Here is a 72,089-nt window from a genome sequence, read left to right on the forward strand (position 1 = left end):
CCCCACCCCAGAAGAACATATAGAATGCAGTCGTTGCCAAACACCCCCACTCATTGCCATGGAATGGATTCTAACTCATAGTGACCCTATAGGAACACTCTATTCCATGAGACACTCGGACCAATCTTTGAAAAACTTAGCCTAAGCCATTTCTATTTTAGCAATCATATCCCTCCCTCTGCTTACGAGTTGTCTCTAAAACTTCTTAGCTTTTCCTATCTGTACCCATCTAGTGTCAGGAACTCAGTGGGTGCCCCACTTTGACTCTTGGAGTGTTCAGTGTTTTCTAGGATCAAACAGCTAGTTCCCTAAGGCACACAAATGATTCGAGAGAAAAGGCAATGATTCAGTGATGATAACCTTGCATGAGTGCTTGGCAGACCACTTCTGGAAGGTGCTGATACTGGATGACTAGGTGAGCAATAGAGGTATCAACCAGGTGAGTGTGACACTTTGTCTTGTCTCTCACTCTGCCCTGTGTGGGCCCTCTTTAGAGCAAAACTATTCTGGAGAGGGTTTAATAGAAGGCTAGGCACTGGATAACAAGAAAAAGAATACTATTTCATTCCCAATCCCACACGAGATCCTTCTTGGGGGATGCCAAGGGTAGCCTTTGACAAGGATTGAAACTCTAGCTATAGTAGGTTGGGGTGTGAGTGAGGAAAATTTTCTTCATTTCTCTCAATGAGACTGTTATAGATTGAATTGTACCTCCCTGCCAAAAGTTATGTAAACATTATCCTGTTTGGGTATAGGCATTTTTCTTTTATGTTAGTGAGTCTTACCAGAATAGGGTGGGTCCTAAACCTAAACACCTAAACCTGATTGGTGTCTTATAAAAAGAGTAGAATAGACACAGAGACACACACATACAGAGGGAAGACAGATGTCAAGGAACTACAAGTAACTAATGGGGCTACCAACAAGGAAGGACCTCTCCCTAGAGTCACTCACTGAATTCAGACTTCTAGCTTCCTAAAACGTGAGAGAATAAATTTGTTTTTTAAAGCCACCAACTTATGGTATTTCTATTACAGCAGCACTAGGTGATTAAGACAGTGACCTATTTTTAACCTTTTTCTGGTGTGGCCTGAGGAAATACAGATTACAAAAAAACTGCATTTAACTATATACAACAAATTTTAGATAGTGGGTTTGGTTACCCATATTGGCAATCTAGTAGACTACATGACTATTTCAAGTGGAAGCATTTTTTTATCTTTATATTCTGAAGGACACAGTGGTTAAGGCTCAGCTGCTAACCAAAGGGTCGGCAGTTTGAATCCACCAGCCGCTCCTTGGAAACCCTGTGGGACAGTTCTACTCTCTCCTATATGGTTGCTATGAGTTGGAATCAACTCAACGGCAATGGGTTATTACAAGCTATTACAAGCTCTGATATATAAAAAAAAAAATGCTAGGTAAGCAAAGGTGTCCAGGGCAGTGTGCACCAACTGGGATTAATGCTCTGTAGTTACAGAGGCATGTGATGACCAGAGCCTACCTATTTCTCCCAAGAACCTCTCATTTTGCCTTTAACCCAAGGTGAGCGGCTCCTTGGGGTTGGGTAAGTGTGGTCCAACATGTACACTTAAAAATCTCACCCGTTCCCATTTATGCAAAAACCTTTCTTGTCTGTCTGTTTTCACAACTAAGCAGATATGGAGTTGATGATGAACTTGGAAAGAAAGAGGAACAGCTGTTGTCTTCCAAGAGTTTGGATCCAGGGATGTAAAAACCATGACATATGTTTTGAACCCTCTTTCAAGGAGCCAGGGAGGCAGGAGATGATGGCAGCTGAGAGCTATCAAAGCAAGATGCCAGCAGCCTCAGACCTGGCTCAGCTTCTCTGACCTCCTTTGAGTCTGGACCCTAGATGGCCGTTCCCACAGCCCCAGTTCTGAAGGGACACATTTACTCTTCCCACTTCATGTTCTTGCCTTGACCTGCTGCTGGATTGGTCTCATCTCCTCTTTGTCTGGGACTTGTCCTGATGGTTATCCCAGGGAATAACATCCCAAAATATAAAACCAAAACCACAATCAACTTCCCTGTGAGGACACTGACTCTTCTTCTGGTTTCATGTAAGTAGAGAAGTCAAGTCTTGCAGATGGGATGATCTTGCTGATAGCATAGAAGCTCAACGGTTCTTAAATTTCCTCATTAAAGTAGTATTAGATGATCAAATTGCCTTTGGTTTCCTTTTAGTCCAACAAGAAGGTGTATGTGCAGTTGTTAATACCTCTTGTTGTATTTGGATAAATACTTCAGAAGAAGAAGAACAAGACTTTAAGCAAGTACACCAAAAGGCAACCTGGCTTCACATACCCCCTATGTCTGATTTGCCCTTGACATCTTTAGCTGGTTACCTAAAGGTGCTGAATCATGGATTCAATCCGTATTATTTACTGGTCTACTAATACTTTTTCCTGTAATAATCGTTATTGGAATAATCAAATGTTGTATAAAATGTATGACAATTACTATTACTCAGAACACCAATTTAATGCCTATGCAAAGAATATAATGTACATCAAAAGTGTTCATGTTCCAATGGATTGGAGCTTACCCCTGAAACAGAGCCCTTGGACACCAGGTTATTCCCCCAATGTGGCTAAACCTCACACAGACCCTAATGACTGGACCACAAGAAGCTAGAGGCTAAACTTATAGTATGGTGAGCACATCGGATGGTACCTGGCTACTTTTCACATCTGTAGTGTCTGGGGTCTTAAAGGTCTGTTAGCCAAGCAGCTGTCCAAAACAACTACCAGAAGCACATGCAGAAGAAGGCACTCTTTTTTATTAGTGGTCCATAAAATGATCAAAGAATTTCTCTCAAAATTCTTGATCAGAAGGAGGGAATGTGCAAGGGTTCCAAAACTGAGGTGCCTAGTGTGCCTAAGGTGGCTGGCTCAGGTGTAGACCCAATTCCATTTTGTGATTTCTCCTTTGCATTCCTGAGAATGTAATCTTAACTTCATATGAATATCGTCCTGGGCCTCTGGCTGGGTGGAACCAGCAGACTAACTTCTTTCCATTCATATGCATATGGTCTTTGACCTCTGACTGGTTGGAACCAGCAGACCCTGGCCCCTTATCAATGATCTTGTGACCTTCTTGTAAGCACATACATTCACAATTACGTGAGTGTACGCAAACCAAATAGCCCACATTCATGTTTCCAACCAATCACTGTAAATTCCCCGCTTTGAGTTGCCACTTCTCTTGCTTATCTAATCTTGCAACTTCCAGTCATAATGTTGTATTTTACCTCACAAATATGACTCTGTGACTTCACGGTTTTGAAACACTGGTTTTCACTTCCTCTATCTGGTGTACTCCAGTCATCTTCATGTGCTTTACTCTACTACATCAAGTCCTCCTTATAGGCCTGGCACAAGGCCTTGTGCAGAACAGACACCAGGTACATAGTTTTTGTACCAATAGGCTGATCTTTAGCTTCTTCAATATCTTGGGAATCTGAACTAGGATTTAAAAGTGGGTGAGTTCCCTTCTGCCTATCATAGAGCACTCAGTACAAGGCTCCTCCCCACTTCCACTGCTCTTAGCTTATGACCTAAACCACATTCCAGGCTGACTACCATTGCACAAGGCCCCACACTAAGAAGGACCCTGCATTTGGTTTAATGCACAGCTGTCACTCTCTTGAAACTCTTAGTTTTGAACAGGACCCTGCATTTGTACTTTGCAGTAGACCACACAAATTATGTAGCTGGTCCTGATCTCTTCTCTGGTAAAAATGAACATGTGTTGACTTCCTTAACTGTACTAATTGAAAGAAAGTCTACCTTCAACTAGGGGAATTTTTCCAAATAGAAGACTTTTTATAAAAAAAAAATGTGGCTGGAGGCGGGGCCAAGATGGCAGACTAGGCAGACGCTACCTCGGATCCCTCTTGCAACAAAGACACGGAAAAACAAGTGAATCGATCACATACATAACAATCTACCAACCCTGAACAACAAACACAGATTTAGAGACGGAGAACGATCTAATACAGGGAAGCAGCAATTGTTTTCAGAGCCTGGAGCCAGCGTACCAGTCAGGTATGGCACAAGCACAGAGAGCTGCTTCACCCCCCTGAACTAACAATGGGAGGGGGCCAAGCCGGTTCGTGCAGCGGCGTGGCGACGCAGCCGGGGGGAGAAGTCCCCGGGAGGCAGTGACTGGTCTTGGAGCGGGGAGAGCAGCGTCCCAGCCGGGGAGCCGTTCCGCCGGGATTTTGGCACGGTGCAGGCATGGCATAAGCACAGGGAGCAGCTCCATGCCCCTGAACTAGCCCCGGGGGGGGCCCAGCCAGTTTGCGCAGGCGGCGTGGCAACGCGGCCGGTGGGGGAGGTCCCCGGGGGGCAGCGACTGGTCTTGGAGTGGGGAGAGCGGCGTTCCAGGCGGGACGCTCGGTCGCGGCGCAGGCACGGGGAGCTGCACCGCTCGCCTGAGCTGACCCGGGGGGGGGCCAGCCGGTTCACGGAGGCGGTGTGGTGATGCTGCTGGTGGGACGGGGGGTCCCCGGGAGGCAGCGACTGATTTTGGAGTCGGGAGTGCACCGTCCAAGTAGGGCAACCTTGACGTTGGGTGTGGGGCTGGCAGCAGAGGATCTGACCGTGACTCCAGCGGGCCAGACCCCCCGGGGGCAATCTTCACACAGCCAGCACACATAGGCGATGCGCCCCATGGAAATCTCAGATATAATAGTCATTCCAAGCAAGACAAGCAACTCTAGCTATATTCTGAGGTGCTACTCTCCTATCCCTCTGTTCCCTCCCCCACCCTCCCCAGGCGGCTTCATTAACATCCGAATAGCCTGAGCCAGAGGGAGAACTCTGATAGGGATCTGACTGAATTTTTTTTTAGCGGATTTTCCAGAAAAACTAGTTTCCCAGTGATGGCTCGGAGACAGCAGTCCATATCAAACCACCTAAAGAAGCAGACCATGACAGCTTCTCCAACCCCCCAAACAAAAGAATCAAAATCTTTCCCAAATGAAGATACAGTCCTGGAATTATCAGATACAGAATATAAAAAACTAATTTACAGAATGCTTCAAGACATCACAAACAAAATAAGGCAAACTGCAGAAAAAGCCAAGGAACACACTGATAAAACTGTTGAAGAACTCAAAAAGATTATTCAAGAACATAGTGGAAAAATTAATAAGTTGTAAGAATCCGTAGAGAGACAGCATGTAGAAATCCAAAAGATTAACAATAAAATTACAGAATTAGACAATGCAATAGGAAGTCAGAGGAGCAGACTCGAGCAATTAGAATGCAGACTGGGACATCTGGAGGACCAGGGAATCAACACCAACATACCTGAAAAAAAATCAGATAAAAGAATTAAAAAAAGTGAAGAAACCCTAAGAATCATGTGGGAATCTATCAAGAAGGATAACCCGCGGGTGATTGGAGTCCCAGAACAGGGAGGGGGGAAAGAAAACACAGAGAAAATAGTTGAAGAACTCCTGACACAAAACTTCCCTGACATCATGAAAGACGAAAGGATATCTATCCAAGATGCTCATCGAACCCCATTTAAGATTGATCCAAAAAGAAAAACATCAAGACATATTATCATCAAACTCGCCAAAACCAAAGATAAACAGAAAATTTTAAAAGCAGCCAGGGAGAAAAGAAAGGTTTCCTTCAAGGGAGAATCAATAAGAATAAGTTCAGACTACTCAGCAGAAACCATGCAGGCAAGAAGAGAATGGGATGACATATACAGAACACTGAAGGAGAAAAACTGCCAGCCAAGGATCATAGATCCAGCAAAACTCTCTCTGAAATATGAAGGTGAAATTAAGATATTTACAGATAAACACAAGTTTAGAGAATTTGCAAAAACCAAACCAAAGCTACAAGAAATACTAAAGGACAGAAAACCAATAATATCAGATATCAGCACAACACAAGGACACAAAACAGAACGTCCTGATACCAACTCAAATAGGGAAACCACAAAAACAAACAAATTAAGATTAATTAAAAAAAAATACACATAACAGGGAATCATGGAAGTCAATAGGTAAAAGATCACAATAATCAAAAAGAGGGAATAAATACAGGAGCCATTGAACTGCCAGATGGAGAGTGATACAAGGCGATATAGAACGATACAAGTTAGGTTTTTATGTAGAAAAATAGGGGTAAATAATAAGGTAACCACAAAACGGTATAACAACGCCATAACTCAAGATAAAAGCCAAGAAAAACGTAACGACTCAACTAACATAAAGTCAAACACTATGAAAATGAGGATCTCACAATTTACTAAGAAAAACGTCTCAGCACAAAAAAGTATGTGGAAAAATGAAATTGCCAACAACACACATGAAAAGGCATCAAAATGACAACACTAAAAACTTATTTGTCTATAATTACGCTGAATGTAAATGGACTAAATGCACCAATAAAGAGACAGAGAGTCACGGACTGGATAAAGAAACACGATCCGTCTATATGCTGCCTACAGGAGACACACCTTAGACTTAGAGACACAAACAAACTAAAACTCAAAGGATGGAAAAAAATATATCAAGCAAACAATAAGCAAAAAAGAAGAGAAGTAGCAATATTAATTTCTGACAAAGTAGACTTTAGACTTAAATCCACCACAAAGGATAAAGAAGGACACTATATAATGATAAAAGGGACAATTGATCAGGAAGACATAACCATATTAAATATTTATGCACCCAACGACAGGGCTGTAAGATACATAAATCAAATTTTAACAGAATTGAAAAGTGAGATAGACACCTCCACAATTATAGTAGGAGACTTCAGCACACCACTGTCGGAGAAGGACAGGACATCCAGTAAGAAGCTCAGTAGAGACACGGAAGACCTACTTACAACAATCAACCAACTTGACCTCATTGACTTATACAGAACTCTCCACCCAACTGCTGCAAAATATACTTTTTTTCTAGCGCACATGGAACATTCTCTAGAATAGACCACATATTAGGTAATAAAACAAACCTTTGCAGAGTCCAAAACATCGAAATATTACAAAGCATCTTCTCAGACCACAAGGCAATAAAACTAGAAATCAATAACAGAAAAACAAGGGAAAAGAAATTAAATACTTGGAAAATGAACAATACCCTCCTGAAAAAAGACTGGGTTATAGAAGACATTAAGGAGGGAATAAGGAAATTCATAGAAAGCAACGAGAATGAAAATACTTCCTATCAAAACCTCTGGGACACAGCAAAAGCAGTGCTCAGAGGCCAATTTATATCAATAAATGCACACATACAAAGAGAAGAAAGTGCCAAAAGCAGAGAACTGTCCCTACAACTTGAACAAATAGAAAGTGAGCAACAAAAGAACCCATCAGGCACCAGAAGAAAACAAATAATAAAAAGTAGAGCTGAACTAAATGAATTAGAGAACAGAAAAACAATTGAAAGAATTAACAAAGCCAAAAGCTGGTTCTTTGAAAAAATTAACAAAATTGATAAACCGTTGGCTAGAATGACTAAAGAAATACAGGAAAGGAAACAAATAATCTGAATAAGAAACGAGAAGGACCACATCACAACAGACCCAACTGAAATTAAAAGAATCATTTCAGATTATTATGAAAAATTGTACTCTAACAAATTTGCAAACCTAGAAGAAATGGATGAATTCCTGGAAAAACACTACCTCCCTAAACTAACACATTCAGAAGTAGAACAACTAAATAGACCCATAACAAAAAAAGAGATTGAAACAGTAATCAAAAAACTCCCAACAAAAAAAAGCCCTGGCCCGGACGGCTTCACTGCAGAGTTCTACCAAACTTTCAGAGAAGAGTCAACACCACTACTTCCGAAGGTATTCCAAAGCATAGAAAATGACGGAATACTACCCAACTCATTCTATGAAGCCACCATCTCCCTGATACCAAAACCAGGTAAAGACATTACAAAAAAAGAAAATTATAGACCTATATCCCTCATGAACATAGATGCAAAAATCCTCAACAAAATTCTAGCCAATAGAATCCAACAACACATCAAAAAAATAATTCACCCTGATCAAGTGGGATTTATACCAGGTATGCAAGGCTGGTTTAATATCAGAAAAACCATTAATGTAATCCATCACATAAATAAAACAAAAGACAAAAACCGCATGATCTTATCAATTGATGCAGAAAAGGCATTTGACAAAGTCCAACACCCATTTATGATAAAAACTCTTACCAAAATAGGAATTGAAGGAAAATTCCTCAACATAATAAAGGACATCTATGCAAAGCCAACAGCCAATATCACTCTAAATGGAGAGAACCTGAAAGCATTTCCCTTGAGAGCGGGAACCAGACAAGGATGCCCTTTATCACCGCTCTTATTCAACATCGTGCTGGAAGTCCTAGCCAGGGCAATTAGGCTAGACAAAGAAATAAAAGGTATCCGGATTGGCAAGGAGGAAGTGAAGTTATCACTATTTGCAGATGACATGATCTTATACACAGAAAACCCTAAGGAATCCTCCAGAAAACTACTGAAACTAATAGAAGAGTTTGGCAGAGTCTCAGGTTATAAAATAAATGTACAAAAATCACTTGGATTCCTCTACATCAACAAAAAGAACACCGAAGAGGAAATAACCAAATCAATACCATTCACAGTAGCCCCAAGAAGATAAAATACTTAGGAATACATCTTACCAAGGATGTAAAAGACCTATACAAAGAAAACTACAAAGCTCTACTACAAGAAACTAAAAAGGACCTACTTAAGTGGAAAAACATACCTTGCTCATGGATAGGAAGACTTAACATAGTAAAAATGTCTATTCTACCAAAAGCCATCTATACATTTAACGCACTTCCGATCCAAATTCCAATGTCATTTTTTAATGTGTTGGAGAAACAAATCACCAACTTCATATGGAAGGGAAACAAGCCTCGGATAAGTAAAGCATTACTGAAAAAGAAGAAGAAAGTGGGAGGCCTCACTCTACCTGATTTCAGAAGCTATTATACAGCCACAGTAGTCAAAACAGCCTGGTACTGGTACAACAACAGGCACGTAGACCAATGGAACAGAATTGAGAACTCAGATATAGATCCATCCACGTATGAGCAGCTGATATTTGACAAAGGACCAGAATCAGTTAATTGGGGAAAAGATAGCCTTTTTAACAAATGGTGCTGGCATAACTGGATATCCCTTTGCAAAAAAATGAAACAGGACCCATACCTTACACCATGCACAAAAACTAACTCCAAGTGGATCAAAGACCTAAACATAAAGACTAAAACGATAAAGATCATTGAAGAAAAAATAGGGACAACCCTAGGAGCCCTAATACAAGGCATAAACAGAATACAAAACATTACCAAAAATGATGAAGAGAAACCTGATAACTGGGAGCTCCTAAAAATCAAACACCTATGCTCATCTAAAGACTTCACCAAAAGAGTAAAAAGACCACCTACAGACTGGGAAAGAATTTTCAGCTGTGACATCTCAGACCAGCGCCTGATCTCTAAAATCTACATGATTCTGTCAAAACTCAACCACAAAAAGACAAACAACCCAATCAAGAAGTGGGCAAAGGATATGAACACACACTTCACTAAAGAAGATATTCAGGCAGCTAACAGATACATGAGAAAATGCTCTCCATCATTAGCCATTAGAGAAATGCAAATTAAAACTACGATGAGATTCCATCTCACTCCAACAAGGCTGGCATTAATCCAAAAAACACATAAATGTTGGAGAGGCTGCAGAGAGATTGGAACTCTTATACACTGCTGGTGGGAATGTAAAATGGTACAACCACTTTGGAAATCTATCTGGCGTTATCTTAAACAGTTAGAAATAGAACTACCATACAACCCAGAAATCCCACTCCTCGGAATATACCCTAGAGATACAAGAGCCTTCACACAAACAGCTATATGCACACCCATGTTTATTGCAGCTCTGTTTACAATAGCAAAAAGTTGGAAGCAACCAAGGTGTCCATCAACAGATGAATAGGTAAATAAATTGTGGTATATTCACACAATGGAATACTATGCATCAATAAAGAATAGTGAGGAATCTGTGAAACATTTCATAACATGGAGGAACCTGGAAGGCATTATGCTGAGTGAAAGTAGTCAGAGGCAAAAGGACAAATATTGTATAAGACCACTATTATAAGATCTTGAGAAATAGTAAACCTGAGAAGAACACATACTTTTGTGGTTACGAAGGGGGGAGGGAGGGAGGGTGGGAGAGGGTTTTTTATTGAATAATCAGTAGATAAGAACTGCTTTAGGTGAAGGGAAAGACAACACTCAATACATGGAAGGTCAGCTCAATTGGACTGGACCAAAAGCAAAGAAGTTTCCAGGATAAAATGAATGCTTCAAAGGTCAGCGGAGCAGGGGCGGGGGTCTGGGGAACATGGTTTGAGGGGACTTCTAAGTCAATTGGCAAAATAATTCTATTATGAAAACATTCTGCATCCCACTTTGAAATGTGGCGTCTGGGGTCTTAAATGCTAACAAGCGGCCATCTAAGATGCATCAATTGGTCTCAACCCACCTGGAGCAAAGGAAAATGAAGAACACCAAGGTCACATGACAACTAAGAGCCCAAGAGACAGAAAGGGCCACATGAACCAGAGACCTACATCATCCTGAGACCAGAAGAACTAGTTGGTGCCCGGCCACAATCGATGACTGCCCTGACAGGGAGCACAGCAGAGGACCCCTGAGGGAGCAGGAGATCAGTGGGATGCAGACCCCAAATTCTCATAAAAAGACCAAACTTAATGGTCTGACCGAGACTAGAGGAATCCCGGCGGCCATGGTGCCCAGACCTTCTGTTGGCACAGGACAGGAACCATCCCCGAAGACAACTCATCAGACATGAAAGGGACTGGTCAGCGGGTGGGAGAGAGACGCTGATGAAGAGTGAGCTAATTATATCAGGTGGACACTTGAGATTGTGTTGGCAACTCTTGTCTGGAGGGGGGATGGGAGGATAGAGAGAGAGGGAAGCCGGCAAAATTGTCACAAAAGGAGAGACTGAAAGGGCTGACTCAATAGGGGGAGAGCAAGTGGGAGTACCGAGTAAGATGTATGTAAACTTATATGTGGCAGACTGATTGGATTTGTAAACATTCACTTGAAGTTTAATAAAAGTTAATAATAAAAAAAAAGTGGCTACATTAGTTTAAAAAATAATTTTGTAGCATTAAAGAAGTGATTCCAAATAGAGGTCATTAGGGAATTGGTAACAATAGATTTAAAAGTAGGGGTTGGCAATTAACGTATCTATCATAAAACAATAGAATATTTACAGAGCTTTAAAACATTACCTTGAATATTATAATTTCTCCCAAACCTGTTTATACTCTTAATATATACTGTCTATTTTTTATAAACAATGACTATTTTTATTTGCATAGCTTTGAGTTTACAAAGCTTGTTTACTTCCATTATCTTGTTGAATCCTTTCAACTTTGTGAAATATGTGTTTCTAACACTATGCTCACTTTACGAATGAGCAAACTAAGGTTACGGGCCTCTCTTGAAAAACTTTTAGGTACAACGAGGAGTTGAACCTACACAGTCAGATTCCAAGTTCTGGAGCCTTCACTGCACCACACGTATTTACCAACACATGGCCCTTCAAGCGTCAGAAATGTCAAGCAGCAAGTACTTTTTGCTCTGTGAGGGGGGAAAGAAAAAGACAAAAAAAAGATGCTAGAATTTTCTCAGTTGCTCTGAATTGTTTGCCTCATCCAGTAACTTTAGAAAAAACTGAAAGAGAAAACAAAACACTGAAAGCACTTTCAAATTATCTCAGGGTGTTTTACTTGTACAATGACTACTACATGCGTAAGCTAACTGCTATTATTTACGCGATAACCCATCAGATGAATAAAAGAAGGCTTTGAAAGATGCTTGGGAAGAGCTAAAGGCAAGTACAAGATGTATTGTTCCAATCGGAACAGCCTGAACTTTCACACATCCAGAATGTTTCACTTTGTGGAACACTGAAGTGAATTCATTAGAACTGACCCAGTTCCTGTGGCCAGTTCAGAGAGGATGTAAGACTGAAAACCCCAGTTCTGCCTGTGTGGAGGCCAAGTCTGTCCCTGCATGTTCGTAGCTTATGTCCTAAGCTACATCCAGGGCTCTGGCAATTCTTGGGGGCATCTGAGGACAAAATCAAGATCCTGGGAGTAGAAGCTTGGGGTGCTGGTATGGGCTGCTGGTTCATACAGAGGTTTAAAGGGAACAAACCAAACCTGTTGCCATGGAGTTGATTCCGACTCATAGTGACCCTATAGGACGGAATAGAACTTCCTTATAGGGTTTCCAAGGAGTGGCTGGTAGATTCGAGCTGCCAACCTTTTTGTTACCAGCTGTAGCTCTTAACTACTATGCCACCAGGGTTTCCATACAGAGGCCTAGGCATTGATTAACAAGGCAGGATTCTAATCTAATTTATTTTATTTAACAAACACATCATGTTTCCTGCATCCCAGGCGTTCTTCTAAGTATTGCACTAGTGTTACTTCATTTAATCTTCACAGTAGTTCATTCAGGTGTGACTATTATCATCCCCATTCTACGGGTGAGCAAATTGAGACCAGAGAGTTGGGGCCCCCAAGGTGACTGGCTACTGAGTGGCTGACCAGAACTTTTAGCCAGAAAGCTTGGTGCCTCAGTCCTGTGCTCACAGGGCTTCCTGAGGTCCAGTTCACCTCACTGTTAAGAGTGCCACCACACCCCAAGGTGCAGGTTCTCCCTCTCAAGGGAAGGACTGGGACACCAAGCAGCTAGCTGGGCTTTTCTTCATGCACGTATAGGAAAATTAGCTTTGTGTTTGCCTACTCCTTTTTTTACACACAAGGCAGAATAAATGTTGAGGCTATTTAAAAAGCATTTTATCCTCTGGCATATCGGACTATCCCTTAAATGCCACCAACAAAAACTACATTTTTAAGTTAGTATTTCCCAATCTGTGTTCTGAGGAACACTCAATTCAGTGGTATGGTAAAAGGAATAAGAAGTAAGTAGGGTTCGGTGGTTGGGTAAGTTTGAAAAAAAGATGAACTAACTGAAGTTGTGGGGGTCATTCCTATGCATGCCTTTTATATTGTAAATGCATACTTTATACGTATGCAGTTATTAATACCATTATTCTGCAAGTTTTTAAACTTCAAACAGTTTTGTACTTGCTTCTTGCTTTGTAACTTGTTTTTTATGCAAAATTATGTTTTTGCAATTTATCCATGTTAATGCAGTTGGTTCAAGTACATTCTAATAAATGCTTTAGTGTAAATGCAGCAGATGGAGTGCATTTTAACACCACATACGTAATTTTAAATTTTCTAGTAGCCACATTAAAAAAAAAGGTAAAATTAATTTTGACAATATATTTTATTTAAGCCAATATATCCAAAATATTATTATTCCAAAATGTAATCGATATAAAAATTATTAATGAGATATTTTGCGTTCATTTTTGCACCAAGTCTTCAAAATTCAGACTAGCCCCATTTCAAGTGCTCAGTAGCCACAGGGGTTTGTGTCTACCGCAGGGAACAGCACAGCTGTAGTCTATTGCATAAACACACCAGAATTTAGGTCAAAGGGAAAAAATGATGACTTCAAGAGGCTGTTTTGCATTTGATGCAGGACTCTTCAGAGTTCTTACTATAAAGTACATTGTGAATCTCCAGAATAGGGAGGCATACATAGAATTCAACATTTCCCAGACTTATTTGATCATGAAACACTTTCTCATGAGCCTTTTGGGGGACTGGTGTATGGCAATTCACACTCTTGCAGTGGGAACAACATGAGCTTTAGAGTGAGATAGATCTAGGGCAAAGCCTATTTCTGATCCTTACTAAACACTCTGATGCTTCTTTTCTAAATCTTTAAATGTGTATTATAATGCTGCCTCCACAGGATCTTGGCAAATAATAATGTGGCAATACCTTTTCGGCACCTGGTACGGAATAGATGCTTAGCAAATAGTAGTTTCCTCTCAGCCTTTCTCTCCCTTTGCCCCCTCCCCTAGTTAAAGGAACCCAACACTTAAATGGGCAAAAGACGTGACTGACCAATCTACATAAAAGTGGACATCTACCAAATGAATATACAGCAAATTGTACAGCAACCCTAGGGGTTGTACAAAAAAAATGCAGATACACAAAAAGCTAAGGCCTTGGATTGAATGTCATTTCCATGGAGCAGGCATGTCTAAGCACCTTCTCTAAGTAGGCCTCCCTTTTTATTCTCCATCACGAACCCAACTTTGTCTTTTATAGCACCTATCTCAGCATGTGGTTATGTCTTATATTTGTGTTTATTTGTGTTTACTTCTTGTCTCTCTCACCCCACAGGGGCAAGGCTGTCTCTGTTTTGTTCATCATCTATGCCCAGTGCTTGAGACAGTGCCTAGCACATAATAGGCTCCCACAAAGTATATGTTGAATAAGAATGATTAAATGAACCTTATAAAATTGTTTATACAAATGTATTAGAACTGGAAAAACACATGAAAAAATTAAAAATATTTGGATAAGAGGTTTTTGCTTTGAAAATTTTTATTTTATGTCATAGAGTTTTGCAATAAAAGCTGTTTTTCAATTCACTCACCTCTCAGAAAGGCAACAAGTTAAGTGCTTTTTAGTCATTAATGGGTTCCAATACACCAACAATTGAGAAGATGGTACAGGACCAGGCAGTGTTCCATGACAAGGGGCCAACATGGTGGCAACAGCAACAGTCCATAATAATTTGGTAAAAACATGGAACACTGAGTTTTGGTTTACGGTGATGAAAAATTGCATTGATTAAGAGTAGTATAGCACAGCTGATTAAAGTAATTCCTGTCAATAAATTGTACACTTGTAAAAAGTTGAACTGGCAAAAGCCCTGTGATGGATAATTTACAAAAAAGAAACTCCCCCCCACCACCGCTTGCAAAAAAAAAAAAAAAAAAAGAGCAGCTGCTGAGGCTGCTTATGTACAACTAAACACCTCATGGGAATTTGTTCCTTGGTTTGAAGGTTTAGGGTTATGGTTTTATGGGACATCCTCATTAATTGGCCTAATAACTTGTTTAGTACGTCTGTTCTATCTCTTACCTCCTTTCATAATGTCTGGGGTCTTAAAGCTTGCAATCAACCATCCAAGGCACAAAAGTTGGTCTCTATTCATCTGGAGCAACAGAGTAAGGACAGTCAGGAATAGGAGGAGGAACTGAAATGTGTGGCTAATTGCCTCCTTTGTCATGAGACTAGAAGAACTGGATGGTGCCCAGCTACCATTACTGAACATTCTGATCAAAGGTTCTATAGAAGAAATCTTGATCAAAGGGCGGAAATACAGAACAGAATTCAATTTCTTTCGGTGTTCAGATTTTCTGGAGCCATAGAGACTGGATGAGCCCTTGAAACTACCACCCTGAGATAATCTTTAAACCTTAAATAAAAATACCCCTGAAGTCTTCTTAAAACTAAACAATAATTTAACTTAACTAGTAAAGAATGTCTGCCTTGAACATAGTACTCTTTTAAGATCTATCAATGCGAGATTATAGTGACAAAAGCAACTTAAAAGTTTAGATAGGAAACTTCCGGGGCAGTGAGTTCATGTTAATGAGGAAAGAACAACTCAGAAAAAGAGGGTGAGAGTGCTTGCACAACTCAAAGAATGTAATCAATGTCACTGAATTGTATATGTAGCAATTGTTCAGTTGGATATGTTCTGTTGTATGTATTCTCAACAACAAAAATAAAATAAATTACATAAAAAATAATAATTTGGTAAAGATATAGTCATCAGGACTTTCCAACTGTCAGATCTAGCTGAGACATGGCTTTAGTAAATAGCAGAGTGGAGACTAAGGGAGCATTGATGGCTCAGTGATAGAGTTAGCCTCTTCCGTATGGGAGACCTGGATTCTATTCCTGGCGAAAAAACCACCTCACGAACGACCATGACCCATCTGTCAATGAGACACGTGTGTTGCTATGATGCTGAAGAGGACTCAGCAGAGCTTCCAGACTAAGACAGACTAAGAAGAAAGACCTGGTGGTCTGTCTGAAAGTTAGCCAATAAAAACCTTATGGATACGGAGGCGGGGCCAAGATGGCGGACTAGGTGGACCCTACCACGGATCCCTCTTGCAACAAAGACTCGGAAAAACAAGTGAATCGATCACTTACATAACAATCTACGAACCCTGAACAACAAACACAGATTTAGAGATGGAGAACGAACAAATACGGGGAGGCAGGGATTGTTTTCAGAGCCTGGAGCCAGCGTACCAGTCAGGTGACCTTTGGAACCCGATTTGGGGCAGAGCCCAGGCGGACAGACGGCACAAACAAGGGGCCCAGCCCTGGCCCCCGAACTCATTCCGGGAGGGGGCCCAGCCGGTTCGCGCGGGCAGCGTGGCGGCGCAGCTGGGGGGAGAAGTCCCCGGGAGGCAGTGACTGGTCTTGGAGCGGGGAGAGCAGCGTCCCAGCCGGGGAGCCGTTCCGCTGGGATTTTGGCACGGTGCGGGCATGGCATAAGCGTGGGGAGCAGCTCCATGCCCCTGAACTAGCCCCAGGGGGGCCCACCCGGTTTGCGCAGGCAGCGTGGCAACGTGGCCAGTGGGGGAGGTCCCTGGGGGGCAGCGACTGGTCTTGGAGCGGGGAGAGCGGTGTTCCAGCCGGGACACTCGGTCGCGGCGCAGGCACGGGGAGCTTCACCGCTCGCCTGAGTTGACCCGGGGGGGGGCCAGCCATTTGCGGAGGCGGTGCGGCGACGCAGCTGGCGGGACGGGGGGTCCCCGGGAGGCAGTGACTGATTTTGGAGTTGGAAGTGCACCGTACAAGTAGGGCGACCTTGACGTTGGGCGTGGGGCTGGCAGCGGAGGATCTGACCGTGACTCCAGCGGGCCAGACCCCCCGGGGGCAATCTCCACACAGCCAGCACACATAGGCGATGCGCCCCACGGAAATCTCAGATATAATAGTCATTCCAAGCAAGACAAGCAACTCTGGCTATATTCTGAGGTGCTACTCTCCTATCTCTCAGATCCCTCCCCCACCCTCCCCAGGCGGCTTCATTAACATCCGAATAGCCTGAGCCAGAGGGAGAACTCTGATAGGGATCTGACTGAATTTTTTTTTAGCGGATTTTCTGGAAAAACTAGTTTCCCAGTGATGGTTCAGAGACAGCAGTCCATATCAAACCACATAAAGAAACAGACCATGACAGCTTCTCCAACCCCCCAAACAAAAGAATCAAAATCTTTCCCAAATGAAGATACAATCCTGGAATTATCAGATACAGAATATAAAAAACTAATTTACAGAATGCTTCAAGACATCACAAACGAAATTAGGATAACTGCAGAAAAAGCCAAGGAACACACTGATAAAACTGTTGAAGAACTCAAAAAGATTATTTAAGAACATAGTGGAAAAATTAATAAGTTGTAAGAATCCATAGAGAGACAGCATGTAGAAATCCAAAAGATTGACAATAAAATTACAGAATTAGACAACGCAATAGGCAGTCAGAGGAGCAGACTCGAGCAATTAGAATGCAGACTGGGACACCTGGAGGACCAGGGAATCAACACCAACATAGCTGAAAAAAATCAGATAAAAGAATTAAAAAAAAATGAAGAAAACCTAAGAATCATGTGGGACTCTATCAAGAAGGATAACCTGCGGGTGATTGGAGTCCTAGAACAGGGAGGGGGGAAAGAAAACACAGAGAAAATAGTTGAAGAACTCCTGACACAAAACTTCCCTGACATCATGAAAGACGAAAGGATATCTATCCAAGATGCTCATCGAACCCCATTTAAGATTGATCCAAAAAGAAAAACACCAAGACATATTATCATCAAACTCGCCAAAACCAAAGATAAACAGAAAATTTTAAAAGCAGCCAGGGAGAAAACAAAGGTTTCCTTCAGAGGAGAATCAGTAAGAATAAGTTCAGACTACTCAGCAGAAACCAGGCAGGCAAGAAGGGAATGGGACGACATATACAGAATACTGAAGGAGAAAAACTGCCAGCCAAGGATCATATATCCAGCAAACCTCTCTCTGAAATAGAAAGGCGAAATTAAGATATTTACAGATAAACACAAGTTTAGAGAATTTGCAAAAACCAAACCAAAGCTACAAGAAATCCTAAAGGATATTGTTTGGTCAGAAAACCAATAATATCAGATATCAGCACAACACAAGGTCACAAAACAGAACGTCCTGATATCAACTCAAATAGGGAAATCACAAAAACAAATTAAGATTAATTAATAATAATAATAATAATACACATAACAGGGAATCATGGAAGTCAACAGGTAAAAGATCACAATAATCAAAAAGAGGGACTAAATACAGGAGCCATTGAACTGCCAGATGGAGAGTGATACAAGGCGATATAGAATGATACAAGTTAGGTTTTTACGTAGAAAAATAGGGGTAAATAATAAGGTAACCACAAAAAGGTATAACAACTCCATAACTCAAGATAAAAGCCAAGAAAAACGTAACGACTCAACTAACATAAAGTCCAACATTATGAAAATGAGGATCTCACAATTTACTAAGAAAAATGTCTCAGCACAAAAAAGTATGTGGAAAAATGAAATTGCCAACAACACACATGAAAAGGCATCAAAATGACAACGCTAAAAACTTATTTGTCTATAATTACGCTGAATGTAAATGGACTAAATGCACCAATAAAGAGACAGAGAGTCACGGACTGGATAAAGAAACACGATCCGTCTATATGCTGCCTACAGGAGACACACCTTAGACTTAGAGACACAAACAAACTAAAACTCAAAGGATGGAAAAAAATATATCAAGCAAACAATAAGCAAAAAAGGAGTTGCAATATTAATTTCTGACAAAATAGACTTTAGACTTAAATCCACCACAAAGAATAAAGAAGGATACTACACAATGATAAAAGGGACAATTGATCAGGAAGACAAAACCATATTAAATATTTATGCACAAAATGACAGGGCTGCAAGATACATAAATTTTAACAGAATTGAAAAGTGAGATAGACACCTCCACAATTATAGTAGGAGACTTCAACACACCACTTTCGGAGAAGGACAGGACATCCAGTAAGAAGCTCAGTAGAGACACGGAAGACCTACTTACAACAATCAACCAATTTGACCTCATTGACTTATACAGAACTCTCCACCCAATTGCTGCAAAGTATACTTTTTTTTCTAGCGCACATGGAACATTCTCTAGAATAGACCACATATTAGGTCATAAAACAAACTTTTGCAGAGTCCAAAACATCGAAATATTACAAAGCATCTTCTCAGACCACAAGGCAATAAAACTAGAAATCAATAACAGAAAAACTAGGGAAAAGAAATTAAATACTTGGAAAATGAACAATACCCTCCTGAAAAAAGACTGGGTTATAGAAGACATCAAGGAGGGAATAAGGAAATTCATAGAAAGCAACGAGAATGAAAATACTTCCTATCAAAACCTCTGGGACACAGCAAAAGCAGTGCTCAGAGGCCAATTTATATCAATAAATGCACACATACAAAAAGAAGAAAGAGCCAAAATCAGAGAACTGTCCCTACAACTTGAACAAATAGGAAGTGAGCAACAAAAGAATCCATCAGGCACCAGAAGAAAACAAATAATAAAAATTAGAGCTGAACTAAATGAATTAGAGAACAGAAAAACAATTGAAAGAATTAACAAAGCCAAAAGCTGGCTCATTGAAAGAATTAACAAAGCCAAAAGCTGGTTCTTTGAAAAAATTAACAAAATTGATAAACCATTGGCTAGACTGACTAAAGAAATACAGGAAAGGAAACAAATAACCCGAATAAGAAACGAGAAGGACCACATCACAACAGAACCGAATGAAATTAAAAGAATCATTTCAGATTACTACGAAAAATTGTACTCTAACAAATTTGAAAACCTAGAAGAAATGGATAAATTCTTGGAAAAACACTACCTCCCTAAACTAACACATTCAGAAGTACAACAACTAAATAGACCCATAACAAAAAAAGAGATTGAAACGGTAATCAAAAAACTCCCAACAAAAAAAAAGCCCTGGCCCGGACGGCTTCACTGCAGAGTTCTACCAAACTTTCAGAGAAGAGTCAACACCACTACTTCCGAAGGTATTCCAAAGCATAGAAAATGACGGAATACTACCCAACTCATTCTATGAAGCCACCATCTCCCTGATACCAAAACCAGGTAAAGACATTACAAAAAAAGAAAATTATAGACCTATATCCCTCATGAACATAGATGCAAAAATCCTCAACAAAATTCTAGCTAATAGAATCCAACAACACATCAAAAAAATAATTCACCATGATCAAGTGGGATTTATACCAGGTATGCAAGGCTGGTTTAATATCAGAAAAACCATTAATGTAATCCATCACATAAATAAAACAAAAGACAAAAACCACATGATCTTATCAATTGATGCAGAAAAGGCATTTGACAAAGTCCAACACCCATTTATGATAAAAACTCTTACCAAAATAGGAATTGAAGGAAAATTCCTCAACATAATAAAGGGCATCTATGCAAAGCCAACAGCCAATATCACTCTAAATGGAGAGAACCTGAAAGCATTTCCCTTGAGAACGGGAACCAGACAAGGATGCCCTTTATCACCGCTCTTATTCAACATCGTACTTGAAGTCCTAGCCAGGGCAATTAGGCTAGACAAAGAAATAAAGGGCATCCGGATTGGCAAGGAGGAAGTGAAGTTATCACTATTTGCGGATGACATGATCTTATACACAGAAAACCCTAAGGAATCCTCCAGAAAACTACTGAAACTAATAGAAGAGTTTGGCAGAGTCTCAGGTTATAAAATAAACATACAAAAATCACTTGGATTCCTCTACATCAACAAAAAGAACACCGAAGTGGAAATAACCAAATCAATACCGTTCACAGTAGCCCCAAGAAGATAAAATACTTAGGAATACATCTTACCAAGGATGTAAAAGACCTATACCATCTATACATATAACACACTTCCGATCCAAATTCCAATGTCATATTTTAAGGTGATAGAGAAACAAATCACCAATTTCTTATGGAAGGGAAAGAAGCCCCGGATAAGCAAAGCATTACTGAAAAAGAAGAAGAAAGTGGGAGGCCTCACTCTACCTGATTTCAGAAGCTATTATACAGCCACAGTAGTCAAAACAGACTGGTACTGGTACAAGAGGCACGTAGACCAATGGAACAGAATTGAGAACCCAGATATAAATCCATCCACGTATGAGCAGCTGATATTTGACAAAGGACCAGTGTCAGTTAATTGGGGAAAAGATAGCCTTTTTAACAAATGGTGCTGGCAGAACTGGATATCCATTTGCAAAAGAATGGATATCCAGTTATGAACAGGACCCATACCTCACACCATGCACAAAAACTAACTCCAAGTGGATCAAAGACCTAAACATAAAGACTAAAACAATAAAGATCATGGAAGAAAAAATAGGGACAACCCTAGGAGCCCTAATACAAGGCATAAACAGAATACAAAACATTACCAAAAATGATGAAGAGAAACCCGATAACTGGGAGCTCCTAAAAATCAAACACCTATGCTCATCTAAAGACTTCACCAAAAGAGTAAAAAGACCACCTACAGACTGGGAAAAAATTTTCAGCTATGACATCTCAGACCAGTGCCTGATCTCTAAAATCTACATGATTCTGTCAAAATTCAACCACAAAAAGACAAACAACCCAATCAAGAAGTGGGCAAAGGATATGAACACACATTTCACTAAAGAAGATATTCAGGCAGCTAACAGATACATGAGAAAATGCTCTCGATCATTAGCCATTAGAGAAATGCAAATTAAAACTACGATGAGATTCCATCTCACACCAACAAGGCTGGCATTAATCCAAAAAACACAATAAATGTTGGAGAGGCTGTGGAGAGATTGGAACTCTTATACACTGCTGGTGGGAATGTAAAATGGTACAACCACTTTGGAAATCTATCTGGCGTTATCTTAAACAGTTAGAAATAGACCTACCATACAACCCAGAAATCCCACTCCTTGGAATATACCCTAGAGATACAAGAGCCTTCACACAAACAGATATATGCACACCCATGTTTATTGCAGCTCTGTTTACAATAGCAAAAAGTTGGAAGCAACCAAGGTGTCCATCAACGGATGAAAAGGTAAATAAATTGTGGTATATTCACACAATGGAATACTACCCATCGATAAAGAACAGTGACGAATCTGTGAAACATTTCAACATGGAGGAAGCTGGAAGGCATTATGCTGAGCGAAATTAGTCAGAGGCAAAAGGACAAATATTGTATAAGACCACTATTATAAGATCTTGAGAAATAGTAAAAACTGAGAAGAACACATACTTTTGTGGTTACGAAGGGGGGAGGGAGGGAGGGAGGGAGAGGGTTTTTTATTGATTAATTAGTAGATAAGAACTGCTTTGGGTGAAGGGAAAGACAAAACTCAATACATGGAAGGTCAGCTCAATTGGACTGGACCAAAAGCAAAGAAGTTTCCGGGATAAAATGAATGCTTCAAAGGTCAGCAGAGCAGGGGCGGGGGTCTGGGGAACATGGTTTGAGGGGACTTCTAAGTCAATTGGCAAAATAATTCTATTATGAAAACATTCTGCATCCCACTTTGAAATGTGGCGTCTGGGGTCTTAAATGCTAACAAGCAGCCATCTAAGATGCATCAATTGGTCTCAACCCACCTGGAGCAAAGGAAAATGAAGAACACCAAGGCCACACGACAACTAAGAGCCCAAGAGACAGAAAGGGCCACATGAACCAGAGACCTACATCACCCTGAGACCAGAACTAGTTGGTGCCCGGCCACAATCGATGACTGCCCTGACAGGGAGCACAGCAGAGGACCCCTGAGGGAGCAGGAGATCAGTGGGATGCAGACCCCAAATTCTCATAAAAAGACCAAACTTAATGGTCTGACTGAGACTAGAGGAATCCCGGTGGCCATGGTGCCCAGACCTTCTGTTGGCACAGGACAGGAACCATCCCCGAAGACAACTCATCAGACATGAAAGGGACTGGTCAGCGGGTGGGAGAGAGACGCTGATGAAGAGTGAGCTAATTATATCAGGTGGTCACCTGAGAGTGTGTTGGCAACTCTTGTCTGGAGGGGGGATGGGAGGATAGAGAGAGACGGAAGCTGGCAAAATTGTCACAAAAGGAGAGACTGAAAGGGCTGACTCAATAGGGGGAGAGCAAGTGGGAGTACGGAGTAAGATGTATGTAAACTTATATGTGACAGACTGATTGGATTTGTAAACGTTCACTTGAAGCTTAATAAAAGTTAATAAAAAAAAAAAAAAAACCTTATGGATACAACTGATCATGAGGATGGGTTCAGTAATTCTTTGCAATAACCACACAGAACTCACAGACAATGCCCATGACTATGGGGTTTATTAGTGAAGTGGCAGGTTGCAATTCAGGTTTAGGAATCCTCAGGATACAGTTCTTCCATCAGGACAGCCTCTTCTCAGTCCTGCCTGCAGATACACCTCTCTCTGGCCCTCTGCCTCTGCCCAGCTCCGGCAAGTGTTTCAAAGCTCTTTTAGGTGTGCCAATAAGTGCCCCAAGGCACCCCACTCCACCAGTAAGCCTCAGCCTGAAGGTGCTCAGTTCTAGCTCCGAGGATCAGCAAACATAGCTCCACCACATGCCCAGAGGCACTGTGCTCCACCAGCAAGCCTCCTTTCTGAAGGCAGTCAGTTTTCTTTTTCCACGGGCTGGGCCATCCCCTGCCAGACTCCTGGTCCTGTTGTCACCATTTCTCAGCTACTGCTTCTCTCCATCTTTGGTGTTACAGGTTTCTCTTTCTCTCTATCAGTCTTCTGGTTCCAGGGGCTTGTCAGCACAGGGATCCTGGGTCCAAAAGATGCACTCCTGGCTTTTCTTCCTTGGTTGTGTTGAGATCCTCCTTCTGTTCTGAAATTGGCTCTCTTTTAAGCCTTTCAAGATGGCAAAACTGACCAATACTCTTGGTGGGTCACAATTACCTTATTCACACAGTCCCACCCAATCACTTGGGTGGGAATTACAAGACAATGGTGAGAGAGGCCACACAAAAGTGATCCATTGTATCACAAGTGGTTAAAGTTGTGTGTAAACTTGGCTAGGCCATGATTTCCAGTGGTTTGGCAGTCATGTAATGATGTAATTTGGCAGTTATGTAATGATGTAGTCATCCTCCATTTTTGTGATCTGATGTGGTCATCTTCCATTTTTGCATAATGTCAATTTTCACATAAAAATCTGGTCTTTGGAAATTAACCATGTTGATAAGTGGGAGTGGGTGTATATCCATCACTGATAGCTTTAATAATTATCACTATATGGAAAACCATGTTTCATTTACATGCCCAACAAATGCTTCCTACACCCAGATTATTTTGAAGCAAATACCACACATCATCCATATGTATTTCAAAATATATCTCTAAAAGATAAAGGGTATTTTTAAAATATATAATCATAATAACATTATCACACTTTAAAAATTAATACAAATCCTTAAACTCGTAATATATCCAGTCAGTGTTCAGATTTCCCCAATTGTCTTATAATTTTTAATAGTTCATTCATTGCACCCAGTATTCAAAGAAAGATCGATGTATCGTGATTCATTGATAAGTTTTTGAAGAATCTTTTAATCTATGGAATTTTCCTTCTATCCCCATTTTCTTTCCTTTTCTTTGCAAATTGTTGTTGAAGAAAAAGTGCTCCTCCATTTCCAGCTTCTTTGTCCTGTAGAGTTATTTTTTGTCCTGTAGAGTTTCCCACACTCTGGATTTTGCTGACGTATTATCATGGTGTCATGTAACATGTTTCTCTGACCCTTGGATTAAATATGGTAATTAGATATAGAAGATCTAGATCACATTTGGTTTTCTTTCACAGGACTGCTTCATGGGTGTGTATTTCCATCACAACCTTGGCTTGTAGGACTTTTGAATGAAAAACAATCACATAGTTAAAGATTCCACTCAAGTGTGGGACACTGGGTTGAAATTTTACCACCAATTCTCTAAAAGGAAGAGTCCAATGAGGGGAGAAGTACGGGGCGGGGGATGCTGAAAGATTTAAATTCTGTCCATTTCCAACATGGGCCTGAATTAGTCTGAGTAGACCATATGACATATTTTTGTTTAAGTAATAGAACAGTTGGAGTATGAAAAAACATGGTCTGTCAAGCCAACGGGAGGCCATCTGCACATGCACTGTGACTGTGCAACAGAGCTTATGGCAATTTATTCATGTATGCCAGGTGAGAAGCCAGTAAGATATCAGTGTTATGTTTGTGGGTGTTGCCCTCAGGAATTGCCAGCACATGCAGTTGTAAATATGCACTCACAGAGAACTGTCTCTGGGAGGGAGACATGGGGCCTCACAGGCTTTAGCATTGGAGTGATGTGGGTTTAAATTGTTTCTTCAGTATTCTAGCAGAGTAACTTTGGACAAGGTTCATAACCTTTGAAAAGGTAATAATGATATTTGGGCTGTTGTGAATATTAGGAAAAATGAATATAAAATGCCTTGCACAGTGCTTGGCACATGGTAGAGACTCTCAATAAATGTAAAAACATTATCCCTGGGGTGGGGGTGGAGGGAATGGGCAATAGGTCCTATTGAGCTATGTTCTTCTAGGGTGGGAAAAAGTAATGCAGGTTATCTACTAGTGGCCTGAGAGAAGACTACAGCAGGATTGGAGCTACCAAGAAACATGGAGTGGCAAATGTAATTTGAGCTCAGGAGAGAACTGTCAGGTCTGTTCAAAGGACTACCATTTTCGTTAATCCCAAATACTGTTGAGCAGGGCAAGCAGGGTTCTAGGAGAGCACTGGATGTGGAGGACAGACCTAGTAGTCAAGGAGGAATGTTTTGGAGCCACCTACCTCTCCAAGCAGACAGAGCAAGGTGGGTTGTTGGTGCTCCCGGGTCCTACATTAGCTTCTTCTTGAGGAGCACTTGGAGGGCCCAAGTGCAATTTACAGGGAAGGAGGTGGGAGGTGGCCCAGGGCAGGGGCGGATTGCCTTGAAACGCGGCATGATTCATTCATTCTGATGAACTCTTCCCTCCTGATGTGATTTGCTGAAGCTGAACAAAGGGGAAATTTAGAGTCTGTTTGTCACACAGCCAGAGAACAGAAAGCTGAAGCAGAGTTAATCGCTATTTTCTTGCTGACTCTCCGGGTCAGAGATAGCAGTGATTGGAATGAGAAAGTTTGTCATTGCCACTCTCTATCTTAGTGGAGACAGGAGCCCTGTCCTTGCAACAAGCAGCATGAAAACTTTTGACAGTGGCTGGAGAAAACCCTGGAACCCTCTAGCCGAGGGCACCCAGCCAGATCCCACAATGCATTATTCTCTGCACATGAAGAGAAGGCAGCTAATTCTGCCCTTTCTCACTTATCCAAGCCCAGATCTCCCCACAAAGCTCCTCTTTGGGAGAAGGAAATGCCGAAGTGGCAGCGTTCATTGCAAACATCATGGGTTAGTCCAGGGAGAGGTCAGGAGTCCCCTGGGGAAGGGTCACACCACTCTGGTCATGAAGGCAGGGCCACACTATCAGGCACTTTAATATCAAGAGGCAGAATTTGCACACTGGCTGGTCCAGTCCACCAATGCGAAATCACCCACAGTGGGCAAGGGTAGTCAGTACAACGGTATAGGATCAACTTTACCTTTCAAAAGCTTAGGTTTGAGTCTGGGAGCCGCCACTTCCAAGCTATTTGACCTTGATCAATTCCCTTAACATCACTGAGTCTCAGCTTTCTCACCCGTGCAGTGGAGTGAATCATAGGTCCTGACAGGGTTGGGCGGGGAGGTGGAAGTGGAGCACAGGCAAGGACCCTTCAGAGAAGTAGGGCTGAATCACCTTTCCCATGGCATCTCATTGCAGCCTCCGGTATTGGCAGCTTGCACAAGTAACAGTCCCACTTGCCCACCCTGTAGAAGGTCTGCAGGGGCACACCGGACCTTGCACAGAACACAGAGGCCTCACCTGTAGAGATGGTCTGCAGGGCCTTCAGTGCAGGGGTCAGCCACAGTGCAGTTGCAGGGTTCACCCAGGCATGCCAGGTGGGCCAACAGTGCACCAACATAGCATGCTAGACACACACAGCTCCCACATCCGTGCCTCAACAGTGGAGTGCACGTGCACACTGGACTCACAGGACCCACTATGGCCCAGGGAGGGGGGCACTGGGGCAGGCCAGGCCTTGTAGTGGGCTTGGGTCAGAACTATGGCCATGGCTTCCTTCTCTAGAACAACAGCACCTTACACAGTGCTCCTCGAGCCCCAGCACACAGACCCCTTAGACACATAGGGTGAGAAATACAGGATCAAAGGTTTATCCAGAGGGAAAACTCCAAAATCTATCAAGCCAGCAATAATTCAAATGACATTCCCATCAAGAGACAGCATCCTAAAAGAACCCTATCCATCTGTCTTTTGATTTCATTTGTAGGTCATTTTGGATCACAACACCTCAAACACAGTAAGGCCATGTCAATTTACGCCCAGAACCCATGGCTGTAGACTTGGCCTAAGGCCAGGCCTTGGGAAGACCCTATGTCCTGAGCCCAGCTGACAGACCAGCTCTGAAATAGGCAGTGCAAGGCTTTGACAAGGAGTACAGGCTCCACTGCTGCCTTCCTGTGTAACCAGGACACATCACTTGGCCACTCCATGTCTTACCTGTACATGTCCTCACCTGTAGACTGGAAACAAAATTCACCACTACGTCATTGGGTTACTGTGGTACTGAATGAGATGGCGAAGTCTGAACAGGTAGAACAGTTTCTAGAACATAGCGAGCCCTCATGCACGCTAACCATGGCTGTAGAGTGCACGGGACAGCACAGCTGTCCACAAAGCCTCTCCACTCTGCTCAGGCAACTCAGCCTGAACACTCTGGTTAGGCCCTGGCCTCCCTAATGAGCCCAATGCCCTTCTGGTGCTGCCTAGCTTCACCCCACCCAAGAACCTTCTGTGTTTCCTGAGGAGAAGAAATACTTTCTGTCTGGCCCTTCAAATTCTGCTTTTGAGCTTGGGTGAAGTAGCTCACTGGGCAGCTCTGAGGACCCCTAAGCAGCAGTGACCAAAGATCCTAGGCCATAAATCTCTGACCCTCTGGTTTCACTTGCTCCCCTTCTGTGCCCTGGCTTTTCCATGCCCTCTCTCAGCCTCGAGCTCATCTTCCTCAGCCCCTGGTGTCCACAGCCTTCTTCACCTACCCAATGACCTTCACTTGGGCTCTGGGCCTTTCTGCTCCTCATTTTACTCCCCTTCTGGGTCACAGTGCCCTTCAGGCACAGCCCACCCTGGGTCCTTAGCCTCTTGCCCTGCCCTGCTCCCACCCCTTTCAGCCTCCTGTGGCAGTTCCCTTCACCTGGCATATAGAAGGCAGGCCTTGCTGCAGGAGCAGAAGCCACCATAAGCAACAGGAAGAAGCAGAGTCTGCTCTGCCAGGCCCCACTCCGCAAGACAAGACATAGGGCTTCGATAAGGGGGGCAGGGATACGCATTGCCCCTAGAGGAGCAGGTGGTCCTCAAAAGGGCCCTACAGCACAATCCTGTCTATGATGACCTGCCAGGTCTGGAGGAGAGCCTGCTCCTCGGTGGAAGACAGCACGTGCAGCTCAGATGTTGCATCAGAGCACTCAAGGTGCAGAGGAGCAGTGAGATCCTGTGCTTACAAGCCTCGCACAGCATGGCCACGTGGAGGGAGGGGACAGCATCTTCATTTGCCATCCACCGCACTTCACTGGCCTGTCCAAGCCCTTCTCTTACCTGCTCCATGCAAAGCTTTGAGCTTATTTGAGCTTTTCCCTCCTTTAGGTCGTGAGATTAAAGGCAAAGAAAGGTTCCAGGGTATAGAAGCAATGACTTATGTCTCTGTGTGTGGTAATAAATCCAGGCTAAGGGAAGAGAAGTGTTACCAGGCAGAAAGTATCAGTCTTAGACCGTCTTTCATCCTGATGGGACACATCAAGGTGCGTACAAGAAGAAAATCCCGACTTTCCAATATGCCAGGAGGGGAAGCAAGCGACAAAACAATCAGAGTGGCTGACAGCGCTCATGGATTGAAATGTCCTGGCTGTTTTCTCATTTCTGTCACTGCTTTGTGTGGCCTGTTCCCTGGGATTTGGGAGTAAAAAATAGTGTTGGAGATTTTTCCTATGTATAATTTCCTGCCACTGAGAGCAATGATAGGCACATAATCTCCCAACACTTAGCCATTTCTTTGTTGTTTCCTAGAATTACAGCAACCCAGCTGATCATCAAGACAGCCTAGCCCCCGCTGCCTGAGAAAAATGTGTTTGTCTCCACAAGAAAAATGATTTCAAAACTTCAGCTTTGATGTGACTATGCCAGCCCATGTCGATGACCCTTCCCTGGGCTGGCCCTCGGAGAAGAGGTGACAACCATTTGAAATGGCAACAGCCTCATTACCCCGTTGGACGCATGTTTATTTGTACAGAAATAGTCAGCTCTGCACAATCTCGACACCAGCTCTGGGGAGCCGCATGCCTGCTTTTATTTTCAAACTTCAAAGTTTGCCTTGGAGATAAAGTTCTCCTTTCCCATGAAATTCTGAGAGTTCTGCATGGGGGTGAAGGAAAAATGACTAGGGCTTAGAAAATTGCTCATAACCTCAGAGGCACTGGAACCTATCAGGGCTGCGGTCCAGGCTTGGATGTTCAGAGGCCACACGTTTGCCTTGTCTTTGCTCTTTAGGAGATTAGGGTGCGCCATTCCCCCAGGTTACATTTCAACCAGAATTTATTTCATTGTTCTTTTTTTTTTTTTCTCCAAATGTAGCCCACTTTCTGATTTGTTGGGTTTAACGGGAATAATATATAATGGGAACCAAAGGAAGAAAATCAATGAAAAAAATATTTAGAAATAGAACAAATGAGTTAATATGAACTCCAGGTGCTCTTTGACAAAGATGACATACATAAAGATGAAAGGCAAAAGAATAAACTGATTAAAAAATTAAATAGGAAGGCTACTTCTATGAGGAAACTCTGGTGGCGTAGTGGTTAAGAGCTACGGCTGTAATCAAAAGGTTCGCAGTTTGAATCCACCAGGCGCTCCTTGGAAACTCTATGGGGCAGTTCTACTCTACCTTATAGGGTCGCTGTGAGTAGGAATCGACTCGATGGCAATGGGTTTTTTGGAACGGGATCTTCAGTGAAGTTTTTTGGGGTGAGAGGAAGTTGCCCACTGCTGGCCTACTTTAAAAGAGCCCTGGTGGTGCAGCGGTTAAAGTGCTTAGCTGCTAACTGAAAGGTCAGCAGTTCATACCCATCAGCTGCTCTGTGGGAGAAAAATGTGGCAGTCTGTTTCTGTAAAGATTTCCAGCCTCGGAAACACTGTGGGACAGTTCTACTCCCTCCTATTGGGTTGCTCTGAGTCGGAATCAACTCAACAGCAATGGGCTTGGTTTGGGGTCTACTCTAGTGTGGGCTGAAGTGTTCCACAGGAACCGTCCCCCATCCTTGCCCTCCCTCCCAGGGCCCCGGGGAGTACATAGAGGCAGAAGCCTCACCTGGACCCACCCTCAAAGAGGCCTTCACTTACCCACTCACTCACTCACATTCAGTCACTCTCACTCACACAATTACTCACTCTCACATTCACTCACTCCCTCACCCACTCACTCCCTCACCCACCCACTCACTCACCCACCCACTCACTCACCCACTCACCCACCCACTCACACACTCACTCACTCACACACTCACTCACTCACACACTCACTTACTGTCACGGATTGAATTATGCCTCCCCAAAAATGCGTGTATCAATTTGGCTGGGCCATGATTCCCAGTATTCTGCGGTTGTCCTCCATTTTGTGATTGTAATTTTATGTTGATAGGATTAGGGTGGGATTGTAACACCACCCTTAGTTAGGTCACCTCCCTGATACAAGGTAAAGAGAGTTTCCCTGGGGTGTGGCCTGCACCATCTTTTATCTCTCAAGAGATAAAAGGAAAGGGAAGCAAGCAGAGAGTTTGGGACCTCATACCACCAAGAAAGCAGCATGAGGAGCAGAGCACTTCCTTTAGACACGGGATCCCTGTGCCTGAGAAGCTCCTCTACTAGGGAAGAGGACAAGGGCCTTCCTGCAGAGCCAACAGAGAGAGAAAGCCTTTCCCTGGAACTGACGCCCTGAATTTCGACTTGTAACCTACTAGACAGTGAGAAAATAAATTTCTCTTTGTTAAAGCCATCCACTTGTGGTATTTTCTGTTATGGCAGCACTAGATGACCAAGACACTTATTCACCCACTCACCTGCACACTCACACACCTCACTCACTCACCCACGCACTCACTCACTCACCCACGCACTCGCCTACTCACCTACTCACTCACTCACCCACCGACTCGCCTACTCACCTACTCACTCACACATTCACCTACCCACCCACCCACTCACCTACTCACTCACACATTCACTCTTCCACTCACTCACACACTCACACACCTCGATCATTCACCCACTCACTCAATCACCACCCACTTACCCACCCACGCACTCACCCACACACTCATTCACCCACTCACTCATCTACTCACACTCACATATTCAGTTATCCACGCACTCCCTCACACAGTCACTTACCCACTCACTCACTCACTGTCATACACACTCACCCACTCACTCATCCATCCACTCACTCATAATCAAGAAATAAGTGCCTGCTGTGGGCCAGGCCCTGTGCACAGGCTGCAAGGACAGAGAAACAAGAGTGCCGGGCCTTTTCCACCTCAGACGTTGCCCAGTCCCCAGACTTGTATTACACAGTCAGGGCACTCCTGCTTCTCCTGTCTCCATTTTCCTGCTGTGCCAATAATAGCCAATAGTTCATGTCCCCAAATCCTCTGCCCTGTCCCCCTCCAAATAGGCTCTCCTGGACTCTTCCTTTTAAAACTCTTCTTGCTCAACAGTCAACTCCTTCTACTCAGCCATGTCTTCCGATCCTACATGCTGCAGGGACCCTACTTTTAGAGCAGTCTGATGCACAAGAGTGGTGCCTTCCAAACTTTTTGCTCATGACTCACAGTAAAAAATGCATTGTTGTTTTAAGTACACGCACACATACTCTCACATGTATGTAAAACAGAAGTTTCTTGAAGCAATACTTTCTGTACTACTACTATTCTATTTTTGCCACTACCACACTCACATTTTTAAAACACTTGTTGCAGTCTACTGAACTGATTTCCCAAATCCTTAATGGTTTACGGTCTGAAGCCTGAAGAGCACTGCAAGAACACGGTCTGTGAAATACCGAAGAAGGGTATCCTCTGGGCCCTCCTGACCCAAAGGCCATTCCTTTAGCCCTGTGTTCCCACAGACTTTCTTCTCTGCCCTTTGACCTGCAATCTCCACCCTACCGCTTGTTATTAAATAATAGCTAAACATCTCTAAACCTCTCTTTCACTGAAGGACTAACTCAATTAGGACTGAGCTGCTGGAAGGTCTGAAACAGATTAAGTGAAGACAAAGGGAGATTTGGGGTTTATCTCAGCTTTTAGGTTTCTAGGAGCTCTGTGACTTTCCTGTGTTCAGCCCGAGGCATGGAAGGAAAGGAGAAAGGGAGAAAGAGAAGGAGGGAGGAAGGGAGGGAAGGAGAAAGAGAGGGAGGGAGAAAAGAAGGGAATGAAGGACGCAAGAGAAACCCCAGCTCACCGACGGATGCCAACCAGTGCCAGGACCCCACATCATCCCAGCTTCAATTATCCTAAGGTGAGCTTTGGCCTTCCTAGAGGAACTGGTGACAACTTACTTTCCTCCCTTCTTTCCTTCCTTTTTCCTCCACTTCTTTCTCCCTCCTTCCTCCTCCCTTCTTCCCTCCCTTTCTCTGGCCACCCATCCAATCAGCAAATACTTGAGGGGTGTCCACTGCATGCTGGGCCACCCTCCCACAGAAAAGGACAGACAGATATGCCCCCCTCCCTTGGAAATGACTGGTTGAGCCCGACAGTCACCAAACAGGAAATCCCACGTGGGTTAGGTAGAAGAGGAAGGAGGGCAGATTTTGCTCAGACTTCTAACCAGAACTGATTGGCTTAGTCTGCAGCAGTTGTGTGGAGTATCACGACACTGTGGAACCCCATGGAGACCCCTGCAACATTTCTAAAGCACATTTCCAGGGTGGATGTTCTTAGGAAGATGTCAGTGGTACAACTCAGGGGGATAATCAGTAGGAGCTGCTCCCCAAGCCCTGCCAGCAGAGCAGTTCCCACCTCCAACAACTCAGTATAATCACCTGTCTGGGGCAAGCTAAGTTCCCTTTGGCCCCCACCTTGCCTGACACAGCACCTGCGCAAGGAAGGTATTCAGTCAACAATTGCCAAATTCATCTGCAATGATGGATTTGGACCTCTTTACAAATCTGATTTTTTCTAGACCAGCACTGTCCAATACAATTATAATGCAAGCCACATAAGCAATTTTTAATTTTCTAGTAGCCAGGCTAAAAAAAGTAAAAAGAAACAGGAAATACGTTTTAGTAATAGATTGCATTTAACCTAATATATCAAAAATATTATCTCAACCTGTAATCGATACAAAAAATATTAAGATACTGTACATTCCTTTTTTTTGTACTAAGTCTTTGAAGTCTGGTATGTATTTTACACCACAGCGTGTCTTGGTTTGGACTTGCCACATTTAAAGTGCTAATAGCCGCATGTGGCTTGTGGCAGCCAAGTTGGACAGTGCAGCTCTAGAGTCTAGCTGGGCGTTTTGGGGTGACTTTGTGGCTGAGGCTGGGGCTTGGTTCAGAAGAAAGACAGTGAGTCAAGCCACCATGCAAGTTGCTTTGGGTGAGGTTTACCCTTGCTAGTACCGCCACCCCACAGTCCTAATATGTCTTTCCCACCAGGCACTGTATCTTGTGAGGAGGCAGGGGAGGGATGGAGAATACAAGGAGTCTGGAAGAGGACTAAGAGCTCAGTGAACAGCTGTCACAGGCCATATGGCTGCCCCTGGTGTGGAACCCATGGCAACACCACGCCTGGTCCAGCCCTGTTAGACAGCCTCACCCAGAAGTACATCCCATTAACACACAAATCTCTGTGTGGTCAGATTTGGCACATTAATGATTGTTGAGTTAAATTACTAGTATCCACATTATGGTTACCTTTACTTGCAACCTTAAATCAATTTCAGCTGTCTTTTCCATCAAGTGTAGACACACAAATTGACAATTTGATGCAAGTTCATTTTATTAGAAATAATCAATCATATGGCACTTTGAGACAAGAAGACATACCTTTGTCAGGATCAGTGTTGTTCAGCCTACTTGGTAATGAATTAGATACTAGTGGTTCTAGCCCTACGTCTTCTATGATTTCTTTTCTCCCTTAGAAAATTTATTCAACTCCTATGAGTGTCAGCTTTTATACAAGGGCACTTAGTATAGAGAGCAATCCCCACTTGTTCCAGAAGGCTAGAGCTGGGAAAGGTCTTAGTCTTCTTCTAATCCTAAGGTTATTGAGCTTTTCCTTTCATGCACAAAGCCTTTTTTCAAATGAAAGCACATAAGGGAGCTCCAGTAAAGATAAATTTTTCTGCAGGGGCTGGGAGGAGGGCACAGAGCCCATACCAGTTCAACTCTTCCTCCTTCCTCTTTCCCAGGCATCTTTGTGTGGTTGGATTGCATTTGAAAGTCATTGATTCTAGTCAAGCCATTCATTTTACACATCAGAAAACCATGGCCCAAGGAAGTTGTGAGTGGCCCGGGTCACACAATGAGGTGACAGAGGCAGGACAGTCCTCTGACTCCCAAGAGCCCTATTTTAACACTACACACTTCAAAGAGTTCTGTGGAAAACTACTGAAAAGACCTTTATAAATACACGAGTAATCCCTTACTTAAAAACGAGGTGCCTTAATCATAAACCAAAACCAAACCCATTGCCTTCAAGTCAATTCTGACTCATAGCAACCCTATAGGACAGAGTAGAACTGCCACATAAGGTTCCGAAGGAGCAGGTGGTAGGTTTGAACTGCCAACCTTTTGGTTAGCAGCCTAGTTCTTAACCACTTAGCCACCAGGGCTCCATCTTAATGATAGTTATGGCTTATTAAGTACTGTACAGTGAATTTCATGTTCATTTTCTTTGATCTTCTCAACAATTCAATAACCTGGCTGATGCCTTCATTTTACATGTGAGAACAGAGGTTCAACTAGGCAACTAGTCTGCCAGTGGTAGGAGCAGGATTTGAACTCGGCCTGGTTCAAAGCCAAAGCCTTAAAGGCTCCAACACCTGCCTCCTAGGCCTTTCAGAGCCCTGGGTGTATGTAAGGCGGATGGAACATCAAAAAAATCCAAACCAAACCCAGTGCCGTTGAGTCGATTCTGATTCATAGCAGATGGGACACAGAGCATCATTAATGGTAGTGAGGTCCATAAAGTTTGAAATGTAATCAAAATGGTGTTGCAATCCCACAAGCATGGCCCTCCCCACTTGCCCCTCACGACCTGGGATCTGCTGGAAACCCTGATCCCCTATATACAACAGAGGCATTAGCAAGCACTGTGGGCTTCCCAGTTCTCCGAGCCATCCAGGCCCTGAGTCGGGGACAGGGACACTCTGAGAAGACTGAGTTGGGTAGAGGTTGAGCCCCTGCTATTGCAGGGTTGAGGAGCTCATGACTGCAAAAATGCAAGGGCGAGCCTGTGGCAGCCCTGGGGGTTCCTTAGTAACAGCAGAGGAGAGTTCTAAATAGGAGTGTGGGTGTCAGGGAAGACTCAGGCTGGGATACACAAGCAGATTCCAATATACAGGGGCTTGCCCATTAGTCATGCCTCTGAGTTGGAGGTTGCCTTTGTGTGTTTGGGAACATCTGTGGAGAATTGCACTTTGCAGGTAAGCAATGGGGCATTCAGCTGTGCTGGGGAAAAAGGCCAGGAGCGCAGACACTGGCAGCCACACCCTAAGGAGCTCAACTGATTCTATCATGAAATCGACTCAGAGAGACTTTCTGGGACACACACAACACCCCAGTCTGCCTCTGGATCTGTTCAGAACTGTCTCTAACCACTGCCATCACTTTCATAGTCCAGGAGAAAAGCATGAGCAAACAGCAAAGATGACAGAGGTATAAACTAGGAGACCTGTAACCAACCAGGAGTCCTGACCTTCCTCTGAGGGACACACCCATGCTCTGAAGGATGGTGGCTGCCTGTCGTAACATGGACAAGGACTGGTGTGTGACCTTTCAGCCCACTTGGACACACCGCTTGGCCTTGCAAACAGTGGAGTTCTTGTGTGACAGGAGAGCCAGAGCCAAGACAGCCTGCCCAAGCTTGCTATTTCAAGTTCACGCTCAGATGTGCTATCGGAAACCTGGGTTTTGGACTGGGGTCTCAACTGAAAAAATAAGCATGAAATCTTGAAACAAAAGAAAATGTTAACCCATTTCAGAGGTCACTTTACCTTAAAGCTGTTCAGGTCCAAAAATTCGTGAACTGCAAAGTCAAGACTTACATGGGACCTTTGGGAAAGAAGCAAAATTGGGATTTCCAGAAATGGATAAGAAGGTCAGTGTCTATGTTGTTGTTAGGTGCTGTCAACCTAACATAGGGACTCACAGCGACCCCATGTCGAACAGAATGAAACACTGCCTGGTTCTTTGCCATGCTCACAATCATTGTTATGTTTGAGCCCATTGTTTGCAGCCACTGTGCAATCCATCTCATTGAAGGTCTTTCTCTTTTTGCCTTTCGCTTCTACCAAGCATGATGTCCTTCTCCAGCGACCGGTCCCTCCTGATAACATGTCCAAAGTATGTGAAACAAAGTGCCGCCATCCTTGCTTCTAAGGAGCATTCTGGGTGTACTTCTTCCAAGACAGACTTATTCATTCTTCTGGCAGTCAGTGGTATATTCAATATTCTTCACCAATACCATAATTCAGAGGCATTATTTCTTCTTCAGTCTTCCTTATTCATTGCCCATCTTTCCCATGCATATGAGGCAATTGAAAATACCATGACTTGAGTCAGGCACACCTTAGTCCTCAAAGTGACATCTTTGCTTTTCAACACTTTAAAGAGGTCTTTTGCAGCAGATTTGCCCAATGCAATACGTCCTTTGATTTCTTGACTGCTGCTTCTGTTAACCAATAACCAATCTGACACCAAAGGACCTTGTCTTTTCCTGAGTAAAAATACATGCAAAAGACAAACTTTATCTTCAGCAAGCTTTATTTTGCTTGAGTCAGGCAACAGGAGTCAGCAGGGGACTAAGCCTCCCCAAAAGACTGACGAGTCAGAGTCAGAGAGGTCACAGCTTTCATAATTTAGGGTAGGATAACTGTGTCATCTTTACTCATGAGTTTTCTGGGGATAGGCTTGGTCTTTTAGGAAGGGGTGTAGTTTATTATAATGAAGTGTGTGTGCATATTTCTTTCATGATGGCGTCTGCAGCAAAGGGCTCTGGGACTGTTAGCATCATTCATTATGGGATGTGGTACCTACGCATTTCCCCAACTCCACTGGTTCGAAACCTGCCAGTGGGTTGGATAACGCAGTGCCTTCCAGGGAGAGGTCATTTGACGGTCATGGCAGCCTTTTGTACACATGCTCGGCACCTATCTCCTTGAAAAACAAAGTTGTGGATAAGCTTGGCTGAATAAGTTAAACAATTTCTAGATTGCCTCCCACAGATTGACCTTAGAGCTCACAATCTGCAAAAACAATCCAGAAACCGCTCAGTTCTGTTGTCAATTGTTTCCACACGTGGAGAGCTTCTTCCAGAGTGTGACCACTATACACAGATACATTTTTGTCAAGGCTGTTTTCACAGATCTTTTCCTATTGTTCCAGCCTATCTCACTTCCACTGGTGTTGATTGTGGATCCAAGTAAAATGAAATCCTTGACAACTTCAATCTTTTCTCTTTTTATCATGATGTTGCTTATTGGTCCAGTTGTGAGGATTTTTGTTTTCTTTACGTTGAGGTGCAATCCATATTGAAGGCTGTGGTCTCTGATCTTCATCAGTAAGTGCTTCAAGCCCTCTTCACTTTCAGCAAGCAAGGTTGTGCCATATGCATAACTCAGATTGTTAATGAGTCTTCCTCCAATCTTGATGCTGCTTTCTTCTTCATACAGTGCAGCTTCTTGGATTATTTGCTCAGTATGTAGATTGAATAAGTATGCTGAAAAGGTACAACCCTGACACACACCTTTGCTGCTTTTAAACCACTCAGTATTCCCTTGTTCTGTTTGAATAAATGTCTCTTTATCTGTGTACAGGTTCCTCATGAGCACAATTAAATATTCTGGAAGTCCCAGTCTTTGAATTTTATCCATAATTTGTTAATGATTCACGCAGTCAAATGGCTTTGCATAGCCAATAAAACACAGATAAACATCTTCCTGGTATTCTCTGCTTTCAGCCAAGACCCATTTGAGATCAGCAACGATATCCCTCTTTCCAAGTCCTCTTCTGAATCCAGCTTGACTTTGTGGCAGTTCCTTGTTGAGGTACTGATGCAACAGCTTTTGAATGATCCTTAACAAAATTTCCCTGGTGTGTGATAATAATGATACCATTTGATAATTTCCACGTTCAGTTGGATCACCTTTCTTTGGAATGGGCATAAATATGGATCTCTTCCAGTCATTTGACCAGGTAGCTGTCTCCCAAATTTCTTGGAATAGACTAGTGAACACCACCAGTGCTGCATCCGTTTACTGAAGCATCTCAATTGGTATTCCATCAATTCCTGAAGCCTTGTTTTTCGCCAATGCCTTCAGTGCAGCTTAGACTTCTTCCTTCAATAGCATTGGTTCTTGATCATATACTACCTCCTGAAATGGCTGAATGTCAACCAATTCTTTTTTGTACAGTGACTCTACGTATTCCTTCCATCTTCATTTGATGCTTCCTGCATCGTTCCATATTTTGCCTGTAGAATCCTTAAATATGCGACTGAAGGCTTAAATTTTTTCTTCAGTTCTTTCAGCTTGAGAAATGCCGAGCATGTTCTTCACTTTTGATTTGCTAACTTCAGGTCTTGGTACATTTCATTACAATACTTTACTTTGTCTTCTTAAGTTGCTCTTTGAAATCTTATGTTTATCTTTTTTACTTCATCATTTCTTCCTTTTGCTTTAGCTACTCTATGCTCAAGAGCAAGTTTCAGAGTGTCTTCTGGCATCCATTTTGATCTTTTCTTTCTTTCCTATCTTTTTAATGAACTCTTGCTTTCTTCATGTATGATATCCTTGATGTCATCCCACAACTTATCTAGTCTTCTGTTATTAGTGCTCAATGATTCAAATCTGTTCTTGAAATGGTCTCTAAATTCAGGTGGGATATACTCAATAGAGTCATATATTGGCTCTCATGGGTTTGTTTTAATTTTCTTCAACTTGAACTTGCATATGAGCAATTGATAGTCTGTTCTGCAGTCAGCTTCTGGCCTTGCTCTGATGATATTGAGCTTTTCCACTGCCTCTTCAGTGTCTGTAGTATATTAAAATTTTAAAAGTAAAAACAGGTCAAACATAAACTCTGACATGAGGGAGAGTGGGAGTCCACAGCCACTTCCCCTTCTGAATTTGCAGGTTAAAGCAAAAACAAACAAAAAACCAAACCCACTGCCACCAAGTCAATTTTGACTCACTGCCACCCTACAGGAAGACAGGGTAGAACTGCCTCATGGGGTTTCCAAGGCTGTAAATCTTTGGGGAAGCAGACTGCGGCATCTTTCTTCTGTGGCATAGCTTATCCTTCGATTAGCAGCCAAGCATTTAACCACTGCACCACCAAACCAAAAAAAAAAAAAAACAAACTCATTGCTGTCCAGTCGACTGCAACTCATAGCGACCCTAGAGGACAGAGTAGAACTTCCCCATAGGGTTTCCAAGGAGCAGCTGCTGGATTTCAACTGCCAACCTTTTAGTTAGCAGCTATGGCTCTTAAACACTGCACCACCAGAACTCCTTAAATTCCAGGTTCCAGGGTTTAACTTCACCTTGGTGCTTCATTTCCTTTTTCTCTTCCTTTGTTGCACAGGGGCTGCTGGAGATCACTATGAGTCAGAAACTACAAAACGATGCTCAACAATAATATGTTAGAGGAGAAAGTGAGGTGATAGAGGTGAGCAGTAAAGCCAAACCCATTGCCACTGAGTCAGTTCCAACTCCTGGCAGCCTTGCAGAGCAGAGTAGAACTGGCCCATAGGGTTCCTAAAGCTGGAAACTTTACAGAAGCAGACTGCCACATCTTTCACCCACAGAGCGGTTGGTGGGTTTGAACTGCCAATCTTTCCACCTTTTTGTTAGCAGCCGATTGCTTAATCACTGCACCACCAGGGCTCCATGAATGGCAAAGAAGGGCAGTAAAAGAATCAGAAAGGGGCAGCTCCTCAAAGTAAGCATCTTGGTGCCATTTTCAAAGCAAGTCACAGTTCCTTCCTACCTGTATGTCTTTCTCTTTCTGGGGAAGGAGTAACAAAGACTGAAGAATGTTAGGCAGGTAAGGAGAGAAATGAGACCAAATGGTATGCTGAGGCTGGACTTTAGAAAGTTCTGACCCCTGTAAGTGTTCGGAGCTTTTTCTGTAGGTGAATGTAGGTAAACACATACAATCTGCAGATGAGGGAGACTCACAAAAACCCAAACAGCTGTGTTTAGTTACAATCAGTAATTCCTACCAAGGAGAAGTATGAGTTGCTCCGACAGCATATAATGGGACTTGGCTTATTCTGTGGTTACCAAAAAGAGAAGGATCAGATTTGGGAAGAAAAAACATGAGTTTACTTTTGAAAATGTTGAGCTGGTGGGGTCTGTAGTGGCAAAGTTCCAAGTGGCAAAATGAAGTAGGGAGTTAAAATTTGTTTAGCTATGCCAATCAGAGCTCAGAAAAAAGAGCGAGCTACAGACGTGGGTGGAGTTGAAGCCATGGATGAGATTTCTGAAGGTCTAGAATGGAGCCTTCAAGGATGAGAACATTTAAAAATCAGGTAGAGAATGATGAATCAGCAAACAGAACAGAGGAAGCATGGGTCTGACTCATTAGCCACTGTATTCCCCAGAAGCAAGCCTGGTGTTTCTCAGTTAGTAATCGATGCATATTTGTTGAATTAATAAGTGCATTAGCTTGGCAGTCCTTTCCCAATGAGTGAAACTAGACTCTTGCGTTAATCAACTATAGCTGCAGTAGTGATGTGTGGCAGATGGCCCTAACACTCAGTGACTCTTCAGGCTTCATACCAGGTTGAGTCTGTCCTTCATGTTACATTTCGGGGCTGTGCCTGTAGGGCAGTGGCTATCCCAGGCATGCTCCCTTATGGCAAAGGCTTTGAGAGTCCCTGCCCACAGCATGCTCACTCACATTCCACTGGCAAGTCTAAGCTGTGCTCAAAATCAGGAGGCAGGTAGTAGGTGAGAAAAAGCACATGCTTTAGAGTCCAAGAAATTTGGATTCAAATCCTAGTTCTACTTTGAATAAATGCATGAATTCTAAATCTGATTTTCCTCATCCTTAAAATGGGTAGGATAATACCTACTTTTAGGGGTTTTGAGGATTAAATATAGGGCACAAGAAGCACCCAGCATAGGTGTCCCTAATCAGTAGTAATGCTCTATCTACTCTTAGCTTCCTCCTCACGTCTCAGGTAGGGTTGTGCCCACATTGCCAGCAGCTCCAATCGTGAAAGCCAATCTGAATGGGGTTCCAGGGATGAGCCCAGACTGGGAAGAAGGCAGCAAGATCATCACAAGTGTTGACGCAGGGTCCAGTCCATCCAGTTACCAAATGACTCTCAGATTTGCTGGGGCTGATGCACTGTTTTTATCAGTCCTGACACACACTCGTGCCTAGAGCCATCCTTCAGAAAACTGTCTCTCTTTCCAGGTCCAGTCTTTAGTTCTGTCTGCTTTTTGAGTGAAGCCAAAATGTTACTGAGGAATAAAGTTCTACAGGCAGACAGCTTTTCAAATGGGACTTCCCCAAGCTGTGTTTCAACTAGATGTTGGCCTGCAGTGCAATATCTCGAGCTTTCTCTGCAGCTTACGTTAGAGCTTGAGAGGCCCTTTTCCATAAGTGCTCATGTGATGATGATGAATTTATAAGATACAGTGAGATGCCTGCCATCGGTCCCAGTTTTGTCCACCAAAGGCTATTTTCTTTTCTCCTTACCCACTATTTAGTAAATACCAGAGTAGCTATCAGAGAAATAGGTGCTAAGTGCTATTGTTGTCATCTTTATTTCACAAGGACCCTTCAAGGCGTTTGTCTTGATACCTCTTAAAAAATATATTTTTGTAGTTCATCATTCCTTCGCAAATCCTCAGTGCAGGTTTTATTTGATGTTCGTGAATTCATTCTACAAGCATGCATTGAGCAGCCATCAGGTGTCACGCTCTGTGTTGGGTGTGGGAACTCAACAGCCAAGGCAGATGTAGTACTGCCCTGGTGGGAGGTACAAATGAACAAACAGGGCCTGAAGAGGTGCCGGCTGTCCAAAGTCAAACCGCAAGTTGGAGCCAAGACTGGAAGTCATATTCCCTGACAGAACAGGCCACCTAAATAGGTGAGACTGAGTGCAAAATGAAACGTGGGACCCCCTTGCCCAAAACTTCAGACTTTTAAGAGAGCGACAGCAGAAAATTAAACCAAGTGTAGGCCCTCCTGTCCCACGCCCGCATAGCTGGCCCTGGTCCCTGAGTCACCATTTTCACCAGTTTCTACTGATGCCATCCATAATTAAATGAAAGAAAGGGAGGAGGGACCTACAGAGTAAAGATGGAACCAGAAATAATGCCTAAGATAAAGGCAGAAAAGGACAGTCACATGGGGTGTTTCTGCTTGCCTGCCTGTTGTCAACGTTAGATGCTTCGTAGAGTCCTGCCTTGCTATGTCCTAGTACCAGAACACCCAAACTTTCTGAATGTTTACATTTCACACAAAAGACCTAGGATTTGCAAACACACTTTCCATGTCTATATTCTGTTGAAAAAGACCTTAGTGAAATGGCCAGAAATTACTGTGCACAAATCTGACAGCTGCTTTAGCAAGGGATCGAGTCTTTGGCCTTTTAATTGTCTTTCTTTTTAAAGCAACATTAGCATGCCAAAGGGAGGGAGATCAAAGAAACGCCTTGCCCTCCTTAGTTGAGATTATGCACCAGTCTCAACCCTGATTAAACCAGAATGCTTGCCGGGTTTTCTGTAGGGGATGTGTTCCCTAGCTGATCACCCAGCAGGAAGGCCCAGCAAGGGGTGTTCACCCCTTAGCTGATTTGTGTGACGCAGGACTGTGTGTGGGAAGATAGGGACTGGAAGGGCACACAGGGTGCAGATTAGAGAGTACACAAATCCTGGCCTGGTATCCGCAGTTCTGGCTGTAGCTCAGCAGAAATTTGCAGCGTGAGACTGGAAAAGTCATTTTGTCCCTCTTGGACCTGTTTTCTCACTTGTCAGATGAGGAGGTGGGACCAGATCAAATCTCAGTCTCCTTCCAGCTCTAACAATTATCCAAGTCATCATCCATGTCCTCCAAGCTTGGGGCAGCACCTCTGTCGCACAACCTGGGGAGGAGAACCCAGCTCACAAGAGTTTCTCTGAGGAGAAAGGCAGAAGAGAAAGAAGTTCAAATGCCTTTATTTTTACGTAACTGGAAACCAACAGGCCCGGCAGCCCTGGCCCAACGGTCTCTGCCAGGTTTCCTGTTCTCTTCTTCTCCTGCCCTCTTTTTCCTGACTCCTCTGGGGACTGGCTAGGCCCAGCCTGGAGACAGGGACAGGGTGTCTCCGGAGGCACAGTGGGCTGCCCTCTGCCCTGTCTCAGATTTCCTTCCCTGCACTGTAATGATTCCCAGATCCCTCTGTGTCTGTCCCTGATTTCCAGGCCATCACCTGACGTGTGACATCAGAATTTCCTGGGGCTCCCTGACTTACAAGGCCAGGTCGAGGTGAAAGAAAAGCTGTCTGTTAAAAAGGGCCTTCCTTCTTCTTTCACCTGTTCTTCCCGCCTTTAGTTTTCTGCCACCAGTTCTTCAATCTAAAACTCGTTTTCAAAAGCCGGCCGAGTCACTGACTCAGCGGCCGACAAGGTGCCGAAGGGAGGAGGCCTTGGGATGGCCGCAGTGGCCTGCCCGGCTTCCTTCTGCACCCATGTTCTGCACCCAGGCCGAGCAAAGGAGGGTAGGCAGCGCCCAGGGGCAAGCTCTAAATTTGCACCGGCCCTCTAGCCCCTCCCTCCAGGCCTCTGCACCTGAGAGTGAGAGCGCTCACCGCAGCCCTCTCTGAAGGATCCCTGTTACTGCGCCTTTAGAAAGAGCAGCACCTGCGCACCCCCCTGGGCCAGGGCGGGTATCCGTGCCTTGGGCTCAGGCGTAGTTAGAGCCATGGCAAGCCGTGGACCTGGGTTCTTTCTCCAGCTCTGCAGGGTTAGATGCGGGAAGTCAGGCCCAGGCAGTGTTATTACCAGCAGTATTGCTGCTTTGTGAAGGCTGCGTACACGTGTGCGTGCTGGGGGTGGGAGGTGCAACGGTTTGTAGTAAATAAATATTTCTCTCAAAACCGCACAGTTTAAGACTTCAAAGCAGCTCATGGGCTACCTCCGAAATTCTAGGACAGTAAAGCAGGCTCTTATGACGCACCTTGATATGTTCCATCGCCTGTTCTTTACCAATCACGCCACCGCAGAACGGTGGGAGCTACTGGAATTCAGGCTTTCAGAGCTTAGTCGATTTTCTTCATTGAACAAATCACTTCGACTCTCTGCACATCAGTTTCCTCACATATAAAATTAGGATACTAATACTCCCCCAAAAGGTTGGCAGTTCGAATCCACCAGCCACTCCTTGGAAACCCTATCAGTCAGTTCTACTATGCCCTATAGGGTCACTATGAGTCGGAATGGACGGCAAAGAGTTTTTTGTTTTGTTTTGTTTTGAAATTCGCACTTTTGATTTCTGACTAAGGGTAAGTTGAGTTAGGTATACATTTAATTTAGATTTAGTAGGATATGTTTATGACTCTACACTGATTTCTGTGACAAGCTAAATTACTACTGGTCACTCTGGAGTGGCAAAGGCCTGTTCTATAATAACTATGGCTGGCACGGGCTTACTTGCTGCGTATCAAGACCAGACATTGCAACGTGATGTAAATGCGTCCTACACTGCTTGGCACCACGAGTATGTAGGTGGCGGAGGGAAAATAAGGTTGATAATTTATGGAGCAAGAAGCCAGGCTGCAGAAACTCCTCCAGCAATCAGACTTACGAAATCGCAGCGAAGAATTTGACTTTCAGTGATGGCTTTTCAAAACGGGAGTTCTCTCTCGTTAAGAATTTACTTGTTACTGCAGCCATCATCTTTCCTTTTGGTGGGAACCACATGAAATAAATTTTATCATAATTCCTGAGTTGATGAGACACAAACCTGTGGGGATACTGTATACGAGGTCTGCATGTAAGCCGCATCGTTTGTGCAGGTCTGCTATCAAGAATAAAAAATAAAAGAATTATCTTTCTATTCCTGCGATAGAAAATTGTATTATGAAACTGGAATCATAAAAAAGTACAATCAAAGAGTTACAACCCAAAAATGTAGGCAAAAATTGTCATAAAGCTGTGTCAGTTAATTAATACAAATACAGTGTTCTTTTCCTGGATTTTGTAATATTTGTGTTATTTTTCAGCTTTTAAAATTCATAATTGGTTGGAATTTCTTTTTATACTCATTTTCATACCTAATTTTTAGTCATAATTATTAATAGTTCATAATTTACTTTCTCTTAGTGTATAAGCATCAAAGCCTGTATCCATCCCTGTTTACACTTGTGAAAGCCAGGTAAACAGAGCATCAGCAACTACTTTGAAGGGGAGAGAAAGAGAAAATATCCCTAAGGGGTTACCAAGAAAAGTCTCCCTCCTCCACAGCCTTGTTTCACCAAATTGTAAAAAAAAAAAAAAAAAATTAACTTCATTCTACTTAAGATTCAGCCCTCTGCCCACTCTGACTTCCCTGTTGACAGCATTGTGCCAGCACTGCAGAGGCTGGCCCAGTGCCAGAGCAGCAGATGTGGAAGGAACCACACGGTCCAGCTAAGTCACAGTGAGGCATCCCTTGCCCTCCAAGCAGGCGATGCAGGTGCTTCCACGCCAAGGTCAGGGCACAGGACTCCTGTGTGCACAGGGTACCAGGCTACCCTTTCTGCCTGGGTCCAGCCAGCTCCCCTGTGGCACTGTCAGGAAGAAGGCATTCTCGGGAATGGCAACCCTCTCTGGCTCCCTCCTCTCCTCTTTTTCTTCTCCATCTTTCTCTTTTTCCTGCTGTACTTCTTCCTCCCTCTCTCCTTTTTCAAACCCCCCAAATTCCAAGGAATATATTTCCTGTGTGGAGAGTCCTGGCTCTTTCTCCCTGCTTCTAGCAAGTGAGACACTTTGTTTATATCCACAAATCCTTTCTGGGGCTTGGGCTTTGGGAAAGAAGAGTCAGAAAGACTTCCAGCCTGTCTCTTCTTTCTGATCTGACCCTGCTGCCCCTGCGGGCAAAGTGTTCAGAGCCCACTCTCTGCTTGAGTGGAAGGAAACCAAAAACCAAAGCAAACCAGTTGCCATGGAGTTAATGCCAACTCGTGGTGACCCCACATGTGCAAAGTAAAACTGTACTCCATAGGGTTTTCAGGGCTGGGACCTATCAGAAGCAGATCACCAGGCCTTTCTTCTGAGGTGCCTCTGGGTGGATCTGAACCACCAACCTTTCAGTTAGTAGTGGAACACTTAACCATTTCAGCCACCCAGGGAAGGGAACTGAAAAATGGAGGAAAAACGCATCACAAACCTTGGTATCTTAAGCCACCACAGACCCGGTTCATAGCCCAGAAATAATAAACGGATTGCCCTTAACCATCAGCTGGCAGTGTCAGAGTGCAAGGCCATATCCCTTCTGAAGCCAAGACTGATGGCCCTTCGGCTCCCAGCCTCGCCTGGGACTCACCCTAGCTCACCCTTCCCCACATGGCCTGCAGGCTGCCATCGCCACAGCTGTGTGCACCGAGGTTGGTCAGCTCACCTGGCTGATGGAACCCAGCTGCTCTGATGACACTTAGAAGGCGGCCAAGGATCTGTTTTTAGCAACACATTTAGTTTCCCGCAGAACTTAGGGAGTAAAAGTGTGACCATCCAGGAGGTAGGATTAGCAGATGGCACCCGCTCTGGTGCTGAGATCCCCTGTTCTCTGCAACACAGAGGGTGAACTCCTGCTCCACCGTTTCATTTTATCTTTCTTCTAGAGAGACACAGAAGCCATTTAAAAACAGACAAAAAAGACAAAGAGTTTTCCTTTCCCCTCCATCATCAAAGTGTAATGTGCTCACTGTTGAACTTTGGGAAGGACAGACACAATACAGAGAAGCAGAAAACATCACCCAGCCCCACCAGTTGTTGGCAGCTCTATTGGCAACTCAGCATGTATTACATCTGGCCCACCCCATGTCACTGCTCCCCGCCTGCTGATGCGAGGCCCAAGCTTCTGCAAAGGTCCCCCCTGCAGCTCTCAGATGCTCATGATCCATTCCAGATGTAGAGTCTTTGCCCGTCTCCCCCTACCCTTGCTCTCCCTGCCGCTCATCCCCAGGCTGAATGCTGTTACTTCCGTGGCATACTACCATCACAGACAGGCCTGACCACAAAATCCTTGGGGCACAGAAGCCTCTCATACGGTGACACTACTCCCAAGAGGATGCTGGTTCTGTTGGGTACCTGCCCCCTCTTCCTGGACAGTAGGGAGCCCTGGAGCCCCAGATGGGAGAGCTGGGAGGCAGGCTGGGACAACGCAGAAGGAACACCTTTCTCATTTGGGGCTGCTTACCACTGGGGAGGTCCTAAAGCAGCCCTGATCAACCCCTCATGGCCAGCAGAGCTCTTATGGAAGCATCTCTCTTCCTATTTCCTCTCACTAGGAGACCATGGAAATCCATGGAGGCCTGGCCAAGGTCGGAGCTGAATGAAGGACAGCACGCTGTATTCAGAGTCGCTGCTCCCCTCCAAGCCCCTTTTTCACCAGCTCCCAGGGTGTGCTTCAGTCACTCACAAACAAGGATTTCCAACCCACCTGCTGACAAGGCCACCAGGCCTCTGACCTGTCTGAACCCCACCACTGGACACCCTAAAGGCTCAAGACAGGACCATGGCAGCCCAGGGATGAGTTCATCCTGTATAATACACAATTTACTTGTGTGCTTTATTATGTAGCCTTAGATCAGAAACCACCCCCCTGCCCCATGTTAGCAGGAATGCTTTGCAAAATCAATTCACTTATTTGCACAACAGTCCATCCTGTGACTATCCATGCTTACTGGGCCGTTACCTCACTGTTAGACTTTGTGCATTTTCCTTTTGGAGGGGAGAGGTGGGGCTACTAGCTAGTGCCTCCAAGACTTGTGTGCCCCTCCCTGGTGCTACACTTACAGGCAACAATGGCAATAGGAGAAATTAGTGGTGTAGCCTGACTGTCCAAGAAGAGCTCCCTTCCCAGCACTGGATGTCCGCCCACAGAGCGTGTCCTTGAGCGCAGCAGTAGGGCCAGGGCACAAAGACATCCTTTGTGTTTGTTTTCTTCTGTGGAGATGATGCATACTCTCTGAGCCGGCCTCCCAGGGTCAGGGCTCACAGGCTCACGTCAGCCAGAAGGCCAGGCACTATGCTCCTTTTGTGTGCGCTCCAGAGTGCCCAGCACGGTGCTGGCGGTTCTGGATGCATCCTGTCCAAGAAAGCCTATGTCTTACAGGTGGACCCTTGATGTTCCAGGAATGAAATTACCTTACCTGAAATCCAGCAGTGAGCTGAGGAGAGAGCCCCTGCTGAGATCCACGTCTCTCATGGTCCTCCATCACACAGGCCTGCCTAAAAATGTTCAGTCAGGGGCCACCCGGCAAACCTGAGAGAGATAGAAAATGTTAAAGTCACTTGGAGATTTAAGTGAACCAGCATGAGAGCCTTTGCATTCTAAACCCTACAAATAATTTCTAATGTGCATCAAATTCACTTTATGGACAGTGAATGTGGAGAGGGGAATGAAGAAAGGAGAGAGACTGAGGGAGAGAAAAGGAGTCAGATGAGTGAGAAGAGCAGGTGGAGAGTGCAGGCAAGGTGAGGAGAGAAGGTGGCTGGGCTGGGAGACTTCTCAGCTGGCCTTCATCCTGTGGGCTGTGGAGGCTGTAGGCCAACAGTCCTTCTCTCCCAGCTCTGTAAAATGCTAACTGACCAGTTAACAATTATTCAGAGTTCCTCTGTTGCTCTCCATTATTTAGAAAGCCAAAAGGCTGTCAAAGACTATTCCAGACAGGATGACCTCACTGACCCCAGGGAGACCAACCAGGTAGGCTGCTCTGAGGTACAGCATCCTTACCTGAGGAGGACAAGGTCACCTAGGACTTCTTGTACATGCAGACGCTTAGGCTTTTCAGCAGACCTGCTGAGTCATAAATTCTGACCTGGGGCCCAGAAACCTGCATTTATAAAGCTCCTCAAGAGCCTCTGAAGCATACCCCAGGCGGGGAACCCCAGGGCTAGAGATCCACTGCCTTTGCTCCAAAGAAACTTTTCTCCCATGTTTCTCTTCTTAGTTGTTTAAGTCCATTTTAGGGTCTCCTCCTCATGTCACAGAACTACTTACGCAGCCCACGGCCTCCCCATCCACTTGCAACCCCAGAATGACTCTCCAAGAGCTGGCTCCTTCTTTTCAGGACCATCACATCTCTCTCCTGTCTTCCTCTAAGCTCAAGTCCCAGTCCCTCTAAGTGAGCTTTCTGCCCACCTCTGCACATCCTGTCTCCCCATTACAGTGGTTTCCTGCCCAGGGCTGGAGGGGGAAGCCTGGTTGGCTCCCTCATGTATTACTTTCTCCTGCTCCAGGCCCCTCTTCCCCCCTGACATTCTGCATTCCCCACTCCCACCCCCAAAGGCCCCCACCACATGGAGAAGAAGCTGTATCAGAACAAATTATTCTAAACCCAGCCAACTGGGCCACCACCACACAGGGTGATTTTGAGGGTTTGAAATAACTATCATAGACTTTGGGGTGAGGCCCTAAAAAGCCCAATACACACATAGATTCAGAAATATGAGGCATGATGTCTGACTAGTTCTCTGCAGTTTCAGAGCTTTCTCATATGATCCAATGTGTTATCACGGGAACAGCCAGGTTGTGGAGCCAAAGAATCTGGGCTTAATTCCTGATAGCCATTTAGAGCTGTGTGAACTTGGGTGGGTCAACCTCTCTGAACTTCGGGTTCCACAGCTTTGGAATAGTATGAGAACAACACCCTAATTTCAAGTGCTATTATGGAGATGAAAGTCTTTTGAACAGTAGATCTCTATAAACACACCAGCTGTTATCTCAGTGGAGATGGTCAGGGCAAGTATGAGGATCTCAGTTCTGCATTGGTGGGCAGCCCCTTAGTGTAACAACACTGTAAAGATGGCAGCCAATAGTTATCCAAGGCCACAGGAGTTGGGGTGCAGGGAAGGAAACCTTGGTGCCAGGCTGGGTCATTATGGGGACCAGGCCTGGTAGAGGAAACAGAGAGACAATCAGCAGAATCCAGGGACCTTGAGGGGGTTAAAGAGTGAAAGAGCATCGAAGTGAAACTCTGCCCCTCACAATATGGTCTGCATGAAAACAGGAGGGTTTTCTCCAATTGCTGATCACTTCTTGCTAGACAGTAAACTCAACTAGGGCCAGAGCTAGCCACAACTATTTCATTTACCACTATACCTCTCACCACTGAAAACAAAGAGAAAGGAATATTTTAAAAGGCCATGTGTAAGTGCGTGTGTGTGTGTGTGTGCACGCGAATGCATGCATTAAGAGAGAAGAAAAAGACACACAGACCGACAAGCAGACTGAGAGAGAGAAATAAGCACTGTGCTAAGCAGGTGTTTCCAACGGTTCTGGCTCCTTAAGGTGGCAAGAGGTTTGGGGCCATGGAATTGGTGTCTCTCCACCTTTTCTCTAGCATGTCTTCACAAGGTTCTAGGGTGGTTGCTTAGTGAGCAGTGTCAGATAGAAAGTGCCATGAGAGAGGTGATTTGTGGACACAGCTATTGATGAAGCCCCATGTCCTTTGTCATTAAAACCAAAAACCAAAGCCATTGCTGTTGAGTTCATTCTGACCAATAGCAACCCTAGAGGACAGAGTAGAACTGCTTCACAGGGTTTCCAAGGAGTGGCTGGTGGATTTGAACTGCCAACCTTTTGGTTAGCAGCCAAGCTCTTAACCACTGCTCCCCTGGGAAACTGATTTCAGCAAAGCCATCAATATTTAAGACTCACTGCCAGCTATGGGTCTGGAAATATTCTGCCAGCTGTGGAACAGACATGTTCAAAAAGGAGACAAAAGCCCAGGAGTCCACAAAGGGTTTGCCACGTCTAAGACCACAGCTCCTGTAGGTGAAATTGTAACTGAGAATTAGGCAAATACTTACGACAAGAGGTCCTACCAGCCAACAACTGGGAAGGGTACAGCCACCCACATGCCCCAGCCCTCAGCTCATGCCCGCACAAAATGAACACTGAAAGAAAGCCCATGTTTGGGGGAAGTAAAGCTATTCAAGAAGCACAAGTTTGTCATTAGCACCATTCTATCTGAGGCATCCCACCGGGCCTGGCAAGCCTCAGATCTGTGACTCCTGCCCTAAGCATCCTAATCACATCATACCCACCTTCACTCTAAAACAAAGAAATGCTCATAGCTTCCCCACCCAGGTGCTCGGGTGTTTTTCTTGGCCGAAGTCAACAGATAGCTGGCGTCTCAGGCCAGTTATCCTTGACTTTTCACCTCTTCTCCCTGGGCTGAAGCCACAGTGTTCCCCTTATCTGTGTCCAAGCAGGAGCCTGTCCTGTCCTCTGCCCACTATACAGGCTGTGCCCTAAAATCCCTACTTATCAGCCAAGGCTTCCTCAGCACAACAGCATCAACAGCATTTTCCTCTGCTGTTTTCTCACAGCCTAACTCTACTGGGGACATATTTTTCACAACCAAAAAATGCAGATAGAGGGTCTGACAACAAAGCCGATTATATGTCCATGCAAATTTGAAATCTGTGACTGTGCCCTCCGACCACCTTTATAAATACACATATTAGAGGGCAATGCACAGAATATGTATGCCCAGCCTCTTTAATACCATGGAAAGATGCGACCATTCCTTACATAAATAAGGTACATAATCAAACATAATTTTGTTCACAATCCTGCCCAACCAGCAGCTGCAGCATCGAATATTAATTAGGTTGCCACTGTGGTCAGAAAGCAATTTGGTGAGAAGCCAGCCCCTGGAAAGGATCTATTATTCAGAGTTTGCTCTGGGTTTCTAACACTTCTATTTAGGGATTTATTCTCAGGCAACCCATTCCTTAGCTACACATAAGGTTCTCCCTTAACCAAATGTTGCCCTGGCAGGTGGGATGCGGGACCCCCACCTCTTCCAAATACTTTTTATGTGCAGAGGTTCCTCCTGGAATGCTCCTACATAGGGGCCACCAGCTTCATCCTCACAATAGTCCTAAAGGCTGGTAGCACATGGTTGCCACTTGACAAAGTCACAAACTCAGAGACATGACTGGATTTGCAGTTAAGCTGAAATGGGAGCCCATTCTGTTTCCTCATCCAGTACCCATGAAGACCCACAGCATGGGATTTCACAAGGCAATGGGAAAGCTTAAAAATAATTTTTTAAAAATAGCACAACAACCACAGTCTTTCCTCATTTCCCTTTCTCCATCCATCTCTTTTTGGTCAACTATATCTGTCAGTGTTCTCCAGAGAAACAGAAGCCGTACATAGCTATAGATATGGATATAGATCTAGATATAGATGGAGAGAGATTGATTTATGGGGATTGAAATTTGGAAGGCAGACCAGAGAGCTGGAAACTCCAGCAAGATGTCTATGTCACAGTCTTGAGGCAGAATTATTTCTTCTCTGGCAACCTCGGTTTTTGCTCTAAAGTCCTTCAGCTTATTGGATTAGGCCCACCCATGTCATCCAGAATAATCTTCTTAAAGTCAACCGATTGTAAATGTTAATTATATCTACAAAATACCTTCACAGCAACATCTAGGCTACTGTTTGACCAAATGACTGGACACCACAGCCCAGCCAACTTGACACATAAAATTAACCATCACACCAGCCAAAGAGATCCTGGGGGAACCAGCTTAATAGTTGTTGGTTCCACTCAGCAGAATGTTCTTGGTCTGCACCAGGAGAGTGTGGCACAGCCCATGTGGGTGATCCACACTGTATAATGGCAGTCAGATACAATGGAGGAAGCCTTTCACAGCATTAGCTGCATACCAGAGAGGCAGTGGACATTTTCACCCAATCCAAATGATACTAACAGATAAAAGGGTTGATGAAATGTGATTCAGCCTCATGGTTCCCAGAGCCAATTGTTAAATGATAAGCAGGCACTAGTTTAAGTCATTTAAATCAGAAAACAAGGCCCTGTGATTAGGGAGAGGACAAAAGGACTCAGTGAAAAAGTTTGAGGCTGGGAGTTAGGAGATCTCAGATCTAAGATAAACCCAAGGACACTGACTAATATTAGAGACCAGCAGTTCTGAACCTTCTTTGGGTCATGGGATCCCTTAAAAATCTGATGAAAATGATGGACCAGGCAATTGAGAAAACAATGCATAAGCACTCACTAAGATTCTGTATGTAATTTATTAAGTTACATTAGAGATTTATTTCAGTCATACAGACAGACTGTAAAGCCAATCTGGACAGTGTAACGTGAGGACTTTCCCTGTGGTATTAGCATCTTAGCTGGGAAAAAAAAAAAAAGGATAACAAGAGTCTGTGCATTCTAAAGGAAGGTGAGAAGTAGCAAAATCCTAGTTCTTTGACTTTTGGTCAATCACCCATTTCTAGACTACATAATGGAAAGAAGAGAGTTCTTTAAAAGGGATGTGAATGGTTTACAACAGCAAAAAGATGGAAACAACCTAGGTGCCCATCAATGGATAAATGGATAAATAAATTATGGTATATTCACATAACGGAATACTACACAATGATAAAGAATAATGATGAATCCGTGAAAGATCTCATAACATGAAGGAAACTGGAAGGCGTTATGGTGAGTGAAATTAGTGAGTCACAAAAGGACAAATATTGTGTGAGACAACTATTATAAGAACTCAAGAAAAATGTTTAAACACAGTAGAAAACATTCTTTGATGGTTACGAGGTTGGGGAAGGAGTGAGGGGGTATTTGCTAATTAGATAGCAGACAAGAATTCTTTCAGGCGAAGGGAAGGACAACAACACACAGTACAGAGGAAGTCAGCCCAACTGGACTAATTCAAGAGCTGCAAACTTTCCTGAGTACAACCAAACACTTGGAGGGACAGAGTAGCAGGGCAGGGGTCTGGGGACCATGGTTTCAGGAGACATCTAGGTCAACTGGCATAACAAATTTTATTAAGAAAACGTTCTGCATCCCACTTTGGTTAGTGGCATCTGGGGTCTTAATAGCTAGCAAGCGGCCATTTAAGATGCATCAATTGGTCTCAACCCACCTGGAGCAAAGGAGAATGAAGAACACCAAGGACACAGGAAAATATGAGCCCAAGAGAAAGAAAGAGCCACATAAGCCAGAGACTCCATCAGCCTGAGACTGGAAGAACTAGATAGTGCCCAGCTACCACCAATGACTGATCTGACAGGGAATACAACAGAGAATCCCTGATGGTACAGGAGAAAAGTGGGATGCAGACATCAAATTGTAGTAAAAAGACCAAACTTAATAGTCTGACTGAGACTGGAGGGGTCCCAGAGGTCATGGCCTCAGACACTCAAAACTAAAACCATTCCTGAAGCCAACTTTTCAGCAAAGATTAGACTGGACTTTTTTTTTTTTTATATATAAGACATAAGATGATACTGGTGAGGAGTGTGCTTCTTAGCTCAAGTAGACACAGGAGGCTTTGTGGGCAGCTCCTGTCTGGAGGTGAGATGAGAAGGCAGAGGGGGACAGGAGCTGGTTGAATGGACATGGGAATACAGGGTGGAGAGAAGGAGTATGCTGTCACATTGCAGGGAGAGCACTAGGGTCACATAACAATGTGTGTATAAGTTTTTATATGAGAAACTGATTTGAAATGTAAACTTTCACTTAAAGCACAATTAAAAAAAAAAATTAAATGGGCTGTGAAGAATTCTTTAAAGGGAACCAGAGAGTTGGGAGCCTTCCTCCTGCTTCAAAGAAGAGGAGAACACTCCTTGACCACTCTCACCTCAACACAAGGAAAGAGGCCTAAAGAAAACTCATCCTAGAACATGGGGTATCTGTGCCAGGAGGTGAGACTGGATTCCACCCGAGGTTCTGCCATCTCACCTGAGGATATAGCCCCAGACCAAACCCCATGAAAAAAGGCAAGGAAGAAGAAAGGGAACCCAGGTGAAATAGAGGAAGGAATAATCACACAATGTAGGCACAAGAGTGGTTGTCCCTGGCCTTCCACTTCACCTGGTGGAACCCCACCCACCCTGTAAGGAGTTTAGTCCCCTATCCTGGAAGCCATCCCTGACTGTCACAACTTCAGCAGTGATTCCCAAACCTCCCATAGCACCAGCAACTCAAGTGCACCGCCCTTGGCTGGTGTGTATTATAACAGCACAAACTAGTTCTATAGGCTAGCTCTTCCTGTGTCTATCTCATCCCCACAGCCCCTAAGGGCAGATGCGATTCACCTGTATGTGCTCAACAAGTGATTCCTGAGTGATTAGGAGAGTAATCAGGTAGTACTTTAGGTCCCCTTCCCCAGGACATTTGGCAGCAGGAGAGCGGAGTAACAGTTACCCCAGTAGGTGGCCCCTCTTCTCCTTTCCTCTCCAACTAGGTTCTGAAAGATACAAGATGTTCGTGTTTTCCAAACATATTGCCCCCAGTCCTAGGTCACCCAAAAGAAAGACTGAGAATATTCTTGAAGCAACAGCAACATAAAGGCACAATTTTTTTATTTTTTAAGATTTTGATGATTTACATTTTTTTGAAAAACAACATAGGCATCACAAGAAAAAATCTGATTTTTTTTATTTTCTGAAACTTGTGGTTTAGTGTTGTTTTATTTTTAAAATACATATGGATCATTATACCATAATCTTTTCAGTGCTCAGGGCTTCTACCATTCTTTTACCCTGCTGGCTTCCAATAATCGTAGCAACAATAGGTAGCTCTTTCCAGGAGCCAGGTACCCACTCAAGTGCTTCACACACTTCAGCCTTCCTAACCCTCACAGACCCCTACCAGGTAGGCTCTACTCCTTCTTCGTTTAACACATAAGGAAACAGACAAAAGAAGTTACAGAAGCCCAAGACCACACAGTTAATCAGCCGTAGAGTCAGGTTCCAACTGGAGGCAGGTGGATGCAGAGTCAGCTGTGTGGGGGCTCCTACTTTCTGAAACCCTTTCCTGTGTGCCAGCCATGTTCTTCCTACAGGCATGTCGGGCCCCCAGCACTGGCCTTCCAACTCCACCACAGTGATTGCTGCTCCCCTCTCCCTCTCTGCCACTTAGAATGAGTGGTAAAGCATTTACCAACACATCACTGGACAGGGCGTGGCCTCAAATTCAGCTAGCCGGGTCCTGGTCCCAGCTTTCCCATTTACTTGTAAGACCTTGAGCAGCTTGCTTGACTTATCTGGGGCTCCATTTTCTCGGTTACAAACAGAGAAGAAATACCTCTTTGGTCTAAAGGCACAGAACATTTTGTTGTCATTTGCTAATGTAGAGTCCACCTCTGACTCATGGCGACGCCATGCTCCACAGAACAAAACACTGCCTGGTCCTGCACCATCTCCATGATTGGTTGCAGATCAGACCATTGTCACCCATAGGGTTTTCACTGGCTGATTTTCGGAAGTACATTACGAAGCTTTTCTTCCTAGTCTGTCGTAGTCTGGAAAAAAAGCTCCACTAAAATCTGTTCAGCATCATAGCAACACGCAAGCCTCCACTGACAGAGGGTGACGTCTGTGTATGAGGTGCATTGGCCGGGGATCAAACCTGGGTCTCCCACATAGAAGGTGAGAATTCTACCACTGAACCACCACTGCCCCCTGCACAGAGCTTTAATTAGGCCTAAATGAAATGTGGTCAAAAACAGTGAGAATTCACTGCAGGTCTAGACCGCTTGGTACAATTGTCATCAGTGTGGTGTAGTCAGCTTCCTATGAGAGTCAGTGTTTACTGGGGCTCTGGGGCAGAAGATCACATCCTGGAGCAGGAACATGAAGTTACTGCTGACTCTCCTGAATATCTTGCCTTTGCAGATTCCAAAGAGCTTCACACCATGAGAAAGTGAAGTTCACTTAGAGGCGCTCCCTAGCACGTGGGCAGTGGGCCCTCCCAGGCTGTGAATGGAGAGAGAGGTTGCCCCACTCCCGGAGTCACCTACATAGGGCCAGGGGCAACCATGGAGCCTGGGCGGGTTGCCTCCAGTGTCAGAAGCTCATCCTCTTACCAGAGTGTGGTGTATGAACAATGGCACTTTCCACATGTGCCATGTTGTGAAAGAACTGAGAAACAACCCAATATAAGAACAGAAGTGGGTTGGAACTGAAAAACAAAAGCACAGCTCACAGACCTTAGGGTTGGCAGGCAGTGGATGTGGAGTGCCTGGGCGGAGGAGGGTGGGTCCCAGAGCAACAGCACAAAACCAGGGGCTTGGGAACAATTTATGCTCCCCTCTCCACCAGAGATCTTCTTTACTATTCCACCCACCAAACATCCCCACATAAAAACATTACTATTCAGCATGGACAAAGGATGCTTTCTCATTTTTATGCAAACAGTGTTATGAATGAAGCATCTTTAGTAAGTTCTGCTCAGTCATTGATCTATTACTGGGGTCGCCAGACTTCTTCTGAAAAGTGACAGATAATAGGCTTTGTGGGTAGTACAGTCTCTGCCACAACTATTGAACTCTGCTGCTATAATATACAAGCAGCCCTAGGCAATGCTAAATGAATTGAGTCTGTCTGTGTTCCAATAAAACTTTATTTACAAAAACAAATGGTGGGCCAGATTTGGCCCACTGGCCATGGTTTGTTGACCCCCTGCGCTATAATGTGGCACCTAAGCAAACGTGGGTGGCTGCTCTACAAATACATCTTTCAGACAGTGTTCTAGCTAGCCTCCCTCTATCAGCACCACCAAATCACTGCCTCCAAGCCCCTTCTATGCAGAAACACTGGACTACCACTGGCCCTGCTCATCCTCTTCCTGACACAGTGAAACTTGCAGAAGCTGTCAGAGAAGGAAAACCCGAATATATTCCACTAAAAAGAGAAATAGAAAATTGGAAAGACTGCATCCTGCCAAAGGCGGAAAATTTGTGAGACCTAGAAAAATAAGGCAGTGATATCAAGTTCTAGCTCTGACAGTTACCAGCCGAAGCTTTCTCTCTGTGGTACTAATTCAGGGTGCCTGTCCAGCCATGAACAGAAGGAGCCAGAGAGCAGAGAGGAGTTCAGTGCTCTTTGCTGTTAAGAAAGGAAATTATTTTTCTGATCTTTCTCCAGAGAACTACACTGGTAATCAACATACTGATACCAGTTAGAACAAAAAGAACAAGCTGGCTCTGTCCCTAGTGAAAAGCTGATAGCAAGCATGTCCTGAAGGAAATATTTCTTGTTGCTTTCTCCTTCCTGTGGGCAGTGAGGGGAGAGTCGGACACAGGGCCGTCAGTTCCCAAGTGCAGGGCCGTCAGTTCCCAAGTGCAGGGTCATCAGTCCCCAGGCACAGGGCCATCAGTCCCCAGACGCAGGGCCATCAGTCTCCTGGCACAGGGCCATCAGTCCCCATGCACACAGACCGAGAGGTACTCATAGAGTGGCAGGAAAGGGGGCTGACCTCCATCATACCCAGGAGGAGCAGCACTCAGCAAAGAGGACTGGACGAAAACAGAACTGAAGGAATTTAGTCCAGCAAAGCTGAATTTCTGGGAAAGCCCAGGACATTTCATTTCCTTGAGATTTTTAAAGAAAAGATCAGGTTTTCACTGCTGAGAATGAATGGAGACAAAATATCCAGTGCTGATCACACTAATACTCATGATCAGGTGAGGGTTATTTTTCTTATTTATTAAGAGTTTCCTTAGTGCCAAGTATTGTGTTAAGCTAGTTGTATACCTTATCTCATTTAACCCTCAAAATAACCCTTTCGTATTTTTATAATCTCCATTTTATAGAAAAAGAAACAAAAGTTTAGAATAGCTTGTCCAAAATCTCACAATAGGTGGAAGAGCTGGGATAAGAATCCAGGTCTCCAAATCCTATTTCTAACACAGTGCTCTGCATCCTGATGTGGTCCCAACCAGGGAAGCTCATTAGAAACGCAGAGTGCCAGGCCCCAGCCAAACTTCCTGAGTCAGAATCTGCATTCTAAAAGGCCCCAACAAAATGGGTCTGTTTGGTAACATTTGAGAAGCCCTTACTCATCTACTTCAAGAAATTTGGAAGACAGCTACCTGGCCAACCAACAGGAAGAGATCCATATTCATGCCCATTCCAAAGAAAGGGCAATCAAGCCAAGGATGGAAATTATTGAACAGTGTCATTGATATCACACGCTAGCAAAATTTTGCTGAAGATAAATCAAAAATGGCTGTAGCCGTACACTCACAGGGAACTGCCAGAAGTTCAAGCTGGATTCAGATGAGGACATGGAACAAGAGATATCACTGCTCCTGTCAGATGGATTTTGACCAAAAGTAGAGAATACCAGAAAAATCTTTACCTTTGTTTTATCAACTATGCAAAGGCATTCTGCTGTATGGATCAGAGCAAATTATGAATACCATTAGAAAGAATGAGAATTCCAGAACATGTAATTGTGCTTATGTGGAACCTGTACATGGCTCAGGAGGCAGTTGTTCAAAATGAAGAAGAGGATAGTACGTGGCTTAAAACTGAAAAACATATGCAGCAGGGTTGTATCCTTTCACCTTACTTATTCAATCTGTATGCTGAGCAAGTAATTTGAGAAACTGGACTATATGAAGAAGAATGCAGCATTGGGATTGGAGGAAGACTCATTAACAACTTGTGATATGCAGATGACACAATCTAGCTTGCCAAAAGTGAAGACTACTTGAAGCTCTTATGAACGAAAGTCAACATGGATTACATGATTACATGGATTACATGAAAGTCAACAAGGATTACACCTCTTTGTAAAGAAAATAAAAATCCTCACACCTGGCCCGATAAACAGCATCATGATAAATGGCACAGAATTTGAAGTTGTCAAGGGTTTCATTCTACTTGCATCCACAATCAATGCCCATGGTAGCAGCAGCTAAGAAATCAGTGTATTACATTGGGAAAATCTGCTGCAAAAGGTCCCTTTAAACTGTTAAAAAGCAAAAATGTCACTTTGATGACTGAGGTGACCCAATTGCCTCATATGCGTGCAAAACCTGGACAGTTAAAAAAGAGGATCAAAGAAGAATTGACCCATTTGTATTATGGTGTTTTTGAAGAATATTAAATATACACACCTTGGACTACCAAAAGAATGAACAAATCAGTTTTGGTGGAAGTATAGCCAAAAGGCTCCTTAGAACTGAGGATGACAAGACTTAGTCTTGCTTACTTTGGTTTTGAAAAATTTTCTGTGCCATTTTGTATGACATCTAGGATGCCATATAAGTTTTTGAAGTTTGTGTCCTCATCTGTAAGATGGGAATAATAATAACTCCCTCATAAGATTGTGATGAATATTCAATAAGACATATAAAGTGGGACAGGGCTGGACGTATAGTAAAAAAGGTGATCAATAAATCTGATCTATAATAATCATTATTATTCTTATACAGGCTACTTAGGCAGGAAATGGAAGCCGGAAAGACGTGGGCCTCCCCTGTGCAAAACACAGATGAGGAAAAAGTGGAAACCACCAATTGCCCTCAAGACCAAGAAAAGATTTCTTTGGGGGCTGGAGCTGGGAAAAGAGTACCTCATATGATCTTTTTGATCTGAAAACCATTCTCTGTGCCCTTCAAAGAGGCAGCTTCAGGACTGGAGAGTGTTTCTTTTCAGGGTCAGCGTTTGGAGTTCAGACCTGCTAGTTTCCCAGTCTCTACAAAGTGCTGCCTTGCCAGGATGACTACCTTGAAAATATTTGTGCAAACAGCTGTACATCTAATAACTTCACTAGAATTTGACCCAATTGGGCAGAGAATGCCATGAGTGTGGTGTTAAGCCCAGGTGGGAAGCTCTGATCCAAGGAGAAGTGTAGGGGCTGGACACCTGACCACAGGGAGCCGTGCTTCCGGCTGCTCTGTGGTTGTCTTCTCAGGCCTGAAATGGATCAATCGCTAGTAAAGGACATCATTTTCACTAGAGGGTCAGTGGAAACAAGGAAGCCTTCCATAAAATGGATGGACATAATAGCTGCAACAATGATCTCAAACTTACCAACAATTGTGGGGATGCATGGGACCCAGCGATGTTTTGTTCTGTTATATATAAAGTCTCCACGAATTGGAGCCAACTCAACAGCAACTAACAATAACAACAGGCTGCTTGTAAGGCTTACATCTTGCCCTCCCCATACACTAATATCTACAACAATTCATTTATTGATTTTTATTCAATACTCCCCCCAGTATCACTCCTATTCTACAGTAGGAAAACCTGAAATCTGGAAGTCCCATGAAGGGCTGAGCAGGAATTCCCATTCTCTACTGCATGGCATGACTCAAAAGGAGAAGAAATAGCTGCAAACATCCACTAATAATTGGAACCTGGAATGTACAAAGTATGAATCTAGGGAAATTGCAAATCGTCAAAAATGAAATGGAACGCATAAACATCAATATCCTAGGCATTAGTGACCTGACATGGACTGGTATTGGCCGTTTTGAAGTGGACAATCATATAGTCTATTACGCTGGGAATGACAACTCGAAGAGGAATGGTGTTGCATTCATCGTCGAAAAGAACATTTCAAGATCTATCCTGAAGTACAATGCTGTCAGTGATAGGATAATATCCATATGCCTACAAGGAAGACTAGTTAATACGACTATTATTTGGCACCAACCACTAGGGCCAAAAGTGAAGAAATAGAAGGTTTTTATCAGCTGCTGCAGTCTGAAATTGATTGAACATGCAGTCAAGATGCATTGATAATTATTGGCGATTGGAATGTGAAAGTTGGAAACAAAGAAGGATCAGTAATTGGAAAATATGGGCTTGGTGCTAGAAACAATGCCAGAGATCAAATGATAGAATTTTGCAAGACCAACGACTTCTTCGTTGCAAATACCTTCTTCTTTCACCAACACAAACAGGGACTATACACGTGGACCTTGCCAGAAGGAACACACAGAAATCAAATTGACTACATCTGTGGAAAGAGATGATGGAAAAGCTCAATATCATCAGTCAGAACAAGGCCACAGGCCGACTGTGGAACAGACCATCAATTACTCCTATGCAAGTTCAAGCTGAAACTGAAGAAAACCAGAGCAAGTCCACGAGAGCCAAAATATGACCTTGAGTATATCCCACCTGAACTTAGAGACCATCTGAAGAATAGATTTGATGCATTGAACAGTAGTGACCAAAGACCAGATGAGTTGTGGAATGACATCAAGGACATCACACATGAAGAAAGCAAGAGGTCATTGAAAAGACAGGAAAGAAAGAAAAGACCAAGATGGATGTCAGTGGAGACTCTGAAACTTGCTCTTGAGTGTCGAGCAGCTAAAGCAAAAGGAAGAATTGATGAAATAAAAGAACTGAACAGAAGTTTTCAAAGGGCATCTCAAGAAGACAACGTAAAATATTATAATGACATGTGCAAAGAGCTGGAGATGGAAAACCAAAAGGGAAGAACATGCTCGGTGTTTCTCAAGCTGAAAGAACTGAAGAAAAAATCCAAGCCTCGAGTTGCAATAGTGAAGGATTCTATGGGTAAAATATTAAATGATGCGGGAAGCATCAAAAGAAAATGGAAGGAGTACACAGAGTCATACCAAAAAGAATTAGTCAATGTTCAACTATTTCAAGAGGTGGCATATGATCAGGAACCAATGGTACTGAAGGAAGAAGCCCAAGCTGCCCTGAAGGCATTGGTGAAAAACAAGGCTCCAGAAGTTGATGGAATATCAATTGAGATGTTTCAACAAACAGATGCAGCGCTGGAGGTGCTCACTCGTCTATGCCAAGAAATATGGAAGACAGCTTCCTGGCCAACTCACTGGAAGAGATCCATATTTATGCCTATTCCCAAGAAAGGTGATCCAACCAAATGTGGAAATTATAGAACAATATCATTAATATCACACGCAAGCAAAATTTTGCTAAAGATCATTCAAAAACAGCTGCAGCAGTATATTGACAGGGAACTGCCAGAAATGCAAGCCAGTTTCAGAAGAGGACATGCAACCAGATATATCATTGCTGATGTCAGATGGATCCTGGCTGAAAGCAAAGAATACCAGAAGGATGTTTACCTGTGTTTTATTGACTATGCAAAGGCATTCGACTATGTGGATCATAACAAACTATGGATAACACTGCAAAGAATGGGAATTCCAGAACACTTAATTGTGCTCATGAGGAACCTTACATGGATCAAGAGGCAGTTGTTCGGACAGAACAAGGGGATACTGATTGGTTTAAAGTCAGGAAAGGTGTGTGTCAGGGTTGTATTCTTTCACCATACCTATTAAATCTGTATGCTGAGCAAATAATCTGGGAAGATGGACTATATGAAGAAGAACGGAGCATCAGGATTGGAGGAAGACTCATTAACAACCTGAGTTATGCAGGTGACACAACCTTGCTTGCTGAAAGTGAAGAGGACTTGAAGCACTTGCTAATGAAGATCAAAGACCACAGCCTTCAAAATGGATTGCACCTCAACATAAAGAAAACAAAAATCCTCACAACTGGACCAATAAGCAACATCATGATAAACGGAGAAAAGACCGAAGTTGTCAAGGATTTCATTTTACTTGGATCCACAATCAACAGCCATGGAAGCAGCAGTCAAGAAATCAAAAGACACATTGCATTGGGTAAATCTGCCGCAAAGGACCTCTTTAAAGTGTTGAAGAGCAAAGATGTCACCTTGAAGACTAAGGTGGGCTTGACCCAAGCCATGGTATTTTCAATCGCATCATATGCATGTGAAAGCTGGACAATGAATAAGGAAGACTGAAGAATTGATGCCTTTGAATTGTGGTGCTGGAGAAGAATATTGAATAGACCATGGACTGCCAAAAGAATGAATAAATCTGTCTTGGAAGAAGTGTGGCCAGAATGCTCCTTAGAGGCAAGGATGGCGAAACAGCGTCTTACATACTTTGGACATGTTGTCAGGAGGGATCAGTCCCTCGAGAAGGACATCGTGCTTGGCAGAGTACAGGGTCAGCAGAAGAAAGGAAGATCCTTAACGAAGTGGATTGACACAGTGGCTGCAACAATGAGCTCAAGCATAACAATGATTCTAAGTATGGCTCAGGATCAGACACTGTTTCATTCCGTTGTGCATAGGGTCACTATGAGTCGGAACTGACTCGACAGCACCTAACAACAACAACAACTGCACAGCATACTACTTAGCTCCTCCAAACCAGAAACCAAGCCAAACCTGTTGCCGTTGAGTCAATTTTTCCGACTCACAGCAAACTTATAGGACACAGTAGAGCTGCTCCTGTCGTGGATTAAATTGTGTCCCCCCAAAATATCTGTCAATTTAGTTGAGCCATGAGTCCCAGTATTGTGTGATTGTCCATCATTTTAGGTGATTTCCCTATGTGTTGTAAATCTTGTCACTATGATGGAATGAGATGGATTAGTGGCAGTTATATTGATGAGATATACAAGATTAGATAGTGTCTTAAGCCAATCTATTTGAGATATAAAAGACAGAAGTGAGCAGAGAGACAGGGGACACCTCATACCACCTTATTCTTAAGCAGCACCGGGAGCAGAGCGCATCCTTTGGACCCGGGGTCCCTGCGCCTGAGAAGCTCCTCAACCAGGGGAAGATTAATGAGAAGAACCTTCCTCCAGAGCCAAAAGAGAGAGAAAGCCTTCCCCTGGAGCTGAAGCCCTGAATTTGGACTTGTAGCCTACTAGACGGTGAGAATAAATTTCTCTTTTTTAAAGCCATCCACTTGTGGTATTTCTGTTACCACAGCACTAGATGACTAAGACAACCCCATAGGGCTTCCAAGGAGTGGCTGGTTGATTCGAATTGTTGAGCTTTTGGTTAGCATCTGAGCTCTTAACCACTGTGCCACCAGCCTCTAACTCCACCAGATGTCCCAGATCCTGGGACACACTCCCTGCTTCTGGTCAGCCAAGGCTGTGAGACACCTGCCATCTTCTGTCCTCACCCATGTAGCGAGATGTCATTGTGTGATGGAAATAAACCCAGGCTTTGAGTGAAGAGAGCTGCTAGATTCCAAACATCTGTGTGATTATAGCTAAATCACTTAACTTCTCTGGCCTGTAATTTTCTTAAGTGTAAAATGATGGTTTTGTCCTAGACCTGCGTCTTTCAAGCTTTTTATTTTTCCAACCAGTGGGATCTTTTTGGTAAATGAAACCCTAAAATATATAATAGATGAAACTGAAGCTGCTCAGAGAAGAAAGGGGAGGAAAGAGGGCAGTCAAGAAGGAGTTCCGTCCAGCACTCCCTCCCTCCTCACAGTCTGTGGTGGTTCCTTGAACGTGAGGCTGCCCTCATGAAGGGGGCCTGTGATCAAACCCAAGGGGCCTGGCCTCTCTGAGGTGGCATGACAGCAGGAACTTTAAATAAGAGTAGGCAGAGTTCATCTCAATTGGAGTAGGCAGAGTAATGGGGACAGATGCTTCAGCGTTTTGGCTCCCCAAGTCTTTTTTCCATCACTTCCTCCTCCATCATCCTCACCATCCCTTTAAGGGCTCCTCAGCTAGGACCCCAGAGAGAAGGACTGGGCCCGACTGACAGGGAGCAAGGGGTTCTATGGCCTCTAATGTCTCCTGCAAAGGGCTGGACATAATGAAGCAGGGACACCCATGTCAATGTACAGTGCAGGAGCTGAACAGCCAATCCTCAATGCACAAGCAAGCAGTTAGCAGCCAACAGGTCTGTCCATAGCTATACCAAGGATTTTGGAATAGAGGCCAAGAGAGTAGGTCAACGTTTCAAGTTGGGCCACGTGGGGGTGAGAGGACCGATCCACGCCCAGAAATTGAAATGCAAGGAGCCGTGGGAAAATTGCAACAGCCCAGAACTCAACATTGAAAACACAGCATCCCAAGTCAACCCAAGAGCGAAGCTGTGCAGAAGAGTTAACATGGCAGGCTGCTGTCCTTGGAAACGCCTGCTAGTAGAGTTGGTCCTCGGCTGGCTCCCAGGAACTTGATTTTTGGAGGGTTTCCACTGTTTCCTGATAAGAGTATCCCACTGTGCCTTGACTATTTGGGCAAACAATGTGGCTTATGCTGAACACTTGCTTTCCTTCTTGGAGTCTGGAACCTTTCTGTATTAGGCAGAGGGTGCCTATGTTACCAGCCCCCAATAAAAACCCTGGGCAATGAGTCTCTTATGAGCCTTTCGAGTAGATAACCCTTCACACATATTGTCACAGCTCATTGTTGGAGGAATTAAGCCTGTTTTCAGGAAACCCTGGTGGCATAGTGGTTAAGAGCTACAGCTGCTAACCAAAAGGTCAGCACTCTTTGGAAACTCTGCGAGGCAGTTTTACTCTGTCCTTTTATAGGGTCACTGTGAGTCAGAATTGACTCAACGGCAACAAGTTTTGTGTGTTTTTTTTTTTTTTTTTTTTTTGGTTTAGATATGATTTCACTAGGAAAAGATACTTGGAAGCTAGTGCTCAGTTTCCCCTAGACTTTGTTCCATGCATTTTTTCCTTCACAGACTGTGCTTTATCTTGTCACTGTAATAAATCACGGCTGTGAGTACCACTGTATGCTGAGTCCTGGGAGTCTTCCTAGTGAAACGTTGAAGCTGGGGTGGTCATGGAGACTTCGGGCATGAAGTGTGCTAATTGTTCCCCAGTATCCATTAGATAAGAGCAACTTCCGTGCTAAAGACAAAGGGCCTAGGGAAGGAAGTTTCACCTATTTCAAGTTTGCTAAAAATTTTTCAGAATGATTTGATGTTGAATATTGTGTATTTTTTTTCTGAATATATTAAGAAAATTAGACATTTTTCTAGTTTATTCCATTAAGGTAGTAAATTATATAAACAATGTTTATTGATATTAAATTCACCTTGGTTTCCTTATTCTTAAGTACAAAATAAAGGGCCCAACATCAGAGTTCACTTTAGCCCCTGGTGTTGGGCTGATGTGCTCTGGCAGCACAAAGGGCTAAATGGGAAGGTATAGGCATTTTAAAAATGAAATTTTATACAGTTTGGACTAGTTCACACTTTTCCAAGGTAGATCACCTGGATCAGATGGATCAAGGAAAGTCCTGCCTTATAAGATTCAATCCTATCCCTTTTTTAGGAGAATTTACTGTTCACCCTCAAGGGGCTTTTATGAATAAGAAAAAATATCTTTTAGTTGGGTGAGACCCAGGACACTGATCAGTAAAACAAATTCAAATCTTAGACTTTTTCTGACCAGCAAGATGCTGTAAAATGCCCAGAGACCTATGTTTCCAAAATAAGCTGCAGTGCTACAAAGATTCCAGTTGAACAAGTCAGGAGAAAGAGTCTTTCCAGTCAAGGACAGTCCATAAATTTCTGCTTATCTTGATTTGGGGATCTTTGCTCTCCTACTCTGAGGGGTCCCATGGAGGCTTTGAAATAGAGCTTGCTATTACTTGTTCTTATGTTTAGGGCAAGAGAATGGCCAACAGTGCTCCCCAGAGAGTCTGGTGTGGCCCCATCAGAAGACAACCAGGTCAGCATCGTCCCCCACAGTCAGGGTCAGCACAGTGGGCAGGACAGGAGACTCTAGGGATATGGACAACAGATCAACTTCATCCCCCACAGTCAGGGGAGGAGACTCTGGGGGAATGAACAAGCATCTAGTCTCTGAATTCTGGCTGTCACCTTCACTGATGGCACAGCCCAGGCAAGAGTGAGCCGGGGGGAGAGACCACAGCAGAACAATGAGTTGAGATTCCCAGTAGAAAAGCAAGTGGGAGTGGGAACCAGAAAAAACAGTGAAGGTAGAAATTAGGCCACTGTGGAGGCAGCATGTCTGAGAATACTTCTGAACATGGTGTGGAGCGGGGGAGTATAAATAAAGCATTCTAGGGGTTCAATTCTGCCTTTTTTATGCCACTCAGCCTAGGTAGCATATGGAAGAGATTTTATTTCTTCTCAAATGTTGATGCTAATTTTGAAATTTCTCTATTCTAACTTGACATCAAACTATATAATAGGAGAACACACAGATTGCTACCCAAGTGACAACTTTCAAAAGAAAAACCCAAGTTATGTGGTATTTTGTTCTAAATCCTGGTTCTGGGTGGAGTGATGAGTCACCTCAGCATGGCTGCAAACCCAGCACCAACTATGCAGGGAGTTCTAGCCACAACTTTCACCCTGGCTCTTCACAAGCCGTTTACATTGTTCCCAAACCATTTCATGAAGGTAAATGCCCTAAACGGGGTGGGGGGGGCGGAGGGGGGGAAACCCACCCAAAAGCAGAGTCTTCTGACAAGCAGGACCTTAAGGTCACTCTAGCTAACTCTCCATAAAATCCCTCTAAGAGTGCATAGCAGCTTAATAACAGTGTGAGGAATATTTAGCAAATTAATCTTTAGAAAGAGTAAGCATGAATCAAACTAGTATTTACAGCGAGCATAAACATTAGTGCGTGGGAAAGAGAGGAGTGAAAATTGATAGAACTTGTCAAAAGTCTCATCATTAAAGAGCTCGACCATCCTCCCTTACTCCTTATATCCTTTCTTTCCCTCCCTCCCTTCCTTTCTTCCTTCTTTCTTTAATTCCTTCCTTCTTCCCAGTCATGTCTTAATGATCTATGACTACTAACCTCAATATATATTGTGTCCAAATTTTTAACCACAGAAATAAATTTTAAAAAGCCATGAACAGCCTTCCTCAATATTCTTCCAACCACAGGTAACTATAGTTGGGGCCCAGTTAGAGTTTACTGAGAGCCCAATGTCTCTGTCCTAGCCAGTCCTGCCACATCCGCTACCCTGCCATTCCAGGCCTGAGAAGATGGCCATAGAGCATCCGCAAGAACAGCTCCCTGTGGTCAGGTCTTCAGCTCCCACGTTTCTGCTTGGATCAGAGCTTCCCATCTGGGCTTAACACAACACTCAGGGCATTCTCTGCCCAACTGTGGCAAATTCTAATTGTGTTATTAGATGTACAGCTGTTTGATTAAACAAATATTTTCAAGGCAGTCACCCTAGTAAGGCAGCACTTTGGAGAGAATGGGAAACTGGAAAGTCTGAGCTCAAGGTTGACCCTGAAAAGAAACACTCTCCAGCCCCCAAGCTGCATCTTTGAAGGGCACAAAGAATGGTTCTCAAACCAAAGAGAGCATATGAGGCACTCTTTTCCCAGTTCCAGCCCCATAAGAAATCTGTTCTTGGTCTTGAGGGCAGCTGGTGGTTTCTACTTTTTCCTCATCTATATTTTGTACAGGGGAGGCCCATGTCTTTCTGGCTTCCATTCCTTGCCTAAGTAGCCTTTATAAGAATAATAATGATTATTATAGATCAGATTTATTGATCACCTACTATATGCCCAGCCTGTCCCACTTTATATGCCTTATCTTATTGAATATTCATCACAACCCTATGAGGGAGCTATTATTATTTCCATTTTACAGATGAGGACACACACTTCAAGAACTTAAACAGCATCCTACACTTAATACTAAATGACACGGAAAGTATTTCAAAACCAAAGCTCCAAATTGTTACATGATTTAGTCTCTACATATCCTGTACTAACTCACCACCCACAGAGAAGCTGAGCCTAGTCTACAGGACCCCTGACCTAAATGACATGTTCTTCAGCCTTCCTAATGGATTTTTTAGGCCACAAGTTTGGCCTTAGATGAAGATTGTTCCAGAAGCTGTCCCCCAAACTAGACAGTGCTGCCTTCTTTGTCTTCAGCCCTCCTCCTGCAGCTTTTCTTGCCCTACCTTCTGCCCCCAGTCCCATTCTGCAGGTCCCCTTTCTGCACATCCCTATTCATGATAGGAAAGAAAAGGATTCTCTCTTCTTATTCTTAACTCCAAATCTTGGAGGCGTCGTTATGGATTGAATTGTGCCCCCCCCAAAAAAAATATGTGTTGGGGTCCTAACCCTTATACCCATGAATATAATCCCACTTGGGAACAGAATTTCTTTGTTATGTTAATACAGCTCTACCGGTGCAGGATGCGTCTTAAGCCTAACTACAGTAAAGCTGGAACTTGTGTAAGCAAAAACCGGTCAAAGAAGGAAAACTCAAATATTTTCTATTAATAGTGTTAGAAAAATGGTAAGACTGCACCCAGTCAAAGGGAAAAAACTTGTGAGACCTGGAAAAGCAAGACAGTTCCTTTGACTTCTGGATCTCACAGGTTTCACTCTATTTTGAGATACACAGAGATCAGATCAGGCACAGAGATGCAAACACAAGTGGGGGAAAGACAGATGCCTGTGGGCATCTCTAAGGAATGTCAAGAAGAACACTAGAGAAGCTAAGACAAGAATTTCCCCCAGAGTGGACAGAGAGTGTTCCTCTAGAGCTGGAGCCCCCAATTCATACTTCTAGTCTCTAAACTGTAAGAAAAAGAATTTCTACTCATGAAAGCCACCCACTTGTGGTATTTCTGCTATAGCAGCACTGAGAAACTAAGGCAGGGTTGTTCTAGGTCATGCTCCAGGCTCTGTATCTGAACAATAGTGACCTCCCTGTAGTGGCCCACAGCTACCCTCACCTTCATTCTCCCCATATGTGCCCCTCACCTGGCCTGTCCACGAGTGCACAGGTGAAGCATGCCAAGTCACACAGAGCCAGCTACAGGCACTGAGCCCTGTAGTCGTAAAAAGCTTTATAATTTCCCAAGCACATTTTCATACACGGCCATTGGCATTTCCTCCTCCTAACAATCCTGGGAAACAGATGTTGTTTGTCTCATTTTACGATAAAGAAATAAAATCTAAGTGAATTTGAGGCAGGGCCAAGACGATGGAGTAGTCAGATACTTCCAGTGGTCCCTCATACAGCAAAGACACTAAAAAAACAAGTGAATCAATAATATATGACAATCTAGGAGCCCTGAACATCAAAGGCAAAGTTGCGGAATTGGACTGAGTGGGAAGGAGAGGGAGAGATGGTTCAGAAGCAGCGAGGAGTCACCAGACCTGACCCAATTCCACTGGAGCAAGTGCAGTGAGACAAGCAGTGGCATTCAGGATGCATTTTCCACATCAGGAAAGACCAAGCAGCAAAGCATTCACTCACACCTCCAGAATTAGTGAAAAGTGGCACTCTTGGCAAAAGTACTTGCATCTAATCTACCGTGCAGACCAAAAAACATTGCTTTGGGAAAATACTGTCTCCCGTTTAACAAACACCTCCCAACTCTGCACCAGGTCCCAAACCAGCTTCAGTGATAGCAACTTTCCCTGGGCTGGAAGTAGGACCTGTCTTATGCCATGAGCCATCTTCCTGGTCTTGGAGAAGGAACAAATTAACAAACAGGAAAAAACAATCTGCCAGTTCCCCTAAGCAGGGAACTCAGGGCAGAAACAGCTCCTTTGCCTAGGCACAGGAATAAGTGGTCCACAGAATTCAAATGCCTTTCACCCCTGCGTAGACCTACATGGGCCCATTTCAACAGCATATGCCCTCATTAGCACAGTACTACAGGGTGTATTCCTGAAGTCTGACTTCAACTGCTTCAGCTATATGGTGGAGAGGTAGGTTCATGAGGTTTGACATCGCTCTGCCTATT

Source organism: Elephas maximus, chromosome 3 (genome assembly GCF_024166365.1).
Source record: "Elephas maximus indicus isolate mEleMax1 chromosome 3, mEleMax1 primary haplotype, whole genome shotgun sequence".
NCBI lineage: Eukaryota > Metazoa > Chordata > Mammalia > Proboscidea > Elephantidae > Elephas > Elephas maximus.